Source organism: Brachionichthys hirsutus, chromosome 5 (assembly GCF_040956055.1).
Source record: "Brachionichthys hirsutus isolate HB-005 chromosome 5, CSIRO-AGI_Bhir_v1, whole genome shotgun sequence".
In the NCBI taxonomy this organism is placed as follows: Eukaryota; Metazoa; Chordata; class Actinopteri; order Lophiiformes; family Brachionichthyidae; genus Brachionichthys; species Brachionichthys hirsutus.
In genome coordinates this window covers 11,438,077-11,508,121 of record NC_090901.1, presented here as the reverse complement: position 1 = coordinate 11,508,121, position 70,045 = coordinate 11,438,077, and the positions used below count along the sequence as shown (strand labels likewise).

The window sequence follows — 70,045 nt, the reverse complement described above, 5'->3', positions numbered from 1 at the left end:
TGAATTACAGACGGGATTACTGGCTCCAGCCTGGATGTGAGTGCCTTTGCTATAATTTTGATGTCGGCGTTGATTAATGATAGAGGTCGATAGCTTGAAGGGAGGGTGGGGTTTTTGTCTGGCTTCAGTAGAAGTTTAATTGCTGCTGTATTCATGTGGGGTCGTATATGACCATTGTTTTTAATTTCTGTTACTGATCTGAAAAATAACGGCGCTAACATGGTCCAGAAATGCTTCATAAATTCAGCCGGGAAGCCGTCCGGGCCTGGTGCTTTGCCGTTAGGCATACTGTCTAGGGCGCTTTGGAGTTCATTTATAGACAGCGGAGCTTCCAGAATGTTCTTATACTCAGTTGATAGTTGAGGTATTCAGATTACTGAGAAATGCCTCAATATCCTCTGGGTTGGGTTTATTAGCTGCTGAATATAAGTTGTGGTAGTACGTGTAAAATATATGATTGATTTCTTCTGGCGATTGCGTGCACTCACCATTTAACCCTTTAATTGCTGTTATGAGAGATCTTTCTCTGTTACGTTGGAGTTGATTCGCCAGAAACTTGCCTGATTTGTTATTATATTCAAAGTCGTTGTATCTCAGTTGTAATATGAACTCTGTTTTCTTTGATAATATATCATCTAGTTTTAGTTTTGTATTTTGTAGTTCAATCCACGTTTGATTGCTTGAGTTTGCTGCATGCGTAATCATCGGTTAATTGTTTAATTTTCTCCTCTATTTCCTTTAGTTTAGTTTCTTAGTAAATGTTACTGGCGTTGAATCTTCAGGGTTGGTTCTGATTTTCTCTCTTTTACAGTGTCACAAACCTGACAAGAGTTTGGAGCCCAGCCCTCCAGTCTCTAGCAGTTAGACTCCTTTTTATCTACAGGGAAGTAGCCATCCTTCGTGGGAAGCGACTTCTGACGGAGTGTGTCGCCTTCTGCTGCCAAGACGGCCTGCAATCTCTCCTGTTCCTGCTTCGTCTTCGGTAGCTCGATAGAAGCAGTGGTCAAGAGAACGAGACGCTGGAAACACAATATTCACAAAGCAAAGGAAGACTTGTAATATGCTGTACATCTATATTCAGATTTACAGGTTAAACCTGATACCAGCAGTCGCTCCTCAGCTGCAGTTCAGTTACTATTGAAGTTTAAAAGAACGTTTCTGTGTTGGTGAGCTAGGAAAGGCTACCTGTCTCAGCGTTCCTGGGGTGGAGTACAGCTTCACTGCCATCCACACAGGGATACACAGCATGGAGGACAGGGCCAGGATCCAGCCGATGGCATTGCCCCACCATGGGTATAAATATTCATTGTTGTACTTCAGCGGCGAGTACTTGATTAAGGCGAAAGCAAAGGTTCCCTGAGAATAGAAACAAAAACACATGAAGGTTTTGATGATACTTTTCATACTAAAATATCTACAATAGTATAAAGTAATTCATGAAAATAGCAACAATCTTTAACTTGAATGCCCTTTACAGATACAAAAAGACCTCGCCGAGAAGCTCATTCCCCTCGTAATTAGATTTACACCGTCCACATAGTGATCTGGATCATTATAAAAAGGTTCTATCTTTGGTATCTTTACACAGCAACCATGAGAAGGAAAAGTGAATCAGAATTGATATGTATTTTTAATCCATAAATGGAGTTATCAATGTTAAAATGTAATTTTTACTAACTCCATTCTGGATCCCATCCAAGATAGAGGTAACCACCCTACATGACTCTCGAATTATATAAACATTGGTCAATAATAAATGGAGATATTGAGTAACAAATATTGAAGTGCTCTTGACTGCAGAATCCAGAATCTCTTCTGGATCATCACCAAAATTGAATCACCTGTTCCAGGTACCATTCCCAATAATTAAAAATTATCTTGCTAACAGAAAGACAAGCAAATCAATGCCGGCAGTGAAACATAACCTCCTCGGAGGGAATTAAATTATATTCCATTTGAAATGCATTTTTAACACTGACCAGCAGAGGGTGATCTTCCATGAGGAAAGTGACAGAAGTGTTTAAAAACCCACCAAGCATATTGCAGGGGTGACAAAGAGCCAGCAGTACTTGATGACAGGGCAAGGGCGATAGCCAATCATGTCCTCTATGTTGTCATAGAAACGGTCTGCTCCTGTAAACAAGGAGAAGTGAGTTATCGTGCAATACATTTCATGACAGATGAAATTGCTACTTAGAAATCAGCTAGATGTCACTTTTGCACATGAAATTGCGCTAAAATTCTCATCACTCAGTCTCATGCCTGAAGGAAAAACACCTGTTCAATTGGACTGATCAGCCGATTGTAGGAGGCAGAATAAGAACTGGATAAAAAGAAAATCACTTCATGCTTTACCAAATAACCAGAATGAAACTCTCACCATAAACCCAAGCGATGCAAACAGTCTCAAAGAGAGCTATGAAGAGCAGGCACATCCCACTGGCTGCATAGTAGTCAAAGAGCTGGAAGACATACATGCCCCCCTGTGGAGACAGGCAGCGGGACATGACTCTGTAGGGTTAACGAGTGAACATCACCTCCCCCAGAGTGTGATGGGCAGGAAGGAAGAAATCTGTGCAGAGGCCATTCTCCTCTGTCGCATCATCACCAGTCGGACAATGATGTTTATGAGTACATTAAATGTGTGCAATCAGAAAACAAACCCAAAGTGATGGCGCCCTACCAGAAAACACACCTGTGTTTGGATCGGAGTTTGTCCACTTTGAAGACAGTGAGACGCAGAGGGTGTTTTAACATTACAATTTCAAACCAATTGCCTTATTTAACAACATAAAACAGGGTAGAAATAGGAGATTTTGATTACAATTTTTGTTTTTATTTACATTATGTTGTGACTTAGGAGACTGACCTCTGTCAACATGATGAGCCCGATGAGGAAGGACACCACAGCCACTGCCAGGATGAAGAGCTCCCTACGGTTCTTACGCCGGAAGGTTGAGGGGTACATGTCTACTACGGACGTCACCAGGCTCTCCACAGCTACAAACTGATCAGGACACACATAATACACGTCAGGTGTATTTGTTTGACCGGTACATGTTTTAATGCTTTAATATTCTGCTGGTCTCACATGACTGTCCAGTCCTAGAAAGACAATCATAATGAAGAAGCAGCAGGCCCACAGAGGAGAGAAAGGCATCATGGATACAGCGCGAGGGTAGGCTGTGAAGGCCAGACCCGGACCTGAGTCAGACAAATTAAAAGTCCCGTTATGAGTTATAGTCCATCAGAAACATCTCTAAAGACACAGAGGCCAGTGAGAGGCTTAAGGAAATCGATTCAGTCAAACTTTGAATTGGGTTTTCCGTCTCAATTATTCAACCAAAACTAATTTAGTCAATGGTGTGAATGCATTAAAGAAAAACCAACCAGATTCAGCCACTTCTGAGATGTGCAAATTCTGCTCGTAGGACATGAAACCCAGGATGGAAAAGATGGCGAATCCTGCAATAAAACTTGTACCACTGTTCAGGAAACAGAGGCAAAGGCAATCCCTGGAAACAACAAATAAATTATTTCATAATGATTTTGAGCAACTGCTGGTTTATTTTAAAGCTGTCGAAATGACTTCTGTCCTTACCTGTAGCAGTTGTTCTTATATTTGTTGTAGCTTCCCAGTGTGGTGAGACAACCCATGCAGATAACAATGGAGTAGAAGATCTGTGTACCAGCGTCCATCCACACCTTATAGGGGACATATTATGAAAAAAATCACTTTTCCCATGTTTCTACATGACTATTTTGGTGGTTTTGGGTCATTACCAACCCAAAAACAGCTAAATACACCATCCAGGTAATCCTGCGTAGTTCTCTAATCAACTACTGAAACGAGTCAGGGAGAAATCTCCCCCCCCCCGTGTGTATCATATCAAGACAGCAGTTAGATCAGAAACCACACAGGGACTATTATTTCAGACCTCGAAGCTATTTGTCTCTGTGTGACAAGAATGTAGATGCAGGAGTAGTGTAAATAAAACTTTCATGATTTAAAACATGTTTATTACATCTAGAGATTATTTGCGTGGTCGCACCGTGTGTGCACGTGAAGGGACACTCTCCCACTGATTGCACCCCGTACGTCAACGCTCTTCTTGTGTCTTGCAGGAGTCGAAGAAGAAGAGCAGAGTGGATAAAGTATATTTTTGTGGTAATGTTCCGGCAAAAATTGGCAAAATGTTTTATTGTGTACGGTCAGAAAGGGGTCCGATATGCAGTATCTTGGAAAATGTCTTCTGGTTCTGATACAGAATGTGGTCAGGAAAAAATATACAATTTTAAAATTGAAAACTCCATTTATGGATTCAAAAATCAGTTAAAAATACACAACTGTGATTCACTTTTACTTTTTATGGTTGGTGTAAAAAGATACCAAGAACAATTTAGAACCTTTTCGTGCTGATCCAGATCATCATGTGGATGCTGTAAATCCAGTTAGGAGGGGAATGAGCTGCTTGGTGGAGGATTGCGCTCTCTGAGTGCTTTTCTAGTTTGATAGGAAACAATTCAGGAACGTCACCTTCTTCAAATGTTGAGCATGGTGAGGGAGACTGTATAAGCAGGGCTGGTATTACAGGACATTCACACCGGAAGGGAAGCAAATCTTCCAGCCTACCTGTGGGTCAGACAGGCGTTGAAGGTCGGGGTAGAGGTAGAAGTAAATTCCTCCGGAGGCTCCTGGCAGGGTGACCCCTCTGATCAGAAGGATCAGTAGCATAGCATAGGGGAAGGTAGCTGTGAAGTAAACCACCTGAAGAGAAACGGCATCACCTCCTCATCACACACGTTTCTCCAACGTAGCAAAGACAAAACTCAAGTATGTGTTTGAGCTCAAATTTTCAGTTATGTGGTGTCAATTCTGCAAGAATAGATGTATCTAAAGCTTCTCAGAAATGTTCCTGAATTAATCATGAATGGAGTAGAGGTTCCACCTTTCCGGTAGACTTGACTCCCTTCCAGATGCAGAAGTAGCACATAACCCACGCAATGGCCAGACAGATGACCAGGTCCCAGTTCAGAGAGCCGAGGTCATGAATTCCTGATGATATCCTCAGAACTCGTCTCCTGTGGGACGCACAAAAACAAAAAGGGATTACGGCCTTTTTAGCTGTGGTCTAAAAATAAACATTATAATGGACTGTATCTGTAAGAGAACAAGTTTGGATAGTTTGTGAACTTGTTCAAAACTATGGAATGTGGTGAGGGTAAAAAAAATAGAAAGGCACTTACTCCCAGAACTCAATAACAGGAGAGGTGGCGTTCACATGGAGATCCATGGAGCTGTTTCCCTTCTGGAATGTCACACAGGAATCTTGAATGAAGGACCAACAAAAACAAAAAACGACTTTAAATCCTGTGATTTCTTTTTTAAGCTTTCTCCAAAGATTTTTACATTCATGACCGAGAACCTGAATCGACGCAACCATTAAATTTAAAAATATTGGTGCTAGCATGCTAAGGTTTGAAGTCATTTGGACACTAATGTATCTAGTTGGGTGACCCTGACCAGGTCTCTGACAGAGGCCTGATGGTTCTCCGTCTCACCTGTATTCCAGGTGTTATTGCAGGAAGCCCAGGGCAAATCCCAGGTGAAGGAGTTGTAGAAGAAGAAAATGGCCCAGGCTAACACAATGACGTAGTAGATGTTAAGCAGAGCGACAATGACCTGAGTGGCATAACCCAGTCCTGCAAGAAGCACATCGAGTTTATTACTGTGTGAGAAAAATGAAGAGGAATAAAGAATGAACTGGATCCTGTCCGGGATCTGTCAGCAAAGGCACGTCTCCGTAAAGCACAAAACACAAGAGGAGGAAAAGTCCTTATTTCTCCTCATCAGCAGAGCCAGCTCGTCCATCTTGTTGCTGAGAGAGCTGACGTTGGAGAGGAATATTCCATGTAAGGGCGTGCAAGATCCCCGTTTGCGGAGTCGGACGATAGCGCCGGCACGCTTCCCTCTTCACTCGTTTGGCCAAAACATGGACTAATTCCACAGCAGAAACTAAAAAGATGGGTAAAAGGTCCGTGGGAATCGATGATCTAAAGTTTAGTAGCTCTTCACGGGTGTAAGAGCACACAGACGTACAATTAATGTGAAAAAACAAACAACACAGAGCGCACGAGAGCACCAGGGCGACCGTAGGAGGCGTCATCCGGAAATGCTATTCATTAACCATCATTAACCATCATTAAAACTATCATTTTTTGAAGAAAGATGGGTGGATTACCTTCAAACAATGGGCAGATTTTCCTCCAGGCGGTGATGCCACCCTCACTGGTGTACTGGCCCAGAGATGTTTCCAGTAAGAAGACTGGGATGCCACAAGCAAACAGGAAGATGAGGTACGGGATGAAGAAGGCTCCTGTACATAAGGGGAATGGAGACAAATGATCCGAGCTGCTCTGATTTAATAACATATTTAGCATGCAGTTTTAATGAGATCATTTTCATGACATATTAGTCAATGTAATCTGGAATCACCCATCACTGTCAAAGAAAAAGAAAAAAGTAGTTTCCAGAGTTTTTGAGTTTATGGTTGTAAATATTTTGGGTCTGCAGCATGACAGTGCAACCTGCACTGCTTTTTAGAGGGAAACTGCGGTTATGCATCCGAGTCAATAAGACTAAAATCAGATATTTTGAGTGTTGAAGGAGGCACAGTAAGGAAACCAGGGATGAGTACTCACCTCCTCCATTTTTATAACACAGGTAGGGGAAACGCCAGACGTTCCCCAGGCCGATAATCTCTCCAGCCACCGACAGAACAAATTCTACTTTGTTGCCCCACTGACCCCTGTCTATCATCTTCTCCTCAGTATTGGACACAATATCCAGTGACATGCTGTGTCCATTTAAGGGATCTATCGTTGATAAGTTCTCCATGTCATCTTTGCTCCCTTTATGCAAAAAAGAGGACATTTTAAGTACAAAGAGGAAATGGGGCATTGTGAAGCATCATGGAGCTGAACAGGAACAGGAAACAGATCCTTTGATGAAGACTTCATGCATCTCAGCAAGTGCCATAATAACTGTCATACTTAATTATTATCCACTGTGTTCATTTGTATTAATTTGACCTTTAGTCAGCAAAGGTTATTTTGGGACCCTGAGCAAAAAAAGAACAAGGGGCCCTTGCAAATAAAGATTACATTGAATGACAGTGCACTGCCCAACCCAGTACAGTCAGTTGACGTATCGCTCTTACTTTGTGATAATCTTTTTCTTAAATAATGATTTGCACGAGAGCTGCCCGGTTAACCGAAAAACCAACTCTAACCGTCAGTCCCCACAAAACAACATGAAATATTTACCTTTCGACTGTTGTTTCTTTTCTTCTTCCATCCTTTTTTTGTTCTGTTTTTCTCCACCTGACGGATACATTCTCTTTGACATGATGTCGAGTGACGACCGCAGACTCCTGTTTGTATCACACATTGCTTGCTTCCACGCTAGTTTGATTAAAATAAGGCTGAGCAATCATCGCAACTGTTACTCTGAAGGCTGCCAAGTTGTAATCGCACCAAAAAGGATAGCTGCCAACATTACAGGTACGCCCTTCAGTTTTCACGAGGCACCACACATTGACAAGCAGCCGCGACCGAGCAGCAGAGGCTTGAGCAGGCCTCCCTAATGAAATGGCTGGGATTGGCCAGGTGGAAGATTGAGGCTCCAATCAATGAGCAGGCTGCAACCGGAGGGCGTGGCCAGGAGTCCAGGTGACCGCACATGTCGGAGCAAGAATTTGCTGCAATTCACCGATCTGACGTGACGCACGTACACCTATACACCTGTACTAGTGAGCATTCCTTTACATATGACTCTCCAGAAACACCGTAAGGGCTAAGAGACAACGCTTTCTTAATAAAAGACAATATACAGAAAGAGCAACGGAAATCATTAAATACTAACAAAATGCTTCGTGTTTGCTCGGATCATTTCAGGCAAATCATATTAAGCAAAATGTTCTAGATTAGCAATCGTGTACATCTCTGTAAACGCTGCCCACAAATATGGCTGGTGGCGTTGCATTGTGGGATACTGTTAAGAAAAGGACGAGCCCCTCTATACCGGGCCAGAGGAAGTGCAGGCAGGGAGAGAGATGACAGATGAACTGCAAAACAATATTGCCAGCTGCAGCCGTAACATGTATCTTTATACAGCAACCATGAAAGTAAAGGGAATCGGAGTTGATGTGTGTTTGTAACTGATTTTTGAATCCATAAATGGAGATCGGATCCAGAAGACATTCTGCATGATAGTGTATATCAGACCCCTTTATGATTGTGATTTTTGCTGAGTGAATTGAATTAATATTTTACAAGATATGATTATTTTTAAAAAAGCCTCCATTTTAGTAAATGGGAAAAATACAGACGAGTTACCGGATCGCTCTCAAAATTTTAATGGGATCTAAGTTAGACCAAGACCCACCTTGAGATTTTTTTACGGTCATTGTTGAAAGCAACAAGGGTGGGAATCACGTCTGGTCTTGTTTGAAGCCACTTTCAGTGATGTGCTCCTTCTGGCAGAGAGCAGAGGTGGAGCACAAATATGACTCTATGTGTGCTGTACACGCGGGGTGGATCTTAGCCCCCATTCTAAGGGCCAAAGTCTTCAGAATTCCCAAATTATGGCCTGAGGTAAAAAAAATAAAATAAAAAATAGATGAAGTCTTGGTGCCACAAAGGCAGAGGAGCCTCTCAGTTCTGGCAAATGAGAATCCACTCTGGCCTTGCAGCCAGATCACAGTGTGGATCACAGTTCCTTGTGTGGAAGCTCAACCAAGAAGCCGAATGCATTTGCTTCAAGCAGTCCTGTGTAGGCTATAGGATGTTGTTCCTGATGGTTCTATCGTTCTATCTTCATAGATGCTGAGAGAGCATGAGTGGTGAGAAAATATGCAAAGACTGAGAATGACCTGACTGAGGCACAGAGGAGCTTCATCCCAGGAAACAATCCCGACTTGACCTCTATGAAAAGCTCTGAACTGGCAGCCGGAGACTGACAGGCTGACCTGCTCAATGAGTGACTCCTTCAGGAGATTGTGTGCTCTGCTTTGTCCTTCTGCACCCACCGTGCTTCACACAGCAAGTTGACCACATTCTCTCTCCTCTCATGGCATTCAGATGCGACTGAAAGCGAACCAGCAAGTTTCCAATGATCCTGAGATACTGTGGCATTCACCAACAGCCACTCCTTAAAACAAGTTTACCCTCTGTTCCCTGCCAGATCTCCAACACGCATGCAGACCTGTTCCTTGGCCGTCTTTGCTCTCCCCTATTGCTCAAGGCGTTGTGGTATTCACTGCTGGCTCGTTTTCAGAGCGTGTTGCCGTACTCTTTGCTTGTTGAACATTGTTAGTTCGAGGCTGTGTATTTATGTTTTTTGTATTTAGGACTCCAGCTGCTCCCTTCGTTTACTATTGTGCTTTTCAGTTTTCTAGGCAGTGTTTTTTCTTTAAGTATTTTGTGACGACTGCCCGTCCGGTTTTCCTAGGTTTTGTATTTTGTCTTATTATTTCATTCCAGTCAAGTTTCGTTCAAACCTTTCCTTTGGTCCACTCTCTCGTGATCACAATAAATGAAGAACGATTATGAAAAGAACATGGCAGAACAAAAGAACATTGTGTTGAGGTGTGAGATTTACCACGTTTGCTGTAGCAACAGAAAAATGAGAACAAAAAGCAACATGACAACACGCCACCGCAGCTCCTCCCCTCAGGTGCATGCAATCTACCCATCAAATGGAAGTTTACCAGAAACCGTTGCACTGCCTCACCCCAGATTTTGCTCTTTGGGTAGAAAATTCTCTGCAATCAGAGTCAGAATTCTTTATTGGTGCCAGAGGGAAATTATTTTTGCAACAGCGCTCCACTTAACAAAACTTAGAAATAAGAAATAAAGACTATGCAGATAGGGCAGTGATATAAATATAATTGAAGCAATATAAGGTTTACATTGGTACCTAGAAAGTACTGAAAGTAAATATTTTTAAGTGCTGTGAATAGTAATTTTGCAGCTTCAAAATAAATAAATAAATAAATATAACAATAATTCTGAAGATGCATAATGGATTTTAGACTGTTTCTTGCCTCTCCTCTCATGGCATTTAGGTGCGGCTGAAAGCGAGCCAGCAGGATTCCAATCAGTCTAGCATGAGATACATTAGCAGTCATCAACAGCCACTCCTTAAAGCATGATTCTACCCTCTGTTCTGGAATTGTGGTGGCAGAATTTAACTTTCGAGTCTTTTTCTTTACTTGTACATGTCACTCACAATAGCAGGTGAGAACCCAAATGCACGACAGTCGAGGGAAAATCCAGAAACTGAGCTTTATTGTAAAACAAAAAAAAGACAGTTAGACAGTCCAAACCAGCAGGCAAATCAGAGGAGCGACAGGCAAAAGGAGAGTTCCAGAAATCAGGCAAGGGTCAATAAACGGGTAACCAAGTCAGGCAGGCAGACAGGTAATGTAAAAAAACAGGCAGGGAAGGTACACAGGAGTCAGGATCAGGATCAGGATACAGTTCTGTAAATGACGGTCTATCACGACAATCTGGTAAGTGTGTGTGTCTGAGCTGAGTATGTGTAGAGTCCGGCCTGATGACAGATTAGCTGCAGGTGAGCCTGGGAGCACAGGTGACCGGAATAAAGAGTATAATATCGCATCTTTAAGGACAAACCAGTGAGGTTAATTTTTTTATACGAAACCTGAAGAACTATCGTATCGTGCCAGCCTAGCCGATAAGCCGCACACAATTGGGGAACAGCTGTGTTTACCATTAGCCAAAGAGAGGACATAGATGCGTGGAGAGGAAGCTGCCAAGAAGTTATACTTCATGTCACTTCCAAACGACACCGTATCAAGAAGAATAACAGGCATGGCTAACGATGCTAAAAACACACTAATTGAACGCATTAAAAAAAGTCAATATTTATTATTTTAGTACAGTTTGAACCATGCCATGAGGGTGCTGCCGACTGAGCCGGCAACGCATGGGGTCCAGGTGGAGAAAGACGCCCATGTCCCATTGTTTCCTCACGCAGCGATCTGGACCCTGGCAGAACAGCTTGCTGCAGAGTTGTGTTGCCATGGAGACATGGAGGATGAACAGATTCATGACCCGATCCAGGTGCTGCCGCACATCATTGCAAGTGTTCTACAGTATTTGATATCGTAACGATTTTCAGAAAACCTCAGATGTCAGTTTAAGCTTGAAACAGGGCTTCCACTATAGAAACTTTGAAGTCAGAGCGAACTGGACCAGCACAGAGAGCAAACCTCCGCCAAGCAGCTCATTCCCCTCGTAAATGATAGTCTTATTTTAATTTTATTTACAGTTTTAGTTTCAATGAGAATAAAACATACTTTCAGCAATTGAATTCACATTGACATCATGAGTTCAGCAGTTATTTATAACCTCCTTGGTGGAGCTAATTATATATCAAATACATGTATTTTTTTGAATACCTGGATCATCATCCAAAGGTTCTAAATTGTTCTTGGTATCTTTATACACCAACCATGAAAAGTAAAAGTGAATCAGAGTTTATGTGTATTTTTAACTGATTTTTAAATCCATAAATGGGTTTTCACGTAAAAACGTAGTATTTTTTCCTGACTTCATTCTGGATCAGATCCAGAGGACATTTTGCATGATAGTGCATATCGGATCCCTTTGTGACTTTTTGGATTAGACCAGGGGTCGGCAACCCAAAATGTTGAAAGAGCCATATTTGACCAAAAAAACAAAAAACAAATATGTCTGGAGCCGCAAAAAATTAAAAGCCTTATATAAGCCTTATAATCAAGGCAACACATGCTGTATCTATCTATATTAGCTATATTAGCCGACTATCAAAATGACTAAGTTGGTTACGAATACATAATGAGCCTTCATGATTAAATGTTTATTTTCCCTGTAGCGCATCCTGTGGAGAATGACGCCCCACGTGACTACTTGAGGCGACTACTCTCGCCTCAAGTTTAACTTCATTACAATATTAATAAATTACAGTACGTTTCATTACTTTGATGAAATTAAAGAAATTGAATAAATAAATCCGATTTTTGATGAATATAAAACGAATATTATATCCGATCTTCCACTATCATTTGTCATTTGTAGCTGGCTGTATATGGACCTGTCCAGTGCTGAAGTTCTCATTCAGGGTCAGCACTGGGCAGCTCCATATATGGGCCATTCTACCGAATTGGTTCAAATTGCTGTCCCACATTAAAAATCATATTATTTAAAATAACAATAAATTGTTCAAAACTTATATACATATTAATATCATGTTATGATCTATTCAATCACAAGACATAAATTGATATACCATCAAATTTAATACATAAAACCTAATCTTTTATATGTCACTTTCTATTGGGAGGTGGCTGTCCCAACCTCTGACTCCTAAATTTCAATTCATGAAAATAACATTTAAATGATTTTTGATTTTTTTTTTAAATGTTCTATTTTAATAGATCTTTTGGATTTCTATTAAAGAGTAGTTGGAATTTTAGATTGATTTTGTAGATTTTTTTAAAATGAACATTTTTCATGCAAAAAATCCTGTCCCACGTTTTCATGTCACTACCGAAACACAAAGAGTTTCAGCATGTAGGCAGGGCTTGGTTTTAGATACACGCCCAGATATTTCACCAAGAAGAGACATTACATTCCTGTTCATCCATGGCCACATGGTGAGTAGTTAGTTAACACATTTTTTAAGTACATGCCTTCCAAAGTCTAGAAATCAGTGGCTGGTTTTAAGGACTGTCACTACCGAATACATAATTTCTGCAATTAAATAAGCACTTTTGATTTTAATGCTTAATGTTGTGTTTTCTAACTCTGTACACATGTTCAAAACTGTTTTTGGTAGCCATGCTGTGCCAAGCATTGTTGAGTTATGCCAAAAACTAGCCTAAAACATCACTATCGAAGCTGCCTGCCCCGGAACATGCATATCGCCGTATAAAGCCAGAATTGTTTGGCCAGCGAGGGGGCGTGACGAACAGCTGTCGGCACGCCAAACGCCGAGAAACTGACACGTTGCACAATTAGTCACTGCACTAGAGAAAAGCGCTACAACGGTTTATGCGTTTGCAGATGACATTGTGATCTGCAGCGAGAGCAGGAAGCAGGTGGAGGAGAATCTAAAGAAGTGGAGGTCTGCTCTAGAAAAGAGAGGAATGAAGGTGAGCAGGAGTAAAACAGAGTACATGTGTGTCAATGAGAAGGTCCCAGGGGGAACAGTGAAGATACCAGTAGTATACATAAAGAAAGGAGAGGACTTCAAGTAAGCAGGAAAAGACAGGAGGTGGAGCTAGAAGTGGCGCAGATGATGATGCTGAGGTTACATGGACGTAGTGAGGGAGGACATGAGAATGGCTGGTGTTGGGGAGGACGATGCAAAGGACAGGACTAGAGGTCGACCCAGGAGAAGAGACATGGACGTAGTGAGGGAGGACATGAGAGTGGCTGGTGTTGGGGAGGACGATGCAAAGGACAGGACTAGAGGTCGACCCAGGAGAAGAGACATGGACGTAGTGAGGGAGGACATGAGAGTGGCTGGTGTTGGGGAGGACGATGCAAAGGAAAGGGCTAGAGGACGACCCAGGAGAAGAGACATGGACGTAGTGAGCGTGGACGATGCAAAGGACAGGGTGCAGTGGAGAAGGTTGATTTCCTGTGGGGACCCCTCACTGTTTTTACTTTAAAAATATCATGCAGTTATGCCCTACAGTGTTGAAAGCATTGTTTTAAGCGGTTGTTGCCACACAAATAAAAATATTTCATTGATTATTGAACATTAATGTTTGTCATTCCAATAGAAATTTCATCTGGATGGTAAGCCATTTTTATTAATTTAACGATAAATAAATATGTTTCAGTTGTTGTAAGACATGTAAAAAGTTAAAATATAGCAAAAAGAGTTAAGTAATTAGGATGCCACTCTCCAAAATAGTATGACTACTCGTCTCCGACCTGCCATTCTCTCTCTCTCTCTCTTTCTCTCTCTCTCAACCCAGCCGGCCAGACAGATGGCCGTCCACCATGAGCCTAGGTTCTGTCCAAGGTTTCTGCCCGTTAAAGGGAGGTTTTTCCTTGCCTCCGTTGCTCTTGTGGGTCAAGTTGGGTTCTGTGTTTCCCTGCAGGTCTTTCCCTGCTAATCCTGTAAAGTGCCTTGAGATGACTTTATGTTGTGATCTGGCGCTATATAAATAAAACTGAATTGAATTGAATTGAATTGACTACAGCAACAGTATCGTCACTACCGAAAAAACAGGTATTCTAACAAAAATAAAATGTACTGTATGATCAACATATATTTTATGATAATGATTGGTTAAGTGTATGTGTGCTTTAAGCAAGCATGAATTATGGAGTCAATATGATCAACTTTAAACATTTTACAAGGAAAGATAGCATTAAATTTTTGGTACATTTAGAAATAAATAACATTAAATTCTGCTAAAAATGCATTCAAATTAATTTTAATGCAGAAACCACATATATTATTTTTTTTAAATACTCTGTACAGTATGAAATAGAAAAAAATATGAATAGGTTAATATAATCATTTTTATTCGAATAAAAGTTTGTGTTTCGGTTGTGACAAATTTTAGGAAAGGAAAGATATTTTGGAAAAGTTAGAAAATACAATGTGAAAGTTGACTGTTCAAATATATATGTGCCCCTAAGATGTTGAGCAACATAAATATGATAAAAGTCTTTCCTGAATAACATACAAATTTCACAAAAATTCCAACTATGAATTTGAACCAATTCAGTAGAATGGCCCATATAGCTGACTACCTATGGAACTGTCCAGTGCTGATCCTGAGCGCCATATGTCTCCGGGGTCAACATGTCAGCACATGCTGGGAAAAAAAACATTCAAATAATTTTATATAGTCACCGCCAGCAGATTATTAATTTCCTGACTGCAGCATGTTGCTATTTTTATTGCCATGTTGCTGAATTTTTCCGTTTGATCAGTTCACTACTTAAGTTACAATCATTGCATATTCAATTGTATAGTTGTAAAATTATATGGATAGATTATTGCTGTTATTATAACATAAACCCTTTCAATTGATCAGGTTAAGAAAACCACACTACTCCATCGATCAATAATCAAACTTAGTCAAGTAGATAATATTAAATAATAAATAAAGAAAAATATCATCCAACACAAGTTATGGCATTAATTTGTTCAAAACTCTTTTGTCACAGTTGAGAGGGGCAAGCACAAGGAAGACGGTTTACACTATTTATTTAACAATGAAAGATGGGAAATCACTATTTCACGTTATCATTTATTGCCTGCAAACTCCCAGTGGAACCCGAATGACACCGCTCTTACAAGGCGGCAAACCCCCGCAACGTTAACACACACCCCAATTCACTGCAAACTTATTGAAAGCAAAACAACACACTGCAAACACATGCACGAGATGAAACCACACATAAAAAAAGATCAGGTATGGGGGGGTATTGGAGTGTCAACGGAATGCTACATGAGGGAAGTGACATAATGAAAAAAGAAGAGATTGAAATTACAAGTTTACTCGATGAACAAACACAGATGTACTACACAGAGCGGACTAACGCAAAGCAAAACTAGAACTAAACTCAATACAAAAGACTGCAGGCAGCTGCAACCCTTGAACACTGTAATAAACAAATACAACATTACCATTTGTTAAAACACATATTTAATAAGATACGTCTAAAACTTTAAAAGGCTGCATACCTGAGGCGTCATTCTCCCACGCCCGGTCATTCATTCCCCAAGATCCACACAATCACTCCAGTCTTCAGTTAGAGACCCTATCAAAGAAAATACATTTAAAACCCAAACCATAATATAAAAAATCAAAATATTAAAATATTCACCAGATTAGATCATCAGACGCCTCTCAAAACCATGCACAGCAAACACTCTGGCTACCCTACAGGAAACTGACATCTCCCTGGCAAACAGCCGCTTCCTTTTTAAGGAGAGGGCAACACCCTGTGGTGTCCTATGTTACACTTGGAAAGCAGACATGATCAAATGTCCATTCTTGGCCGCTGCTTTGCAACAACGTCCATGTTATTTTTTTCTTTCAAAAGCACATATGACTCTGCCACCGGCCAATGAGACGGCGACCAAACAAAACCTCTCTTAACAAGATTGTCATCATGCTGTGTGTTGCAGGCTGTGCAAGAAGGGGAAAGCTGCAGCAGCAGTTACAGGGCAGGTGACAAGTCAGATGCTCCCTTGTTGGGCGAGGTGTTGTCTGAGAGAGTTCGGAGCCCAGCCCTCCAGTCTCTAGCAGTTAGACTCCTTTTCATCTACAGGGAAGTAGCCATCCTTCGTGGGAAGCGACTTCTGACGGAGTGTGTCGCCTTCTGCTGCCAAGACGGCCTGCAATCTCTCCTGCTCCTGCTTCGTCTTCGGTAGCTCGATAGAAGCAGTGGTCAAGAGAACGAGACGCTGGAAACACAATATTCACAAAGCAAAGGAAGACTTGTAATATGCTGTACATCTATATTCAGATTTACAGGTTAAACCTGATACCAGCAGTCGCTCCTCAGCTGCAGTTCAGTTACTATTGAAGTTTAAAAGAACGTTTCTGTGTTGGTGAGCTAGGAAAGGCTACCTGTCTCAGCGTTCCTGGGGTGGAGTACAGCTTCACTGCCATCCACACAGGGATACACAGCATGGAGGACAGGGCCAGGATCCAGCCGATGGCATTGCCCCACCACGGGTATACATATTTGTTGTTGTACTTCAGCGGCGAGTACTTGATTAAGGCGAAAACAAAGGTTCCCTGAGAATAGAGACAAAAACATGTTACCGTTCTGATGATACTTTTCATACTAAAATATCTACAATAGTATAAAATAATTCATGAAAATAGCAACAAGCTTTAACATGAATGCTCATTATAGATACACAAATATAGGAAATATTCAAACTAGAATTACGAGCAGCTCATTCCCCTCGTAATTAGATTTACACCATCCACATGGTGATCTGGATCATGATAAAAAGGTTCTAAATTGTTCTTGGCATCTTTATACACCAACCATGAGAAGGAAAAGTGAATCAGAATTTATATGTATTTTTAACTGACATTTGAATCCATAAATGGAGTTTTCAATGTTAAAATGTAATATCCACATTCTGGATCCGATCCGAGATGGAGGTAACCACCCTACATGACTATCAAATTATATAAACATTGGTCAATAATCAATGGAGATATTGAGTAACAAATATTGAAGTGCTCTTGACTGCTATGTTACCGAAGATTTCAAAGTGATCCAGAATCCAGGATCTCTTCTGGATCATCACCAAAATTTAATAATCTGTTCTTGGTTGTTGTGTTGGATTCTTTTATAAATAACGACAGCTTGTCAAGTTTACACGGGGCCTCTTTTATTCTCTGGCTGCAACGCCATTGCCTCGTGAACTCTCCTCGTACTTGGGCCTCCCCTGCCCTCTAGTTTTCACATATATATATATACCATTCTGGATAACACCACAGGTAACATTACCAATTTTTTAAAATTATCTTGCTAACAGAAAGACAAACAAATCAATGCCGGCAGTGAAACATAACCTCCTCGGAGGAGGGAATTAAATTATATTCCATTTGAAATGCATTTTTAACACTGACCAGCACAGGGTGCTCTTCCATGAGGAAAGTGACATAGAAGTGTTTAAAAACCCACCAAACATATTGTAGGGGTGACAAAGAGCCAGCAGTACTTGATGACAGGGCAAGGGCGATAGCCAATCATGTCCTCTATGTTGTCATAGAAACGGTCTGCTCCTGTAAACAAGGAGAAGTGAGTTATCGTGCAATAGATTTCATGACAGATGAAATTGCTACTTAGAAATCAGCTAGATTTGTCACTTTTGCACATGAAATTTCGCTAACATTCTCATCACTCAGTCTCATGCCTGAAGGAAAAACACTGGTTCAATTGGACTGATCAGCTGATTGTAGGAGGCAGAATAAAAACTGGATCAAAAGAAAATCACTTCATGCTTTACCAAATAGCCAGAATGAAACACTCACCATAAACCCAAGCGATGCAAACAGTCTCAAAGAGAGCTACAAAGAGCAGGCACATCCCACTGGCTGCATAGTAGTCAAAGAGCTGGAAGACATACATGCCCCCCTGTGGAGACAGGCAGCGGGACATGACTCTGTAGGGTTAACGAGTGAACATCACCTCCCCCAGAGTGTGACGGGCAGGAAGGAAGAAATCTGTGCAGAGGCCATTCTCCTCTTTTGCATCATCACCAGTCAGACAATGATGTTTATGAGTACATTAAATGTGTGCAATCAGAAAACAAAGCCAAAGTGATGGCGCCCTACCAGAAAACACACCTGTGTTTGGATCGGAGTTTGTCCACTTTGAAGACAGTGAGACGCAGAGGGTGTTTTAACATTACAATTTCAAACCAATTGCCTTATTTAACAACATAAAACAGGGTAGAAATAGGAGATTTTGATTTCAATTTTTGTTTTTATTTACATTATGTTGTGACTTAGGAGACTGACCTCTGTCAACATGATGAGCCCGATGAGGAAGGACACCACAGCCACCGCCAGGATGAAGAGCTCCTTACGGTTCTTACGCCGGAAGGTTGAGGGGTACATGTCTACTACGGACGTCACCAAGCTCTCCACAGCTACAAACTGATCAGGACACACATAATACACGTCAGGTGTATTTGTTTGACCGGTACATGTTTTAATGCTTTAATATTCTGCTGGTCTCACCTGACTGTCCAGTCCTAGAAAGACAATCATAATGAAGAAGCAGCAGGCCCACAGAGGAGAGAAAGGCATCATGGATACAGCGCGAGGGTAGGCTATGAAGGCCAGACCCGGACCTGAGTCAGACAAATTAAAAGTCCCGTTATGAGTTATAGTCCATCAGAAACATCTCTAAAGACACATTGGCCAGTGAGAGGCTTAAGGAAATCGATTCAGTCAAACTTTGAATTGGGTTTTCTGTCACAATTATTCAACCAAAACTAATTTAGTCAATGGTGTGAATGCATTAAAGAAAAACCAACCAGATTCAGCCACTTCTGAGATGTGCAAATTCTGCTCGTAGGACATGAAACCCAGGATGGAAAAGATGGCGAATCCTGCAATAAAACTTGTAGCACTGTTCAGGAAACAGAGGCAAAGGCAATCCCTGGAAATAACAAAGAAATTATTTCATAATGATTTTGAGCAACTGCTGGTTTATTTTCAAGCTGTTGAAATGACTTCTGTGCTTTCCTGTAGCAGTTGTTGTTATATTTGTTGTAGCTTCCCAGCGCGGTGAGACAACCCAGGCAGATCGCAAACGAGAAGAAGATCTGAGTACCAGCGTCCATCCACACCTTAAGATGGATGAGAGGAAAAGTCGGTAAACACGGGGAAAAAATTAAAACAAAAACACCCCAGAGAAACAGAAAACATGCAAACGGTTCCCAGGACATGTCACAGACGCGTATCGCTGCCATGATGATGTTCATTCATTTTCTTTTCCGCTTTGCGGGTCACGGGAGTTGCTGGAGCTGATCCCAGCTTGCCATGAGCGAGAGGCAGGGCACACCCTGAATGCGTTGCCAGCACATCACGGGGACATACACAAATTAATCCGGATTTCCCCCATTTACTTATAATGGAGGCTTGTTAAAATAATTAAATCAAATCTTGTTAAATGTTATTTAAATTCATTCAAATATCACAGTCATAAAGGGGTCCTATATGCACTATCATGGAAAATGTCTTCTGGATCGGATCCAGAATGAGGTCAGGAAAAAATATAACATTTTAACATTGAAAACTCCATTTATGGATTCAAAAATCAGTTAAAAATAAACTCTGATTCACTTTATACACCAATATAAAGATACCAAGAACAATTTAGAACCTTTTCGTGCTGATCCAGATCACTATGTGGACGGTGTAAATCCAGTTAGGAGGGGAATGAGCTGTTTGGTGGAGGATTGCGCTCTCTGAGTGCTTTTCTAGTTTGATATGAAACAATTCAGGAAGGTCACCTTCTTAAAATGTTGAGCATGGTGAGGGTGACTGTATAAGCAGGGCTGGTATTACAGGACATTCACACCGGAAGGGAAGCAAATCTTCTGGCCTACCTGCGGGTCAGACAGGCGTTGAAGGTCGGGGTAGAGGTAGAAGTAGATTCCTCCGGAGGCTCCTGGCAGGGTGACCCCTCTGATCAGAAGGATCAGTAGCATAGCATAGGGGAAGGTAGCTGTGAAGTAAACCACCTGAAGAGAAACGGCATCACCTCCTCATCACACACGTTTCTCCAACGTAGCAAAGACAAAACTCAAGTGTGTGTTTGAGCTCAAATTTTCAGTTATGTGGTGTCAATTCTGCAAGAACAGATGTATCTAAAGCTTCTCAGAAATGTTCCTGAATTAATCATGAATGGAGTAGAGGTTCCACCTTTCCGGTAGACTTGACTCCCTTCCAGATGCAGAAGTAGCACATAACCCAGGCAATGGCCAGACAGATGACCAGGTCCCAGTTCAGAGAGCCGAGGTCATGAATTCCTGATGATATCCTCAGAACTCGTCTCCTGTGGGACGCACAAAAACAAAAAGGGATTACGGCCTTTTTAGTTGTGGTCTAAAAATAAACATTATAATGGACTGTATCTGTAAGAGAACAAGTTTGGATAGTTTGTGAACTTGTTGAAAACTATGGAATGTGGTGAGGGTAAAAAAAATAGAAAGGCACTTACTCCCAGAACTCAATAACAGGAGAGGTGGCATTCACATGGAGATCCATGGAGCTGTTTCCCTTCTGGAATGTCACACAGGAATCTTGAATGAAGGACCAACAAAAACAAAAAACGAATTAAAATCCTATGATTTTTTTTACAGCTTTCTCCAAAGATTTTTACATTTATGACCAAGAACCTGAATCGACGCAGCCATTAAATTTAAAACTAGAAAACGACAATCAGAGATTGCAGACCCTCGCCTCCAAAAGACTATTGGATCTTGTGAGACAGTAAACAGGGCTTCCGGATCAGAGGGGCCAAACCTGCTCTAGCTTGCAGCTCCGGAACGTACGACAAGACTCCTTCTGCACTCTTTTTCCCATCATGCCATTCGTGTCCCTCCCTCTTAAAGTGGCAGTTTACAGCACAGGCACAATTCCAGATGTAGAAATAATTCTAGAATCTGGATCCAGATCCGGATCAACGCCGTTCTCGGGGAGGACCGAGCCACGGACAGAACCTTGCTTGTGTAAAAATTTCAAGTTGATTGGGTTACTAGTTTATGTGCTCGGACAGACAAACATACAAACAAACAGACAAACAAACATACGAACATACAAACGCACCCAATTGCAATACCCTTGCCTCCTCTTTGGCGAGGGTAAATATTGGTGCTAGCATGCTAAGGTTTGCTAAGGTCTAGTTGGGTGACCCTGGCCAGGTGTCTAAAAGAGGCCTGATGGTTCTCCGTCTCACCTGTATTCCAGGTGTTGTTGCAGGAAGCCCAGGGCAAATCCCAGGTGAAGGAGTTGTATAAGAAGAAAATGGCCCAGGCTAACACAATGACGTAGTAGATGTTAAGCAGAGCGACAATTACCTGAGTGGCATAACCCAGTCCTGCAAGAAGCACATCGAGTTTATTACTGTGTAAGAAAAATGAAGAGGAAGACAGTCTAAATCTAAAGTTTAGTAGCTCTTCACAAGTGTCAGAGCACGCAGATGCACAATTAACATGAAAAAACAAACAACACAGAGCGCACGAGAGCGCCAGGGCGACCGTAGGAGGTGTAATCCGGAAATGCTATTCGTCTTGGTAAATGGATGCCAAATTTCAACTTGTTAAAAAAAAAAAAATCATTAACCATCATTAAAACTACCATTTTTTGAAGAAAGATGGGTGGATTACCTTCAAACAATGGGCAGATTTTCCTCCAGGCGGTGATGCCACCTTCACTGGTGTACTGGCCCAGAGATGTTTCCAGTAAGAAGACTGGGATGCCACAAGCAAACAGGAAGATGAGGTACGGGACGAAGAAGGCTCCTATACATAAGGGGAATGGAACAGTTCACTCAGGCAGCTTCCATGTGCTCTCAAGCAGTATGGAATAACAGAGACAAATGACCTGAGCTGCTCTGATTTAATAACATATTTAACATGGAGTGTTAATGAGATAATTTTCATGACATATTGAAATCACCCACCATCATGCAATTTATCACTAACTTTTCTCAAGAGTTTCCAGAGTTTTTGAGTTTATGGTTGTAAATATTTTGGGTCTGCAGCATGACAGTGCAACCTGCACTGCTGTTTAGAGGGAAACTGCGGTTATGCATCCAAGTCAATAATACTAAAATCAGATATTTTGCATGTTGAAGGATGCACAGTAAAGAAACCAGGGATGAGTACTCACCTCCTCCATTTTTATAACACAGGTAGGGGAAACGCCAGACGTTCCCCAGGCCGATAATCTCTCCAGCCACCGACAGAACAAATTCTATTTTTTTGCCCCACTGACCCCTGTCTATCATCTTCTCCTCAGTATTGGACACAATGTCCAGTGACATGCTGTGTCCATTGAAGGGATTTCTCTTTGATAAGTTCTCCATGTCATCTTTGCTCCCTTTATGCAAAAAAAGAGGACATTTTAAGTACAAAGAGGAAATGGGGCATTGTGAAGCATCATGGAGCTGAACAGGAACAGGAAACAGATCATTTGATGAAGACTTCATGCATCTCAGCAAGTGCCATAATAACTATCATACTTAATTATTATCCACTGTGTTCATTTGTATTAATTTGACCTTTAGTCAGCAAAGGTTATTTTGGGACCCTGAGCAAAATAAGAACAAGGGGCCCTTGCAAATAAAGATTACATTGAATGACAGTGCACTGCCCAACCCAGTACAGTCAGTTGACGTATCGCTCTTACTTTGTGATAATCTTTTTCTTAAATAAAGATTTGCACGAGAGCTGCCCGGTTAACCGAAAAACCAACTCTAACCGTTAGTCCCCACAAAACAACATTAAATATTTACCTTTCGACTGTTGTTTCTTTTCTTCTTCCATCCTTTTTTTGTTCTGTTTTTCTCCACCTGACGGATACATTCTCTTTGACATGACGAGTGACGACCGCAGACTTCTGTTTGTATCACACATTGCTTGCTTCCACGCTAGTTTGATTATGATAAGGCTGAGCAATCAGCGTAACTGTTACTCTGAAGGCTGCCAAGTTGTAAACGCACCAAAAAGGATAGCTGCCAACATTACAGGTACGCCCTTCAGTTTTCACGAGGCACCACACATTGACAAGCAGCCGCGACCGAGCAGCAGAGGCTTGAGCAGGCCTCCCTGATGAAATGGCTGGGATTGGCCAGGTGGAAGATTGAGGCTCCAATCAATGAGCAGGCTGCAACCGGAGGGCGTGGCCAGGAGTCCAGGTGACCGCACATGTCGGAGCAAGAATTTGCTGCAATTCACCGATCTGACATGACGCACGTACACCTATACACCTGTACTAGTGAGCATTCCTTTACATATGACTCTCCAGAAACACCGTAAGGGCTAAGAGACAAAGCTTTCTTAATAAAAGACAATATACAGAAAGAGCAACGGAAATCATTAAATACCAACAAAATGCTTCGTGTTTGCTCAGATCATTTCAGGCAAATCATATTAAGCAAAATGTTCTAGATTAGCAATCGTGTACATCTTTGTAAACGCTGCCCACAAATATGGCTGTTGGCGTTGCATTGTGGGATACTGTTAAGAAAAGGACGAGCCCCTCTTTACCGGGCCAGAGGAAGTGCAGGCAGGGAGAGAGATGACAGATGAACCGCAAAACAATATTGCCAGCTGCAGCCGTAACATGTATCTTTATACAGCAACCATAAAAAGTAAAGGGAATCGGAGTTGATGTGTGTTTGTAACTGATTTTTGAATCCATAAATGGAGATCAGATCCAGAAGACATTCTGCATGATAGTGTATATCAGACCCCTTTATGATTGTGATTTTTGCTGAGTGAATTGAATGAATATTTTACAAGATATGATTATTTTTAAAAAAGCCTCCATTTTAGTAAATGGAAAAATACAGACGAGTTACCGGATCGCTCTCAAAATTTTAGTGGGATCTTTTTTTTTTTTTTTTTTTTTTTCTTCCTTTTTTTCTTCTCTCTTTTTTTTTTTACCTTGTCTGCATTCGTGCTCCACAGTGACGCACATAACGTCAGTCACTGCTAGAGTTCTATGCAATTTTTATTCTTATAGTGGGATCTAAGTTAGACCAAGACCCACCTTGAGATTTTTTAAGGTCATTGTTGAAAGCAACAAGGGTGGGAATCACATCTGGTCTTGTTTGAAGCCACTTTCAGTGATGTGCTCCTTCTGGCACAAATATGACTGTATGTGTGCTGTACACGCGGGGTGGATCTTAGCCCCCATTCTAAGGGCCAAAGTCTTCAGAATTCCCAAATTATGGCCTGAGGTAAAAAAAATAAAATAAAAAATAGATGAAGTCTTGGTGCCACAAAGGCAGAGGAGCTTCTCAGTTCCGGCAAATGAGAATCCACTCTGGCCTTGCAGCCAGATCACAGTGTGGATCACAGTTCCTTGTGTGGAAGCTCAACCAAGAAGCCGAATGCATTTGCTTCAAGCAGTCCTGTGTAGGCTATAGGATGTTGTTCCTGATGGTTCTATCGTTCTATCTTCATAGATGCTGAGAGAGCATGAGTGGTGAGAAAATATGCAAAGACTGAGAATGACCTGACTGAGGCACAGAGGAGCTTCATCCCAGGAAACAATCCCGACTTGACCTCTATGAAAAGCTCTGAACTGGCAGCCGGCGACTGACAGGCTGACCTGCTCAATGAGTGACTCCTTCAGGAGATTGTGTGCTCTGCTTTGTCCTTCTGCACCCACCGTGCTTCAAACAGCAAGTTGACCACATTCTCTCTCCTCTCATGGCATTCAGGTGTGACTGAAAGCGAACCAGCAAGATTCCAATGATCCTGAGATACAGTGGCAGTCACCAACAGCCACTCCTTAACCCTTATGTTATGTTAAGGGTCAATTTGACCCGTTTCAGTTTTCGTGTTGACCAAAGACTTTGCGATCTGCACGTGAAAACCCATTTATGGATTTAAAAATCAGTTAAAAATACACATAAACTCTGATTCACTTTTACTTTTCATGGTTGGTGTATAAAGATACCAAGAACAATTTAGAACCTTTGGATGATGATCCAGGTATTCAAAAAAATACATGTATTTGATATATAATTAGCTCCACCAAGGAGGTTATAAATAACTGCTGAACTCATGATGTCGATGTCATGATGATATTCAATCAGCATTTCAGCTCTTCATATCCCCACCAATAGAGAAGATTATACTGGACATGACCAATTTGGAGGGAAGGCGTGTATTTCAAGAGAAATGGAAACCACTGGATCAGACTGACTTGCATGCTTACATCGGAATTCTGGTATTAGCTGGAGTCTACAGGTCAAAGGGAGAAGCAACTGCAAGTCTGTGGAATCAAGAGAATGGAAGGCCAATCCTTCGAGCAACAATGTCTCTGGAGACATTTCACATGATATCTCGTGTGATCCGATTTGACAACCGCGACACCAGAGCTGTTGAACATTGAAAATCTGAGGAAATGGAGCAAGTCGAATGAAAAAAAAAAAGTGTTCATGAAGAGGAAAAAACTTCAAATAGTTCTTAAATATAGTGTTGGAATTAAAAATGTATTGTATGTCTCTTTTCTAAATGTTCATATAATCTAAAATGAAGATGTTATTGGTTTAACGCGTTTTTTTTTACTGTTTTGAGTGGATTTACACAGTGCGGGTCAAAATGACCCTAACATAAACAACGTAATTATTTTTCAACATAATATAAGGGTTAAAACATGATTACCCTCTGTTCCCTGCCAGATCTCCAACACGCATACAGACCTGTTCCTTGGCCGTCTTTGCTCTCCCCTATTGCTCAAGGCGTTGTGGTATTCACTGCTGGCTCGTTTTCAGAGCGTGTTGCCGTACTCTTTGCTTGTTGAACATTGTTAGTTCGAGGCTATGTATTTATGTTTTTTGTATTTAGAACTCCAGCCGCTCCCTTCGTTTACTATTGTGCTTTTCAGTTTTCTAGGCAGTGTTTTTTCTTTAAGTATTTTGTGACGACTGCCCGTCCGGTTTTCCTAGGTTTTGTATTTTGTCTTATTATTTCATTCCAGTAAAGTTTCGTTCAAACCTTTCCTTTGGTCCACTCTCTCGTGATCACAATAAATGAAGAACGATTATGAAAAGAACATGGCAGAACAAAAGAACATTGTGTTGAGGTGTGACATTTACCACGTTTGCTGTAGCAACAGAAAAATGAGAACAAAAAGCAACATGACAACACGCCACCACAGCTCCTCCCCTCAGGTGCATGTAATCTACCCTTCAAATGGAAATTTACCAGCAACCGTTGCACTGGGGCGGCTCGGTGGCGCAATGGTAAGCACTGTTGCCTAACAGCGAGATGGTCGCAGGTTCGTCTCCGGCTTGTGGCCATTCTGTGAGGAGTTTGCATGTTCTCCCCGTGTCTGCGTGGGTTCTCTCCGGGTTCTCCGGCTTCCTCCCACCACCAAAGACATGCAGCCTAGGCTGATTGGTGACACTAAATTGCCCGTAGGTGTGAGTGTGTGTGTGGCTGGTTGTATGTCTCTGTGTTGCCCTGCGATGAACTGGCGGCTTGTCCAGGGTGTCCCCTGCCTCTCGCCCATTGACTGCTGGGATTGGCTCCAGCTTGGCCCGCGACCCGATTACGGAATAAGCAGTTAGAAAATGAAATGAAAAATGAACCGTTGCACTGCCTCACCCCAGATTTTGCTCTTTGGGTAGAAAATGCTCTGCAATCAGAATCAGAATTCTTTATTGGTGCCAGAGGGAAATTATTTTTGCAACAGCGCTCCACTTAACAAAACTTAGAAATAAGAAATAAAGACTATGCAGATAGGGCAGTGATATAAATATAATTGAAGCAATAAGGTTTACATTGGTACCTAGAAAGTACTGAAAGTAAATATTTTTAAGTGCTGTGAATAGTAATTTTGCAGCTTCAAAATAAATAAATAAATATAACAATAATTCTGAAGATGCATAATGGATTTTAGACTGTTCCTTGTCGCTCCTCTCATGGCATTCAGGTGCGGCTGAAAGCGAACCAGCAGGATTCCAATCAGTCTAGCATGAGATACATTAGCAGTCATCAACAGCCACTCCTTAAAGCATGATTCTACCCTCTGTTCTGGAATTGTGGTGGCAGAATTTAACTTTCAAGTCTTTTTCTTTACTTGTACATGTCACTCACAATAGCAGGTGAGAACCCAAATGCACGACAGTCGAGGGAAAATCCAGAAACTGAGCTTTATTGTAAAAAAAAAGACAGTTAGACAGTCCAAACCAGCAGGCAAATCAGAGGAGCGACAGGCAAAAGGAGAGTTCCAGAAATCAGGCAAGGGTCAATAAACGGGTAACCAAGTCAGGCAGGCAGACAGGTAATGTAAAAAAACAGGCAGGGAAGGTACACAGGAGTCAGGATCAGGATCAGGATACAGTTCTGTAAATGACGGTCTATCACGACAATCTGGTAAGTGTGTGTGTCTGAGCTGAGTATGTGTAGAGTCCGGCCTGATGACAGATTAGCTGCAGGTGAGCCTGGGAGCACAGGTGACCGGAATAAAGAGTATAATATCGCATCTTTAAGGACAAACCAGTGAGGTTAATTTTTTTATACGAAACCTGAAGAACTATCGTATCGTGCCAGCCTAGCCGATAAGCCGCACACAATTGGGGAACAGCTGTGTTTACCATTAGCCAAAGAGAGGACATAGATGCGTGGAGAGGAAGCTGCCAAGAAGTTATACTTCATGTCACTTCCAAACGACACCGTATCAAGAAGAATAACAGGCATGGCTAACGATGCTAAAAACACACTAATTGAACGCATTAAAAAAAGTCAATATTTATTATTTTAGTACAGTTTGAACCATGCCATGAGGGTGCTGCCGACTGAGCCGGCAACGCATGGGGTCCAGGTGGAGAAAGACGCCCATGTCCCATTGTTTCCTCACGCAGCGATCTGGACCCTGGCAGAACAGCTTGCTGCAGAGTTGTGTTGCCATGGAGACATGGAGGATGAACAGATTCATGACCCGATCCAGGTGCTGCCGCACATCATTGCAAGTGTTCTACAGTATTTGATATCGTAACGATTTTCAGAAAACCTCAGATGTCAGTTTAAGCTTGAAACAGGGCTTCCACTATAGAAACTTTGAAGTCAGAGCGAACTGGACCAGCACAGAGAGCAAACCTCCGCCAAGCAGCTCATTCCCCTCGTAAATGATAGTCTTATTTTAATTTTATTTACAGTTTTAGTTTCAATGAGAATAAAACATACTTTCAGCAATTGAATTCACATTGACATCATGAGTTCAGCAGTTATTTATAACTTCCTTGGTGGAGCATGTATTTTTTTGAATACCTGGATCATCATCCAAAGGTTCTAAATTGTTCTTGGTATCTTTATACACCAACCATGAAAAGTAAAAGTGAATCAGAGTTTATGTGTATTTTTAACTGATTTTTAAATCCATAAATGGGTTTTCACGTAAAAACGTAGTATTTTTTCCTGACTTCATTCTGGATCAGATCCAGAGGACATTTTGCATGATAGTGCATATCGGATCCCTTTGTGACTTTTTGGATTAGACCAGGGGTCGGCAACCCAAAATGTTGAAAGAGCCATATTGGACCAAAAACACAAAAAACAAATACCGTATTTTTAGGATTATACGTCGCTCCGGATTGTAGGTCGCATCAGCCAAAAAATGCATAATTAAGAAGAAAAAACCATATATAGGTCGCACTGGAGGATAAGTCGCATTTTTGGGGAAAATTTATTTGATAAAATCCAACACCAAACAACATATAGCACAAAGAACATGCTAACACGTTTACCAAAATATCAGGTTTTACTCCGAATCACGAAATCCAAGGAAATCTTCATCCTCGGTGTCACTTTTGAACAACTCCCCCAACTCGGCAGGTAGACAAGACGCCGCTTCCTCTTCTACGTCGCTTACATCAGACTCGTCGTCAGTTGCAGTTCCAATTATTCCAGCCTTTCTGAATCCCGACAGGATGGTTGCGGTTGTCACTGAAGCCCATGCTTTGTCGATCCATTCAATGACTTCCAGGAAAGTTGCATGGCGCATTCTCCCGGTTGCCGTGAAGCTGTGCTCTCCATCCGTCATCCACTGCTCCCACAGGTTACGCAAAACTGACTTAAAGCTCCTATTCACGGAGATATCAAGTGGCTGGAGTATTTTGGTTAAGCCTCCAGGGATGATGGCAGGTATGGAGTTGAAAAATTTTAATTTATTTTTTAACTGTGGTGTGATGTGCGCTCTCATGCTATCCATCACAAGCAGAGCTTTGCGTGCTCTAAAGAAGCCATCCGGTCGCTTATTGTAGCACTTTGTAAGCCACAAGTTCATCATTTCTTGATCAATCCACCCTTTCTCGTTCACGGCGACTTCAACTGAGGAGGATTGGATTTTTGGCATGGTTTTTCGTTTGAAAATGACCATCGGTGGCAGTTTTGATCCGTCTCCACAACATGCCAGCACCACTGTGAAGTGTGATCTCTCATGACCAGTTGTAACGATATTCACACTTTTTTGCCCTTTCTCTGCAACACTTCGGCCCATGGGGATGTCAAAAGTGAGGGGGACCTCGTCCATGTTAATAATATGATCCGGTGTCACGTTGTGATCACTTACATGCTTTTCAATGAACGCGCGGAAACTGTCAACCTTGGCTTGGAAGTCCGCTGGCAGTTTTTGGGACAGTGTCGTCCTTGCTCTGATAGAGAGGCGTTTGCGTGACATGAAGCGGTAACACCAAGAAGGTCCTCCCGCAAAGCCGTTTATATTCACCTCCCTGGCAACCACTTGGGCGTGGAGACGCAACTGCACCGTTGACAAACCTCTCCCAGAAGCATGTTGTTCAAGCACCCATGCGTGAACTCGTTCCTCCAACTGCGGCCACCTAGCTTGTCGCCCGCGATTAGCTTACTTTGTTTTCTTCATTTCAGTAAGCGTAACCTCCGCTTTTCGCCAGTCCCTTACAAGTTTTTCGCTCACTCCAAACTTTCTTTCTGCTGCTCGATTGCCGTTTTCGGCTCCATATTTCACTATCTGAAGCTTGTAAGCCGCGGAATATGACTTTCTTTTCGGCGCCATTTTCAATCAGCCCTTCTAATTGGTGTTTTTAGATAACAGGTGTGACAGATAACTCTGAACCTCCAGAAACCGCGACAGATTCTGACGGGTCACAGAGTTCCCTGTAACACCTGTTATAGAAATGTGTAGGCTACTGTCTCTGCGCTCACAGATTTTGTAAAAAAAAACATATATAAGTCGCTCCGATTTATAAGTCGCACCCCCGACCAAACTATGACAAAGACCGCGACTTATAATCCGGAAAATACGGTATGTCTGAAGCCGCAAAAAATTAAAAGCCTTATATAAGCCTTATAATCAAGGCAACACATGCTGTATCTATCTATATTAGCTATATTAGCTGACTATCAAAATGACTAAGTTGGCTACGAATACATAATAAGCCTTCATGATTAAATGTTTATTTTCCCTGCAGCGCATCCTGTGGAGAATGACGCCCCACGTGACTACTTGAGGCGACTACTCTCGCCTCAAGTTTAACTTCATTACAATATTAATAAATTACAGTACGTTTCATTACTTTGATGAAATTAAAGAAATTGAATAAATAAATCTGATTTTTGATGAATATAAAACGAATATTTTATATTCGTTTTTGCCGTACAAAGTACGGTTTTTAGGCATTTTAAGACGTGTACGGCGTAGAAGAAAATCTGTATGTGAAAACGCAAATTTGTAGCGTCCGTCAGACGCTGAAATAAGTACGAGCTGGGTCTCAGAACAAGCTTTTATTAATCGGTAACCGTGCCGCGAACAGAACAGATATCCTCTCACGCCGTCCCCTACTCCCGTCTCTCTCACCCCCTCCCCTCGGGAGCACGCTCACACACACACCGCCCCTCCTCCCTGGATGCCTTCACTGACTCCCTGAAGAGTAGGAATTACGAACACAAACTGTTACAGTACCATCCAGTACGCACCGAATATCAAGAAACGTGAAAAAAATGTTTCCCAATCACAAGGCTGCAAAGGTTTGTATTTTTCTGTCCCTGTTTGAAGTTTAAATTACAAATATATTTCCCTTCGCCATCTTTTTCCATTTTCAAACATTTTTGAAAAAGCGCCAGGGAGCCACTAGGTGGCGCCAAAGAGCCGCGTGTTGCCGCCCCCGCATTAGACAGACAGATAAACGCTATTAAAAAGCATTAATCTGGACATCTACCTATCCATTTCCCAAACATGCAGTTTAAATATCTGACAGCTTTCTTCCACAGAATTAATGTCAATCAAGATAAGAAAAATTAACTCGAGAGAGACGGCCAACTCGGTCTGTTATCAATCATTAACAAAAGTCCTGTGAAGAGCGTTCCCGCTACGTCAGAGCAGTTAGGACTAATAAACAGAATAAATTATGCTTTCAAATATTTAATTTAACAAGCACATTTGAGTTTGATGCAAAGAGACGAGATCGAGCCATCCAAGCGAACGGAGCACAATCTGAGCAGTGACCTGTGGCTGTACAGTCATGGAGCAGCAGGGAGCTGCAGACAGGACAGTTCATTAAGGAGCCCCATTCTGCTCTTTTGTCTTCCTGTACTGTTTTGTGCCCCATGAACTTTGGAAAGCAAAACAGTGGTGTTGAATACCCAACTAGGAGTTCTGATTTTAGGAGCTGGGAGAACCTTTTATTTTAAGTTTGGTTGTAACCGTCATCTAGACGAGTTATTGTTTGCTGCTTGGCTTTTAACCACAACTACGAAACATGAGCACATCACTTTTAGCCCCATTCAATTCCAAGATTTGAGCTCTCTGTGATGAATAGCACCCATTGTGCACTAACGACCAACGTTACACTAACACGTAATAAAGGTCTCGAATGTCTCGAATGTAAATCTCCCGTGCTGAGATCAAGAGTTTCTACACTTCACACTGTGACACTTTGCAGCAATTTTTTTCCAGATTAAACTATTATTGCTTTCATGGTTCATAACTATTCAGCAAAGACTTAAACTGGAATATTTGTACTTGTACCTCTAATTATTCCACGTAATCCATCATAACTTTCAGATCCGCTGCAGCCAGTCTTTCTTCCTCTTCCCGTTAATGTTCCATCCTTCAGTCAGTCTCTCCTCCATGCGTTCCTTCTCTCCACACTGCATTTGTACACCCATCTCTCTCAGTGTCAGCGGCGTTTGTGAGCGTGGAAAACGTTTTTTCTCCCGAGTCAATCTTGATTTTCAGACGTGCTGGATGTAAGCCTGTGTGCCCTTCTGCTTCCGTTGCGTAATTACTGCGTGAATCTTAGCTTTCTTCCTTTGTAGCTCAGGAGAATAGTCTTGATCAAAAAATATCCTCTTATCTTGAGACAGCACCTATCCTTTAAACCATGCTTGTTCTATAACAATATATTTAACTGCTGCATCGAGGAACCTCACAATCATTGATCTGGGGGGTGCTGCCGGGTTAATCGGTGCGCTTTTAATGTCCAAATTAGGTGGCAGTTTCAGCACTTTAGGGAGCAAAACATTCACGAATGCAACCACATCCTGTTCTTCACTTCCCTCTGGTATTTGAAAAATTCATAGGTTGTTCCTGCTCAGCCTGTTTTGTAAATTGTCACGTACCGCTCGAAGCAGTTATCGTAGCCTGCGGTGCTGCCTTGCCTCCGCATCCTCCACTTCACTCGTCCTCTCTTCTATTTCACCAGTACTTTGTTCATGGTCACCAAGTTGCCCCTTAATATCAGTCACAGCTTTCTCCAAGCGCTCAAGGGTTTGAGTTGTCTGCTTATGCCCGTAACTGTTTTCTTCAAGAAGTTGTCTTATTTCCTAAGATAACATTTTCCAGACTCGGAGATTTATTGCTTCTTTCTTTCGAGTTTCCTGGTTTTCAGCTTCATTTTTATGAGTTTATTAATTTTTATGAGTTGATTTGTCCCTCTTTTGAATTATAATCAGTTTTGAGGCAGGAGTGTAACCGCATTTGAGTCAAGAAAAGCTGAAACTCCTCCTCCCTCCTTGTCCTCGCCTTCATAGATTGTGACCTTCAATAGATTGTGACCCTCTAACAATAGATTTGAGCTAGGTCATTCTGGACCCCAGCAGGGGGAGGAAGTGCTGAATTTGCGGGAACAAACACAGATTAATTTCGGGAAAGTGATAGAGACTTCAAATCAATTGCAATCAGAGAGAAAACAAAAACCGAAGGCTTTTAGTGTCAATATCAGGCACAAAAGCGAAATGTATTACGTTTCTACTAGTTAGATGTACAAATCCTTGAATGTATGTCTACACATATACCCCCCCCCCCCCCATGCTTTTGGGACAGAAAGGCCCTCGGAGAACGTGAGTCAAAAGGTTATGCAACCGGCTCAATACACTGAGAAAGCGCAGACCTCTAGTGTGGTGTGTGTGTGTGTGTGGGTGTGGGTGTGTGTGAGTGTGTGTGTGTGTGTGGGCGTGTGGGCGTGTGGGTTGTGCTGAATGGAATTGGATAAAGGGAAAGGGGTCTTCACAGAGAGACAGTTCAGAGACAAAAACTCACGGCAGTCTGCAAAAGTTTTTTTCAGTTTCTCTGATCTCAGCCCTTCCATGAATGTTTTACAGTGAAACAGGAGAAGACGTCGCTTCTTGATACTTTCAGTATGAAAGGTTGGTGCAATTAATTATAGATCATGTGATTTGATATGGTTATTTTTAGACACATGATAAGTATATATACTGGACATTTTAATTTCAAATTTGTATTTGTTAAGCTGTGAGGCCCAGTGAGGATTAATGCTAACGAAGAAGCCCAGGAGGGTGAAGAAGAAGAAGTAGAAGAGAAAAAAAAGAAGAAGAGAAAATTATCTGACTTTGTGAATGCTGCTTGTATGGAACACAGTTAGGAAATAACTTATTTGCCATTAGTTCAAAGTTATATATCCTTAGTGATTCTGTGCTTTTATTTTTCATTTTTACATTGTTTTTGAGCACAGCTCACATCAAGAAGGTTGATAAATCATGAAGAGCAAAAAACAAAGCATCAACTGGCCTTGTTTCATTTTGATTGAAGACGTTTCACCTCTCATCCAAGAGTCTTCTTCAGTTCTGAGAGACTGGTAGAGAGGCCACAGATAATTATACTCCTGTTGGAGCAGAAAACTAAAAAAGGGCCAAAACCACCAGGACAATAAAACTCCTCAGGACTCATTAACATCCATAAAGTGAAGGGTCATTGTCCCCCCCCACCCTCAGGTGAGCTGTTTTGTTGCACAGCACCTGGGTGTGGCTAGGGATTGTGGATTTTGGAGACAAAGGTCAATACTGCCTTTTATGTTGTTGATGGTGTCTTAAATGTTGCATATTATGAAAAACTCACCTTTGGGTCCTTATCAACCAAAAACAGTTTAATAAACCATCCAGTCAATCCTACGTAGTTTGCATAGTTCAGTAATCTACTACTAAAACAGAAATCCTCGTTTGTTACGTCACGTTGATAAAAACGTGCACAAGATGTGCGTCTCTGTGTCTGCGCTCTGCGGGTCCTCGCTCTACCTGCGACATTTTCCCTGCATAAAGTTTATTTTTGGTGGTAATGTTCCGGTGAAAATTGGAAATATAAATTTATTGTGTGGTAAACCCTTAAGCCAGACGCTTTATGGAGCGGCTGATCGACAGGTCGGTTCAGCGTCTGCAGCAATGTGGACTCTGCAAAGATCCATCATGGTGATGAGGAAGCTGAGCCGATAGACAAAGCTCTCAATTTACCGGTCGATCTCCGGTAAATGGAGATCCAACGATCAGGTCATCCAGCGCTCACTTTCATGTGGACAGACAACTCACTGATCCACAGGAGCCTACATGATGTCTGGTACCCTGTTAGCCCAGCTGGGTAGTTTGCATGCAGCTGAGGGAAGGCAGATGTGCAGCTCTGAGCAGAGCGAACTGGGCTCTTCTCTTAAACTGCTGGGATTCAGCGCCTGTTTGTGAAGAGCCAAGACTAAACTCACAGACGTAGTGGTCAACCTGAGAACCAGGGATGTTCAGGGACGTCTTTCCATAGGGGTCAGAGGAAAGTCTTTGTCCACAGGCGAGAAGCTAAAACATCCCTGCTGCGTTGCCTCTGCTGGGCACAGCACCAAGCAGGGCGGATCCTGTTTTAAGCTCATTCTCCAAGATTTGCATCAGTTTTCGTCAAAGTCACCTTTGTGTGCATTCGCTGCACATTAAGAGCGCTGACGTATGCTGAGCATAAAAGCTCATATTTCATTCATACATCTCATCTCCCCAGTTAGTGCGAATTTTCCTGTTGCTACAACAGCCGTGGTACGTCTCACACCTCATCAACTTACTGTTGCGCCAGTCACGTTCTGCCACACTCTGCACTCTGGCAATTTTGACCTGCAAGTGTGCAGGTCGGATTGGTGAAGTTTGTTTTCAGGTCACGTGGATGTTTTTGAAGGAAAAGTATGACCCACACTTCATTTACCTCCTGCCTTCCTTCCCCCCAGCTGGCCCAGCATCAGAACAAGGACCCCCCCCCCCCACCTTCAGAACAAACAGGCTGAAACCTTTGGAATCATCATTGTTATCTCAGCCAAAGGACGTCAATGCTGTGCTGCAGGGCAAATTCCTGCGACCGGCTACGCTGATCTATCAGAAAGGCCTTGGCTTTTCTGCAGGGGGTCATTCTTCCCTCTGGACAAACATACAACGTCCAGCCAGATGTTCCATATTTATTATGGTTAACTTCAGTGCAGAGCCCTACACGTGCAAAGCTCGGTACTCAAGGGGTTAGTGGAGCACCTCAGCCGGATGCCACCGGCCCAAAGCTGCAGTTTGACAAGTTGGGGGGTGAGAATGCAATCGTTGTAGACGCATGCAGCGTGTCAGTAAATTGTGACGCCACTGTTGAGTGCGATTACATTTTGATTATTCAGCACATGGAGGATGACAGAGGTGACAGCAGTCACTTCTGTGGCTCTTGTGTGAGTTTGAAATAATTAAGTGTGATGACGTCATCAAGGGTACAATTTGGGTTGAAGATGCACGACTGGTCTGAACAGAGATGGAGAAAGTTCGCAATCTGGATCTGCCACAGCACTTTTGTAAAACTCCATATCACTTCCAAGAACACAAGAAAAGTGATGCTAACTTGATGGAGTGCTGTGTGAAGCACGGTGGGTGCAGAAGGACAAAGCAGAGCACACGATGTCCTGAAGGAGTCACTCATTGAGCAGGTCAGCCTGTCAGTCGCCGGCTGCCAGTTCAGAGCTTTTCATCGAGGTCAAGTCGGGATTGCTTCCTGGGATGAAGCTCCTCTGTGCCTCAGTCAGGTCATTCTCAGTCTTTGCATATTTTCTCACCACTCATGCTCTCTCAGCATCGATGAAGATAGAACGATAGAACCATCAGGAACAACATCCTATAGCCTGCACAGGACTGCTTGAAGCAAACGCATTCGGCTTCTTGGTTGAGCTTCCACACAAGGAACTGTGATCCACACTGTGATCTGGCTGCAAGGCCAGAGTGGATTCTCATTTGCCAGAACTGAGAGGCTCCTCTGCCTTTGTGGCACCAAGACTAGAATGAGGGCGAATATCCACCCCGCGTGTACGGCACACATAGAGTCATATTTGTGTTCCACCTCTGCCCTTTGCCATGGAGGAGCACATCACTGAAGGTGGCTTCAAACAAGGCCTCCAGCCAGATGTGATTCCCAGCCTTGTTGTTTTCAACACTGACCTTATGAGACCAGGTCACGCAGCAAACAGCATGATTTTGAAAGTCAAAGAGGGAAGTGTCCGTTTGATGTGAATTCATGCAATCAAATTAATTCAATCACGTCTCCTGAAGACCAGTTAACATTGGATATGGACTGCAGCAGCGACAGCAGTGTGTTTCAAAGGGAAGAAAAGGGCGAGCAGAGTGGCTGAGAGGGCTGGTAATGCAACGTGACAGGAGGGAGCGCAGACCATCACCTGGTTGTTTCCTCCTCAGAGGGGGATTCTTCCCGTTCGTCGGGTCATGGAACAGGAAGCTGTAACGGACTTTATCCTAAACAGGGAGTGACCCATGTTAACGAGCAGACATATTTGATTAGTGATTCTCCCCTCTCTCAACCAGTCTTCAAATACACGCGCTATTACTATGCAGTTCCATGTTTTGTTACCTCCACCAAGGAGGTTACATGTCTGTCAGTCTGTTAGAAGGATTACAAAAAAACTGCTTTCCTGTTCCTGTTCAGCTTCATGATGCTTCACAATGCCCCATTTCCTCTTTGTACTTAAAATTTCCTCTTTTTTTTACATGAAGGGAGCAAAGATGACATGGATACCTTATCAAAGAGAGATCCCTTCAATGGACACAGCATGCCACTGGACATTGTGTCCAATACTGAGGAGAAGATGATAGACAGGGGTCAGTGGGGCAACAAAGTAGAATTTGTTCTGTCGGTGGCTGGAGAGATTATCGGCCTGGGGAACGTCTGGCGTTTCCCCTACCTGTGTTATAAAAATGGAGGAGGTGAGTACTCATCCCTGGTTTCTTTACTGGGCCTCCTTCAATACCCAAATGTCAGATTTTAGTCTTATTGACTTGTATGCATAACCGCAGTTTCCCTCTAAAAAGCAGTGCAGAGCCAAAATATTTACAACCAAAAATTCAAAAACTCTGGAAACTCTTGAGAAAAGTTAGTGATAAATTGCATGATGATGGGTGATTCCAGATTACGTTGACTAATATGTCATGAAAATGAGCTACAGTAGTCCCTCAATATAACGTTTCGCAGAGTTTTTTAATGCAATTTTGCATGTTTCTTTTACAGTGCTTGAACGCACATTGTGTTCTGCTGTAGCACAGCCAAGTCAAATCAGGAGAGAATGGACCTTTCAACAGTAAAGATTAACAGTTAACACAATTTATTATTGATACACACAAAACACAGATATTTGGGGCTAATTTCATATTTTAACGCTCGCTAACTTACCAAACATCTGTCCTCTCACACAAACTTCGTGACGGAAGAAAATGATGCGTCGGATTGATGGTTTTGACTGACAGCTCACGTGTCCAATAGCATTCAAGAAAGGGACCAGAAACGTTCCATGCCATTATGAGATATCCAATTAGAGGGCGCAGGGGTGGAAGTCCTTTTGGCTTTAAAGTGCACAATATAACATGTGTGGTAAAAGGTTTACAGCCTTAAAACATATATAATAATTGTAAAAAAATAAAGCTGACTACTTCACGGATTTCGTCTATTGCGGGTTATTTTTAGAACGTAACCCCCGCGATGAATGAGGGACCAATGTAATTAATACTCCATGTTAAATCTGTTATTAAATCAGAGCAGCTCAGGTCATTTGTCTCTGTTATTCCATACTGCTTGAGAGCACATGGAAGCTGCCTGAGTGAACTGTTCCATTCCCCTTATGTATAGGAGCCTTCTTCATCCCGTACCTCATCTTCCTGTTTGCTTGTGGCATCCCAGTCTTCTTACTGGAAACATCTCTGGGCCAGTACACCAGTGAGGGTGGCATCACCGCCTGGAGGAAAATCTGCCCATTGTTTGAAGGTAATCCACCCATCTTTCTCCCAAAAATGATAGTTTTGGAAGAAATAGTGGATACATGCATTTAAAAAAAAATCTGTTATTTCTGTATTTTTATTCATTTTTCTCAAACAGTAATAAACTCGATGTGCTTCTTGCAGGACTGGGTTATGCCACTCAGGTCATTGTCGCTCTGCTTAACATCTACTACGTCATTGTGTTAGCCTGGGCCATTTTCTTCTTATCCCACTCCTTCACCTGGGATTTGCCCTGGGCTTCCTGCAACAACACCTGGAATACAGGTGAGACGGAGAACCACCAGGCCTCTGTCAGAGACCTGGTCAGGGTCACCCAACTAGATACATTAGCTCTTGTCCAAATGACTTCAAACCTTAACATGCTAGCACCAAACAAAACATCAGAAAGTTATTTTCCAATACTTATGTGAACTTTACGCAGTAACATGTCCATTTATTTTGGACTAGTTTTGGACTAAATGACATATAAAATAATGCTATTTAAATCAGCATCAGTTGTAATTTGTGTGAAGTGCTTCTCAACAAAGGTTTCAATATCAACACCCCAAAATAAAATGGCAAACATGGTAAAGATTTGTTGAACGCTAGCATGGTAGCATTAAGCCAATGATGTGCTGATATTTATTCTGATGCTGACGAATGCATCCTAAATCTAATGGTTGCGTCATTTCAGGTTCTCGGCCACAAATTTAAAAGTCAAGATTTAAAAACAAAAACACATATGATTTAAAGTCGTTTTTGTTTGTGTTGGTCCTTCATTCAAGATTCCTGTGTGACATTCCAGAAGGGAAACAGCTCCATGGATCGCCATGTGAACGCCACCTCTCCTGTTATTGAGTTCTGGGAGTAAGTGCCTTTTTATTTGATTTGATTTATTTATATATTTTAAACCTCACTACATTCCATAGTTTTAAACAAGCTCACAAACTATTCAAAACATTTCTCTTACAGGTACAGTCCATTATAATGTTTATTTTTAGACCACAGCTAAAAAGGCCGTAATCCCTTTTTGTTTTTGTGCGTCCCACAGGAGACGAGTTCTGAGGATATCATCAGGAATTCATGACCTCGGCTCTCTGAACTGGGACCTGGTCATCTGTCTGGCCATTGCGTGGGTTATGTGCTACTTCTGCATCTGGAAGGGAGTCAAGTCTACCGGAAAGGTGGAACCTGTACTCCATTCATGATTCATTCAGGAACATTTCTGAGAAGCTTTAGATACATCTGTTCTTGCAGAATTGACACCACATAACTGAAAATTTGAGCTCAAACACATACTTGAGTTTTGTCTTTGCTACGTTGGAGAAACGTGTGTGATGAGGAGGTGATGCCGTTTCTCTTCAGGTGGTTTACTTCACAGCTACCTTCCCCTATGCTATGCTACTGATCCTTCTGATCAGAGGGGTCACCCTGCCAGGAGCCTCCAGAGGAATTTACTTCTACCTCTACCCAGACCTTCAACGCCTGTCTGACCCACAGGTAGGCTGGAAGATTTGCTTCCTTTCAGGTGTGAATGTCCTGTAATACCAGCCCTGGTTATACAGTCACCCTCACCATGCTCAACATTTTAAGAAGGTGACCTTCCTGAATTGTTTCATATCAAACTAGAAAAGCACTCAGAGAGCGCAATCCTCCACCAAGCAGCTCATTCCCCTCCTAACTGGATTTACACCATCCACATGGTGATCTGGATAATCACCAAAAGGTTCTAAATTGTTCTTGGTATCTTTATACACCAACCATGAAAAGTAGAAGTGAATCAGAGTTTATTTTTAACTGATTTTTGAATCCATAACTGGAGTTTTCAATTTTAAAATGTTATATTTTTTCCTGACCTCATTCTGGATCAGATCCAGAAGACGTTTTCCAAGATAGTGCATAGAGGACCCCTTTCTGACTGTGATATTTGAATTAATTGAAATAATATTTAACAAGATCTGATTTATTTATTTCAAAAAGCCTCCATTATAAGTAAATGGGGGAAATCCAGATTCTTTTTTGTATCCAGACTTGTATTCAGATTTCTTTCCATCAAGACCCATCCAGCAGTTTTTCTGTAATCCTGCTAAATCAAACAAACACAAACAAACAAACACAGTCAAAAACATAACCTCCCTCTGAGGTAACTATAGGCCCAGTAAGTATCTCCCAAGTAGTGAGAGAGATGAAGCGTCATTTGATGCATCGCATTGAACTCTGAGAAAAAAAAAACGGCCTTAGAATTGCCCAGTTGTTAACAGTTCATGATGTTTCACCAGTTTGTGCAACTCGATCCAGATCCTGATCTGTATAAGACAGGCAAGGTGGGGAGCCTGGATAACTACCGGCCGATTGCTCTTGCTAGTGTAATTTCTAAGGTTTTAGAAAAAATCTTATTGATTCGCTTAAGTCCTTTTCTTAACACCACCGACAATCAATTTGGGTTTAAAACCAAGCATGGTACTGACATGTGTATTTATGGTCTGAAAGAAGTGATTGACATGTATAAGGCTAAAGACTCCTCTGTATTGGTGGGCTTCATCGATGCCTCTAAGGCATTTGACCGTGTGAACCATCGGAAGCTGTTCCTGAAGCTGAGGGAGAGAGGTGTGCCAAACTGTCTTCTTAGAATCCTGGCATATTGGTATGCGAATCAGACCATGCAGGTTAGGGGGGGTAATGTGGTCTCTCCTCCTTTTACTGTGGGGAACGGTGTCCGCCAGGGTGGGCTTCTTTTGCCGGTGCTTTTTAACTTCTACATGCATGATCTCTCTGTGCAGTGCTGTAACACTGGATGTATGCTTGGTGACACCTTGATCAATCACTTCATGTATGCTGATGACCTGGCCATATTGTCACCGAGCAGTGCTGGCATCCAGCAGCTCCTGGACATATGCACTGGCTATGGTATCAGGTTTGATGTAAAGTATAATGCCAAGAAGAGTGCCGTCATGGTTTGCAGAACGAGAGAGGATAAGGGTTTGGACTTCCCAAGATTTTATCTGTCAGGGCAAGTGCTGTCTGTCTGCAGCAGAACTAAATACCTGGGCCACATCATCAATGACCAGCTGGGAGATGATGATGACATGTATAGACAGCGGCGGATGCTGTATGCGCAGGCCAACATGCTGAAAAAGAAATTTAGTTTTTGCTCTGAAGCGGGCAAAGTCACCCTCTTCAGGGCCTTTTGTACGCCGCTCTATACTGCCCCCTTGTGGATCAAGTACAAACAGGCCAGCATGCAGAAGTTGAGGGTGGCATACAATGACTGCATGCGGATACTTCTCAGGAAGCCAAGATGGTCCAGCGCCAGTGAGATGTTCTGTGTTGTCGGGGTTAACGCCCTTAATGCTCAGCTTAGGCACCTGTCATACAGGTTTATATGTCGGCTGCATGACTCAGGGAATGACATCATCAGAACACTGACTCAGCCAAGCCTAAGTGCTGTGAAGTTTAACTCAGGTATTTGGTGTCATTGGTACCTGATGTTATTATAGGATTACTGTGTTTACTATGTAAACGTTGTAAATGTTGTAAATGTTATGTGTGCTTTTTAATTGGACCATTGTGTCTGCAAATAAAGATTTGATTGATTGATTGATTGTATCTGAGGGAGACACGACACTGCCCCCTATCTGTTACTGAGATAATGCAGCTCCAGAGTCGTACACAATAATTTCACATGTAACCAAAGCAATGAGTGTGTGTGTGTGTGTGTGTGTGTGAATGGTTGTCTGTCTCCGTATGTCCCCGTGATGCGCTGGCAACGCATTCGGGGTGTGCCCTGCCTCTCGCTCATAGCAAGCTGGGATCGGCTCCAGCAACTCCCGTGACCTGCAAAGCGGAAAAGAAAATGAATGAACATCATCATGGCAGCGATACGCGTCTGTGACATGACCTGGGAACCGTTTGCATGTTTTCTGTTTCTCTGGGGTGTTTTTGTTTTAATTTTTTCCCCTTGTTTACCGACTTTTCCTCTCATCCATCTTAAGGTGTGGATGGACGCTGGTACTCAGATCTTCTACTCGTTTGCGATCTGCCTGGGTTGTCTCACCGCGCTGGGAAGCTACAACAAATATAAGAACAACTGCTACAGGAAAGGACAGAAGTCATTTCGACAGCTTTAAAATAAACCAGCAGTTGCTCAAAATCATTATGAAATAATTTATTTGTTGTTTCCAGGGATTGCCTTTGCCTCTGTTTCCTGAACAGTGGTACAAGTTTTATTGCAGGATTCGCCATCTTTTCCATCCTGGGTTTCATGTCCTACGAGCAGAATTTGCACATCTCAGAAGTGGCTGAATCTGGTTGGTTTTTCTTTAATGCATTCACACCATTGACTAAATTAGTTTTGGTTGAATAATTGAGACAGAAAACCCAATTCAAAGTTTGACTGAATCGATTTCCTTAAGCCTCTCACTGGCCTCTGTGTCTTTAGAGATGTTTCTGATGGACTATAACTCATAACGGGACTTTTAATTTTGTCTGACTCAGGTCCGGGTCTGGCCTTCATAGCCTATCCTCGCGCTGTATCCATGATGCCTTTCTCTCCTCTGTGGGCCTGCTGCTTCTTCATTATGATTGTCTTTCTAGGACTGGACAGTCAGGTGAGACCAGCAGAATATTAAAGCATTAAAACATGTACCGGTCAAACAAATACACCTGACGTGTATTATGTGTGTCCTGATCAGTTTGTATGTGTGGAGAGCCTGGTGACGTCCGTAGTAGACATGTACCCCTCAACCTTCCGGCGTAAGAACCGTAGGGAGCTCTTCATCCTGGCGGTGGCTGTGGTGTCCTTCCTCATCGGGCTCATCATGTTGACAGAGGTTGGTCTCCTAAGTCACAACATAATGTAAATAAAAACAAAAATTGAAATCAAAATCTCCTATTTCTACCCTGTTTTATGTTGTTAAATAAGGCAATTGGTTTGAAATTGTAATGTTAAAACACCCTCTGCGTCTCACTGTCTTCAAAGTGGACAAACTCCGATCCAAACACAGGTGTGTTTTCTGGTAGGGCGCCATCACTTTGGGTTTGTTTTCTGATTGCACACATTTAATGTACTCATAAACATCATTGTCTGACTGGTGATGATGCGACAGAGGAGAATGGTCTCTGCACAGATTTCTTCCTTCCTGCCCGTCACACTCTGGGGGAGGTGATGTTCACTCGTTAACCCTACAGAGTCATGTCCCGCTGCCTGTCTCCACAGGGGGGCATGTATGTCTTCCAGCTCTTTGACTACTATGCAGCCAGTGGGATGTGCCTGCTCTTCGTAGCTCTCTTTGAGACTGTTTGCATCGCTTGGGTTTATGGTGAGTGTTTCATTCTGGCTATTTGGTAAAGCATGAAGGGATTTTCTTTTTATCCAGTTCTTATTCTGCGTCCTACAATCGGCTGATCAGTCCAATTGAACAGGTGTTTTTCCTTCAGGCATGAGACTGAGTGATGAGAATTTTAGCGCAATTTCATGTGCAAAAGTGACAAATCTAGCTGATTTCTAAGTAGCAATTTCATCTGTCATGAAATCTATTGCACGATAACTCACTTCTCCTTGTTTACAGGAGCAGACCGTTTCTATGACAACATAGAGGACATGATTGGCTATCGCCCTGGCCCTGTCATCAAGTACTGCTGGCTCTTCTTCACCCCTGCAATATGCTTTGTAGGTTTTTAGACACTTCTACGACACTTTTTTCATAGAAGACCACCATCTGCTGGTCATTGTTCAAAATGCATTTCAAATGGAAAAATAATTGAATTACCTCCTCCGAAGAGGTTGTGTTTCATTCATTCATTCATTTTCCAACCGCTTTGTCTGTTATCGGGTCGCGGGCCAAGCTGGAGCCTATCTCAGCAGCCAGTTTCTCGGAGGGCAACACAGAGACAGACAATCACCACCACAAGGCCGCCGGACATGTTTAACCAGCGTTGATTTGATTGTCTTTTAGCAAGATAACTTAAAAGGGTACACACATATCTTGATGAAATTTTAAGGAACTGTTAGGAATGGTATTAGGAACAGTTTATTACATTTTGGTGATGATCTAGAAGTGATCCTGGATTCTGGATCACTTTGAAGTTTCAGTAACATTGCGGTCAATTTATAACCTTTTTATGATGATCCAGATCACCATGTGGAAGATGTAAATCTAATTACAAGGGGAATGAGCTGCTCGGCGGAGGTCTGAGCTCTCTGAGTGCTTTTCTAATTTGAATATTTCCTATATTTGTGTATCTATAAAGAGCATTCATGTTAAAGCTTGTTGCTATTTTCATGAATTATTTTATACTATTGTAGATATTTTAGTATGAAAAGTATCATCAGAACGGTAACATGTTTTTGTCTCTATTCTCAGGGAACCTTTGCTTTCGCCTTAATCAAGTACTCGCCGCTGAAGTACAACAATGAATATTTATACCCATGGTGGGGCAATGCCATCGGCTGGATCCTGGCCCTGTCCTCCATGCTGTGTATCCCTGTGTGGATGGCAGTGAAGCTGTACTCCACCCCAGGAACGCTGAGACAGGTAGCCTTTCCTAGCTCACCAACACAGAAACGTACTTTTAAACTTCAATAGTAACTGAACTGCAGCTGAGGAGCGACTGCTGGTATCAGGTTTAACCTGTAAATCTGAATATAGATGTACAGCCTATTACAAGTCTTCCTTTGCTTTGGGAATATTGTGTTTCCAGCGTCTCGTTCTCTTGACCACTGCTTCTATCGAGCTACCGAAGACGAAGCAGGAGCAGGAGAGATTGCAGGCCGTCTTGGCAGCAGAAGGCGACACGCTCCATCAGAAGTCGCTTCCCACGAAGGATGGCTACTTCCCTGTAGATGAAAAGGAGTCTAACTGCTAGAGACTGGAGGGCTGGGCTCCGAACTCTCTCAGACAACACCTCGCCCAACAAGGGAGCATCTGACTTGTCACCTTCCCTGTAACTGCTGATCTGCTGCTGCAGCTTTCCCCTTCTTGCACAGCCTGCAACACACAGCATGATGACAATCTTGTTAAGAGAGGTTTTGTTTGGTCGCCGTCTCATTGGCCGGTGGCAGAGTCATATGTCTTTTTAAATAAAAAAATAACGTTGTTGCAAAGTAGCGGCCAAGAATGGACATTTGATCATGTCTGCTTTCTAAGGAAGCTTTATATTCCTATTATGGACATTGCTAATGTTCACCCAGTCTAACATGACATTGCATTGGATTCTAGCTTCTCCTGTGATTGGAGGAAATTATGCTTCACATGAATGCATGTTTCACAAAGGTTCATTTGAATAACAGCACTTCTGTAATGCACACAAAATACAGGCCAGCTCTGTTTGGCTTCATAGTAGAGCGCTATCATCTCAGGATCTATTGTATTCTCTTAAAAGCATACTAATAACCGATACATAGGAGTGTAGGAATTGGATTTCAAAGCTGAACTGACCACAATCAACACAGTCAAGCTTTTTTATATTTAATATATTAATTGTATTCATTATTTTGGTATTCCAAGCATTGCAAACTTGCATGAATGTATTGCATATATTTTCTCCAATATTCTGATTATTAATATGAATCTAATTAGCCTTATATGTGATTCAATCATACAAATGAAGTCCGAATATAAAGTGCCTGGAGGAGAGAGCTGTGCCACTTAAATAATATGAATGAGGCTGGTTGAATGATTTCATTCCAAATTCACTTTCTGCTGTAAAATGATCTTCAGGCTGTGTCTCCTTAAAGATCGGTTATATTTTTTTATTAGAATAGAATGTTCCGTTTTATAAAGCTTTCTCTGCAAATAAAATCTTGCTGCGTCACTAATATTAAGAAAACTTTCCATCATTTCACTGTGCATTTCTTTAGTTTGGCGTCTTTTTTGCAAAAAAGTCACAATTGATTTCCAAAAAGAAAGAAAATCTTCATAGAAATGAATGCAAATTTGTTTTGAGATGTACAAATAAACAAACATGCGGGAAATGTCTACGTTTGTCAGCCTTTATCCAGTCGTCTATGCCAATCGTTAATCATGCTGTATGAAGATTGTCCATCAGGGGTCGCTGTAGTCTTTTTCCTCTATCGGCCAGTGTTTACGGAAGTCGGAATGACGTGTCACTGTTTAACAAGGCATTGTGGGAAGGAAAGTGGCGCTGTCGGCCGCTGATGACAGACTTTTCAATTGAGCTAATATCTTCGATTAGTGAGGAGCCTTCAGAAGCAGAAATAAACTGGAACGATGCGGCTTCGCAAGCCTGAAGTCTCCGCGCTCTGAAGAAGAGGACCGGATGACGGTGGCGTCGCTGTGCGGCTAGTCGAAGCCGAGAAGTGGGATACTATCTCAACGGACCGCGGCGGGTTTATCTCATTTTCCATGTGAGCCGAATAAAAGTATCCGCGGATTACACTCCATTTGTGGATGGGTTGGAGGCGACTGCGCTTCGGCATTCCTTATCGTTTGAAGTTTCTTGACGTTTCCATCGAAGACACCGTCAAAGATGTCGACCAGCAGCCCCGAGGCGGTGAAGAAATTGCTGGAGAACATGCAGACGGACCTGCGGTCTCTGTCCATGGAGTGCAAGAAGAAATTCCCCCCAGTGAAAGAGGTTAGCCGGCGAGTTAAGTCGTTACATGGGTGTATGTTTGGGTTTTTAATATTGTTAATTATACATTATAGTTAAATAGTCATCAACAACCGGGCCTCTGTGGGAAGCGGACACCCGCAAGGTGTTCGTGTAAATATTAAAAGTTCAGCTGCGGGGCCTTCCTGCCAACCAGCCACCAAACTAAGACTGAAAGGAGTTTCTAAATCGCCCCGTCACGTTTTCTGGGTTTGGATAATGTCATACATTCAGACACATTATCCCGGAATCGACCCAAATGAACACAGCTGAGCCACCCTTTTATTTACATGTAAGCATCTTGTTAGCTAACCACAAGTTCTGACTGGCGTCTGGGTGTTAGCATCACATTTAAAGGTCCAGTACACCCAAATGACAACAAAGCACCCTGCGTGGCGGATTTTAAGGGGGTTTGCTTATATTGGGGAATATCTTTTGCATCTTATTTGAGCTTAGCTTTATTTCTCCGTTGTGCACATATTATTTTTGCCGTAGTGATGCTCAAGTCGCGTTTTTGTTCACTTTTACAAGTATAGAAATGATGAACTTCTTAGTGCAGGAATGCTGGAGGATGTCGTGCAAGATCTACCAAAATATTTGCAATGGATTTTGATTAAATGTTTTGAAGGAGTGGAGGTTATATCGACCCGGGAGAAGATGCATGGACGTAGTGAGGGAGGACGAAGCAAAGGACAGGGTGAAGTGGAGAACGTTGATTTGCTGTGGCGAGGCAAAAGTAAAGTAGGTTTGGTCAAGGAACAATCGATTTGAGGGAAGTTCAAGTACGGATGCAAATTGTGCATCACTTTTTCACTCCTACATTGTAAGATAAAAAAAATCTTTTCATGAAAGGCATAAATTCACATTTGTGCGTTCAGAATGACTGGACAATGACCATCTGACCTCTAGCTGGCCTCTGTTATTTGCTGTTTTGATTTACATTTCAAAGTGTGCCGTTCTTTCTTTCTTTTTTTTATTCCCTGGAAAGATCCATTGTTTGCCTGCTGACTGCCTCCATTGTGTGTCCGTGTTGGTGACATAGTTGGAGGAGAAAATAGTGCAAGGATGTGTTAGACTGTCATTCAGAAGACAGGAGTCAAACAAGCCTCTGTAATAACATCCTCTGCTTTTAGTGGTTCGCACCTGAAATGTGTTTTCATCTTTATTTAAACTTAATGTAGTGGCTAAAAGGTACACATTACTATCAAGCTGGGGAGATTTCAGATGCTCTTCTATCAATTACCTGTCGGTGGAACACACCAAGCATAGATGGTGTGTTTTATCTGAACCGCCGTTATCTCACTCTCCCTGTACGCAGTTCCCTGCTTGCATACACAAAGCAGTCCCACAGGCCATTAGCAAATACGCCGCTCTGTTTGTGGGGATTTTGAGGCCATGGTAATATTCATCAGCTAGCTCAGCTGCATATCAGACTCCAGCAGCTTAGTTTCTCCCTCAGGTCTCACCTTTTATATAGTTCAGCACTGGTTTGTGCCTCAGACGGGTTCTTTAGGGTTCTTTAGGGAGCGTGGCGCTTCATTATAAGCTGGCCGGTATAGACATAGATTTCCTGGCGCACTGGGCCTCGCCATCACCTCAACTATGAACATTTAATGACTGTAGAGCTCCAGAGATCACAACGCAAGCCCTTTCCTACGATGCCTGTTCGCGTTTAAAGTGGATGATGTTAGTGTCAGAGGCATGGCGTTCAAGCGCAGCCCCTTGTGAGCTCGGGCTATCCTCCAGAGGACTTGATGCCTAGTTTCTGTTGGTCATTGGCCTTTGACCTCCGTGAGATCGGAGGTGGGTTGCGTTCAGAGGCAGGGAAAGGCATTAGAAATCCTGATCTCAGAGGGGATGAGCACCTCCTTATGCCGAAACATTAAAGCACCCATCTTGTGCAGCGTCTGAAGCCGTTTGCTGGCCCTTGCTGAGGGGCCTCCTCCTGAAGCGTCTCCTCCATTATTGATTTATAATCAGCTGTGTTTCCTGTGACCTCACCACTCAGACTCTGGATCACTATGTTGTGACTGAATGCGATGATATGATTCTGCTGATTGTGTACTTGCTGCTGTATTTGTGTTGGCACGTTCTCTCTACGTCCCACTTTTAAAGATAATATCTGTAATTACTGTCATGCTTGTTGGTGAATCGTCAAAAATTGTTGCCAAAGCCTTATGAAAAGTACAAGGATGCCTTTCTTGCATTCTACCATTCCAGTTCCTCCCACATTTCCCAGCCGTCTCCCACGGCAACATCGCTCCACGGCCAGCAGGTTCTGTCTTACGATTTCTGAACGTCACTTTCAGAGCCTCTCTCTGTCACTGGTGGGCTTTACTCTTTGCTGTGCTGTTGATTGGTTTTACCAAGAGGAAAGAAAACCACCAGGTAACCGTCTCTCCTCTCTGGAAGAGTCCTGTCAGGTGTGGCTGCTGAAATCGAACCTGAGAATGTGCAGCATTAATGAAAGCACGACGGGAATGCATTGTGTGGCTCAACAGGACGGTTTATTTGCTGCACGAAGCGGTGCTCAGCATAACGCGAGGATCTGGTGACTGATGCTGCTTTGAGGATCTCCTCTATAAAAAAGAATGGAGTCCAGTGCTATCCCAGAGGTTGCCGTCCTGGCGCCGCCTCAGGTTGTGGTGCTCCTGGCCTCTGGGGGCAGGAAGCGGACTGAGGCTGTTCTGTCCTCGTTGCCCTGCAGTGACCTCCGAGTGGGTCTGCAGGAACAAAGGAGAAGGAGCACAGCACGGTGTGGCCCTGATTGTCGACTCGACCGGCGTCTCGACCTTGAGGCTGTTCAAATGACGAGTGACGCAGTCGTGTTTGCCGTCGGATAGCTCGGCTGTTCCGTTATTCCTTCCTGCTGCTGGTGATCCTTTATAGCAGGGATTGGGTTTGGATGTCTTGTCCTTAATCAAACATAAAGATGATGAGTCATGTTTTACTTTTGGTTTTGGTGGAACAATGATTGAATTACACTTTGTTGTCTTTTCCATAGAAAGGTGATTTTAAACCCGCCGTCCCGGCACTCGCCAGCCCTCCTTAATCTGCCTTTGCAGAACCTTTTGTTCTACTTTCTAACAAATCTAAATGTCTGCTCTGTCCTTTCTGCCCCCCCTCAAGGCTGCAGAGTCTGGCATCGTGAAGATAAAGACCATTGCAGCCAGGAATGCAGACATACTGGCGGGTGAGCGAGCATCCAGAATGACTGACCGTCGTATTCTCTGAGTTTTCTTCCCGTTTCTCTTTTTATTTTCCGTTGTTTTACAAATCAGGGCTGCGATTATGACCAGAATCTCAGAGGAGGCTGTAGCACATCCTCTCCTAATTTAATGAATGCAAATTCGCCAGATTTAAATGACTTGACTGTGAACTAGAATCGAGGAACTCTGCTCAGAAAGGCTTTTAGTTTAGCGGATGAGACAAATGTTTCACTGACTTCTGCTTGTGCCCAGTTTCCTGGTGATCCATCAAGTAGTTGAAGCAGGACTGAATAAGACCCCCGAATAAAAGGTTTTCCTCAATCGGCTCATTTATTCCAGATCCGTTCCAGAATTCAGCCACTTCTTCTTGTCGAGCAAATCGATAATGATCGCACACAAACCCTGAGGCACCTCTGTCCAGGTACCAGAACCTGATTTCCTCCGTCTGTCCTGTCCCTGCAGCTCTGAAGGAGAACAGCTCCGAGGTCGTCCAGCCATTCCTGATGGGCTGCGGCACCAAAGAGCCGAAGATCGCCCAGCTTTGTCTGGCTGCCATCCAGAGACTTATGTCCCACGAGGTGGTGTCCGAGGTGAGAGCACGGCTTTGGAGTCTAGCGATCCATCTATCACTCTGTCCCCAGAAACCAGCCACACCGGGGGGGTGCAGCTCAACAAAACATAAACAAATAAGATGATCTCACCGAGCTGATGATCGAACCGAGGAGCACAGAGTCCGGACTCGCGTCCTGCTCGAGTCATTAAGAAGACGCTCGTAAATCATAATCAATTTATTTATTTTTGGCCTTGGCGCGGCATGTGGGGCCTTAGCGGGCTGGGCTTGGGGTGGGACGGTGGTCCGGCCTCCTGCTCCCTACTCTCCATCCCAGGGAATAATACTCTCCTCCCAAATGGCTGTGTAGGGTCGGATAGGGCTGAAGCCCCTGCACTGTCTACTCCCGTTCCCCAGACGCTGGTTCGCTGGGTTGGGGGGTTGCCCGAGCTCGGCGGTGGGTTGGGTGGTGGGGGGGGGGGTGCGGTGGGGGGGAGGGGGCGGGGGGGCGCGGGGGGTGGGGGGCGGTGGTGGGGGGGGGCTGGGCCGTGGGGGGGGCTGGGGGACTGTGGGGGGTGTGTGGGATGGGTGGAGGGTGCTGGGAGGGGGGCGGGTGGTTGGGGGGGGAGTGGTGTTGGGTGCTGGTGGGGCGCCAGGCCGGCCCGCTGTGCCCCGTGCCGCTGCGCTGGCCTAGGTTTCGTCGGCTGTGTTGGTGTAAGTTGCCCCCGGGCCCTGGACTGGTTCTTCTGCGTGTGGCTCTGGTGGGGCCATGGTGGTCGTTCTTGGGTTGCTGTAGCTGCTTGGGGTGATCTGGGGGCTTATGTCGCCATTGTTGGGTCCGGGATGGCTGCCCCGTTCTTAGGTGGAGGTTTCACGCATGCCAGATCCACCACTCCAGCCCCGAGTTAGTGGAGGTTGCTGGGTTAGTGCTTGTGGCTCTCACTATGCTCTCTCTCTTTTTCTTCAGATCTGAGAACTTGGTGATCCATACTTTCCTCTAGAGACGAATGTGAACCTGGTGTATTGGGACAACTCTTGGTGATGATTGGATGGAAGGGGTAGAATTAAGGGGCACAAATAAATCCATTGCACTTTCTTCTCAGAACACTGTGTATTTGTCACTTTTTGTTTGTTCATGTTGTATGTTCACTGCGGTGTGCACAGCCCTCTACGGCGGTAAGCAGGTAATAAAACCAATAAAATAGGAATAGGCTAGGCTGCCAAGAGGGCAGGTGACGGTCACAATCACTATAAGAATAAAAATTGCATAGAACTCCAGCAGTGACTGACGTTGTGTCCGTCACTGTGGAGCACGAATGCAGACAAGGTAAAGAAAAAAAAAAAAGAAGACGCTCGTAAAGAATACGAGTGTCTTTCTTTCTTAAATTTAAAGTAACGAGTCCTCCCTGTGACTCCAGCCAGCAGCTCACAGAAGAGCATGATGGGTAGTTTGACCCGATAAAGGTCGTGCTGTGTCGCTTGCTGTTAGCATCGGGTGGCACCAAACCAAGCAGCAGCTGGATCTGATGCTAACGAACCCAACTCTGATGCTGCGACCCCTGAGCAGTGGCAGCACCTGATCTCAGTGTGTGTGTGTGTGTGTGTGCGTGCGTGCGTGTGTCACAGGCAGCTGCGGGGAACATCATCAACATGTTGTGGCAGCTGATGGAGAACGGTCTGGAGGAGCTGAAACTCTTGCAGACGGTTCTGGTCCTGCTCACCACCAACACAGTCGTACACGATGAAGTGCTTTCCAAGGTGCTGCAGCGTGGCTCTCATTAAACTGTTTCTGTGTGTCATTACTGGTATTAATGTTTGGTCTGGGTGATCCGATCTGAGGTGGACCTGTCTGAAATAACACCGTTAAACACACGCATCACTCACTGTGACAAGAATTGTATCAAATCTACACCAAGGCCCCAAAATAGTGGCTTTACAGGAAGGCAGGGAGAATTTAGAGGGATTTCTGGAGGCCTTTGAGGGTTATTTTCACTGGTTCAGTGGCCAAATCAGATGAAACATTGTGTTCAGACATTCGCCGCTTACCTGGGCAGGTATGTGGACCCAATCTCATCGTTTGCATCGGTTAATCAAATGCAAATCGGACTTTGCGAGACATCAGTTCTGTTTTGGTGGCTGCTTCTCGTCACAGTGGTCGTTCTGTGACATGTCCGAGGTCTCAGGTGTGTCCTCAATGTGTCCTCGCACCTTTACTGTGACCGCACCACTCGGGATAGATTTTAACGGCAGGTCCGACTGGCCTCAAAATGTTCTCCTCATCTCCCCGGTAACACAGTTCTGTCCTTCAGTGAATCATCTTCCCTCTATTATTGAACCGTTTTATAATAAAATATATTTGGTATCCACGCTCCTGTTTGTGCGGCATCACATCAGCCAATCAGGATTTTCCTTCCCCTCCCTCAACGTTGTTTTACACCCCCTGAAGATGGACCACAGAGGCAGTAATGCTTGTTTCTGTCCTGTGAACACATTTGAGCAGGTTTTGCCTAATGCACCATTGTTGTTTTCTGGCCCAGGCCATTGTGCTGTGTTTCCGTTTGCACTTCACCAAGGACAACATCACCAACAACACGGCGGCCGCCACCGTCAGGCAGGTCGTTACCGTGGTCTTTGAGAGGATGGTAGCCGAGGACGAGCGTTTCAAAGGTCGGGAGTGTGTGTGTGTGTGTGTGTGGGGGGGGGGGGGGGGTCATCACAGAGAAATGTCTCCTGTTATCAACACATTTTTATAAATCTGATTGCTAAAAAAATAGTTTATAATTTCATTAACTGCAGATATCAGTAAACACAATTTTCAATTCCATTATTTGATAATTCATAGCAGCTCTAGCATGCATATAAAATATGCATTGTGTTGTTCCCCCCCCCCCCCCCAGGCATTGTGGAGCAGCAGCCTACTGTCCAGGGCAACACCAACAGACGGTCTGTCAGCACACTGAGGCCCAGCGCTAAAGACGCATACATGTTGTTCCAGGTACGTCCATCAGAGGGCAGTCTTCTACCCTCTCCCGGCTGCTCTAGGTCAGATTACTATCACCTCGTGGTCAGGCTCCTGCCATTAGATCTTGAGACTATCCAGGACTGTCGTCTCAGTCATCTCTCACTCGCTGATCCTTCCAGCGGATCTTCAACCTCTGTGATGCGTGTTGACATAATAAATACCCCATTGCTGCTTCGTTGCAGGACTTGTGCCAGCTGGTGAACGCCGATGCCCCCTACTGGCTGGTGGGCATGACAGAAATGACCCGGACGTTTGGCCTGGAGCTGCTGGAGTCTGTTCTGAATGATTTTCCTGGCGTGTTCCTGCAGGTACTTACTCAGGGTGAATTCGCACATAAGGCAGATGTTTAGAAAGCGCGTGTTCACCTTGGTGTGATCTTTTTTTTTCTTTTTTCTTTTTGTCCACCTGTACGTTCTCTACCATCTGTTCCTGCCCTAGCACCAGGAGTTTAGCTTTCTGCTGAAGGAGCGGGTGTGTCCCCTTGTCATCAAGCTCTTCTCCCCCAACATCAAGTTCCGCCAGGGCAGCAGCAGCGCCGCCTCCCCGGCGCCCGTGGAGAAGCCCTACTTTCCCATCTGCATGAGGCTGCTGCGCGTGGTCTCGGTCCTCATTAAGAACTTCTACAGCTTACTGGTGAGCTTAACCATCACAGCAGTGGCTTCAGATCAACCCGTGAAAGGAAAATATGTCTCTTTCCACACTTCCGTGTCGAAGCCAAGAGCTTCACGGCTTCGTCGGGGTCTACGTGATTTTTCCTGAGCGCTTCAAGTTTATGATGTGGCCGTTTGTCTTCCAGGTGACGGAGTGTGAGATCTTCTTGTCTCTGCTGGTGAAGTTCCTGGACGGGGAGAAGCCGCAGTGGCTGAGAGCGGTGGCCGTGGAATCGGTCCACCGGCTGTGTGTGCGGCCTCACTTATTACGGTGAGATGCGTCAAAGGAACAGCCAAAAGTGAAAATTCAGCCGTTTCTCCACCTCAGACTGGATTTAAGCGGGAAACAAAATCAACTAAAAAAATCAGCCTCTAATGCCTGCATTTGCCTCCACACCCTGTGAGCTGGATGCATGTTTAAATGAATGTTGTGGCCCTCATTTAGTCCAGTCAAATGTCTTTTAAGCGTAAAGTCGGCAGGTAGTCATGGTTACGTGGGTAGGCGGTGATTATTGTTCGTGATTTGTCTCCATCTGTCTTTGGTGCTGACCGCGTGTTGTTTTCTGCTCAGCTCCTTCTGCCAGTCGTACGACATGAAGCAACACTCCACAAAGGTGTTCAGAGACATTGTCAATGCCCTCGGGTCCTTTATCCAGTCCCTCTTCATCGTCCCCAACGTGGGAAACGCTGCTGCCATCGGTGCTCCTGCCGGTCGGTTCCCTGTCCGAATCGTCATTTTGATTTTGATTCCATTCAGCTTTTAAACCGCTGCAACCTTCTGTGTCAGGCTCGGGGGCCCAGGGGGCAGCACAGGGGGGCCCTGGGACAGGAGGGGTCAGTGGGAACCTGACCACCCAGGCTGCATTTGAATACCGTGGCACCTGGATCCCTCTCATGACTGTTAGCGTCCAGGGCAGCGCTAAGGCCACGTAGTAAGTGCTGCTACTCCCTGGAACCTTGATTGTTCACGGACCAAGCCTTTAATTGAACTGTGAATGCACACTTCCTGCTCCGCCTCTTCCCTCTCCTTCCCCGTCTTTCAACCTGTAGTTTGGAGATGCTGGACAAGGTGGAACCCCCGTCCATCCCAGAGGGCTACGCCATGTCCGTGGCCTTCAGCGCGCTGCTGGACCTGGTGCGGGGCATCACCTCCATGATCGAAAGAGAGCTGGCCACGGAGGAGGAGGCAGCTGCCGAGTTCAGGGAGGCGCATCCCGATGAGGAGCGGCAGCCGAAACCAGGTGAGGATGGAGATGCGGGATGTAGAGGATGCTAGGCTTCAGGGTGCTAGCTAGAAGTTTCCGATGCCTCCTGTGGCTTCGGTATATTTCCTTTTCCACAGTCCTAAAACATATTCTCGGTGCATCTGTCTCAGGAGCCCACTTGGTGTGGGAGGAGATGGTGAACGCCTGCTGGTGTGGCCTCCTGGCCGCTCTGTCACTGCTGCTCGACGCCAGGTGAGTGGACTCGACCTTTTCACCAGCTGCTCTTCTGCATTTAGGCTGGAAGCACAGATCTGGCATTCCAGCGAGGGAAAATTAATTTCCCCTACGGAGGGAAATGTCTTCTTTACTGTCTGAAAGTTGTTCAATTACGTTTTGCATGAGGGCATTTTTCTTTTTTTTACAAGCAGTTTATACAAAAGTCCTTTTTAGGAAAATTAAGAACTTTTCCTTCACATGGGGGGAAAAAAGAATAGTGACCACAGAACTGCCAGTTTGACCTCTCTGTTTCTCGGAAGCTAACACTTTGCGCAGCTAATGTCCATGGGGACAGCGTGGGTGTCAGATTACACTGTCCTGTCTCCTCAGCACCGATGAGACAGCCACAGAGAACATCCTGAAGGCGGAGCTAACCATGGCCTCGCTGTGTGGTCGTCTGGGGCTGGTGACTCCCCGTGACGCCTTTATCACAGCCATCTGCAAAGCCTCCCTTCCGCCACACTACGCCTTGACTGTCCTGAACAGCAACTCTTCCAACCTGTCCAGCAAAGGTGCGCTGCAAACGCACCTGGGACACCTGCATGATCGAACCCATCTGGGGTGGAGTTAGTTTTAATTATTGGCATGTGGAAAGCAAGTATGTAGCCGTACCGCACACGGCTAAAAGTCTGGCCTCGGTTCATGTGTGCTAATGTAGCTAACTAGCACCCGAGTTCTCCCATATGCTAATCCCTGCGGCTCTAAACCTCGTTGTATTAATCTATACATTTTCACTTCAGCTTCTAATTAGGAATGTCGAGGAGAGTGCGTCTGGAGACACACACACGTGTTCTCAAACCAACTGCTCCAACATTTAACATTTGCATAATAGCTTGGCGAGATAAATCCAGCAAATTGAGTCTCAGCTCACAATAGATGTTTGCCTCGTCGTTAATTAACGAAGCTATTCTTGCATGGCGCTATAAAACCTGTTAGTGTGATGTTACTGACTGAAAGATTCCTGTGTGTGTGTGTGTGTGTGTGTGTGTGTGTGTGTGTGTGTGTGCATGCTCTCCACAGCCTACTCCATCCAGGGGCAGAATGTGCAGATTATCAGCCCCTCCAGTGAATCCCACCAGCAGGTGGTGGCGGTGGGGCAGCCGCTCACCGCCCAGCCCCAGGGCACCGTGGTGGTAAGGACGGCAAGGACGGAGAAGCTATGGCTGCACAAAATATTAACGAAATTAAACCAAAGATCCATCCACGTATAAGGACGATGCATGAAACAAAGCTACGGAGAAATACCCAGAATCCTCTGTTCACACCTGGGAGGAACATCTGATGACACACTTTGATCGCTGAACGCGTCCGCTCCTATGTCAAGTGCTGAATGTAAACGCCAGCCACAAAGGATGATACATTCTTTATAGATGTTTAACAGTGTTAAAGTAGAGCTGCGTGGGGTCCTGTCATCATTCGTTCATAGAACAAACAGGAAATAGAATTAAAAATAAATAAATGATGAAAGCCAGCCTCCTCATTAATCTGCACAACAACAGAGCGTCTCTTCAACAACGCCTACATAGAAACGTTTCCTTGTGACGTGCGTAAGCGGCAGCTGCTGTGAACGCAGGCCAGTCACTGAAGCGGACTTTGACTACTGATGGGTCGACCATTGTCCTGTTATTAGAAGGAACCCAGGAACTCTTAAACTGCACCGTGCGTCTGTTACTTATTCTGTTACTTATTCCGTGTCCGCTAATGAAACCGTCTGTTCCTCTGTCAGCTGACTGCCAAGAACATCCAGTGCATGCGGACCCTGCTGAACCTGGCCCACTGCCACGGGGCCGTCCTGGGCACATCCTGGCAGCTGGTCCTGGCGACGCTGCAGGTACGCGTGCTGATTTATCGAACTGGTCCTTTACAGTTAGAAATGTATCACTGCATATTGAATTCCGCTAACGTTGCTCTAACTCCTCCCCACACCTTTTGCACCTGTTACTGCTATTTTTAATCAATCTATATTCAATTCGGCCTGTAGTCTCATTTAAGATTAATCGCAAATGGGCATAAATTCCCGTCACACATTTTCACTGCAGCTCATTACCGCAGGCTTCCCCTCCCCCCCACACTGAACTTTCTCACCTGTTTTTCATTCAAATGAGTAGAAATCCTGAGTTGAGTTTACCACAGACTGACATCTGCCAGGATATCTCAAAGACGCCACCAGGAGGCTTCAGGCTAAATGGAATTTATACATGCATAAATGAATAATTGAACTGCTTATGAGACGGGAGACGGGAGACGATCACGCCAGACTCTCGGCGTGATCCCGACCTGCTACAGAACCAGGCCAGAGCTCGTTAGCTTTAAATCTAATTAGGCTGATCTTATTTGCCGCCGCGTTTCACGGAGAACCGCCTCAGCTCTTTCTGAGAGTCTCTCGTTGATCCCCTCAGCACTTGGTGTGGATCCTGGGGCTGAAGCCGGGGGTGGGCGGTGCCCTGAAACCGGGCAGGGCCGTGGAGGGACCCACTACAGTGAGTTTGGTGTGAACTGTGTCGAGCATTTCGTGCTACATGGTCGAAGGCGACGAGCTAACTGAATGGTTCTGGCCTTTATTTCAAACAGGTGCTGACCACAGCTGTGATGACGGACCTGCCGGTCATCTCCAACATCCTGTCCAGACTATTCGAGAGCTCCCAGTAAGAACCAGTGCCCAGACCAGTAGATATTAAGACGTACTCTCACTGAAAGGGGTTAGGGATGCATCTACATTATTTGAAGGATACATGCCTCAGTCAGTAAATAAAATAATGTTTTTGTGAGGAGTTTAAGGCGTGACTGATCAAATTTAACTCATTCAGTGCCAGCTGTTTTCAGCTCAGCCGTACGCTGAGTGTCGGCACCTTTTGCTCGTTTTTCCCTATTTTTCAAGACCTACGGAATATTATGTACTATGACTATGCAAACACCAAACCTACAAAACGAACGATTCAAGTCTCTTTCATCAAGAAAGAGAAGTGCGTTCCTACCGTGTTTCGTTCTGGAGTTATTGGCCGTTGAAGAGAGGCAGAATTTAATTTCAAACCTAATTGAAGTCTTTAAATTTCAATGACATTTAATGAGTTAATCGTCTTTTCCTGGTAACATTCTCAACATTTCCTGAAAATGTCATCAAGATCTGTCTGTAACGTTTTGAGTTATCTTGCTAACAAACGCAAACAAACAAACCTACGCCAGTGATTACATGACCCCCGCCTCGGCGGAGGTAATAAGCCTGATCAATATATTTGGTGTGATTTAGGTACCTGGACGATGTGTCCCTGCATCACCTGATCAACGCTCTCTGTTCACTCTCCTTGGACGCCATGGAGATGGCTTATGGAAACAACAAGGTGAAGCCGCTTGCATTCTGCCATGTTTTATATGCTTTGGTTGAACTCTTGTCTTCAGTGTTACAGGACGTCCTTTGATCTGTTTCAGGAGCCGTCTCTGTTTGCTGTGGCCAAGCTTCTGGAGACGGGTCTGGTGAACATGGACCGTATAGAGATCCTGTGGAGGCCTTTAACCGGCCACTTACTGGAGGTAACGCCTTCTTTATAGGCGCAGACGGCATCATCCTTTTGTGTTTGTACCTTTCTCCCTCTGTAACTTTCTGCAGAGAAATGGCCTGTGATGAAATTAGTGGTTGATTATTTAATAATGGGTTGGAATCTTTTCTCTTTGTTCCTATATCCTCCTGAGACCCAGCCAGTTAGCATGTCCTCTGTAGTGGACATTTGTCCATTACAGAGGACATGCTAATCCAAAGCTGGGTCCCAGGAGGATATATTAGTGAAACCTCAACCCCCCCCCCCAAATGTTCAGCAAAATTAATTTGCATTATTGAACTCCTGATGGTTGTCATAGCAACATTATTTACCCACACATTAAATCAGGATTTATGGCATCTTCCTGTTAATGACCTGGCCTGGCCTACCAGTGCTGATAATCTTCTCTCTCTTTCTCTCTCTCTCTCTCTCTTGCTCTCTCTATCTATACACACACACACACTAGAGCCATTTAAACCACCATGTTGGTTGTTTAATATTCTACTGCGTGGATTTGTGAGTTAAGCTCTTTTATTTCTCTCTTCTCTTTTGCCCTCCTGTCTGTTTTACAGAAGGTAAGCTTTGACCCCTGGTCTGTAATTGTTGAATGTCCCGCCTCTTTCTTTTTCTCCACCAATCCGTTCGCTCTGCATCAACGCGTTTAGCACCGAGATGTCGTTGCCTCAAAAGATACGGCTGTCCCAATCCAGAATGCGTCTGTGTGCTTTGCTGACTGTGTTGGTGACGTCCTTCGTGCAGCGGAGAGCTCTGATTGGTCATCTGAAGCTTTCTTAAAATCAGCCTCTGCATCCCGTCGGGTCTGTGTGTCTGTGTGATGTGCGTCTGTGTGATGTGTCCACAGGTCTGTCAGCACCCCAACTCCAGGATGAGAGAGTGGGGGGCCGAGGCGCTGACTGCGCTCATCAAGGCTGGCCTGGCCTACACGCACGACCCCCCCCTGGCCCTCAATCAGGTACTAAAGGAGAGGGAAAAAACAAGAGAACATGCAAACTCCTCGCAGAAAGGCCACAAGGACTGAGGACTCACATTTTCTACTTTTAGATTTTTGCTATTAGCAGCCGGTAACATTTTTTTTTTCTTTGTAAATTTAACAAATTGCCTTTTTGGAATGATCAAACTTTGAATTTGAATTTGACTTCCAACCAAATGATGTGTGTTTGACTTTGCCCTTGAATGACCAACGATGTTCAGTGTCGAGGCTTGTCTTAGAGACCAGCACCTCGAGACATGAACAGCAGGTGGCGCTGCAGGCTGCAGGAATACTCCACTCATGTCAGAGAAAGATGAACATTAACGAGGTCTGGCAGATGCCGGTCAGGTGGAAAACCACGTTGGCATTGATTCCCATCCAGCTGATGAAAGGACGCCGTTCTGAACATTAAGCATCGTTATTAATACGTTAATTAGGAGCTCTTTACCCCTTAGCGGCTGCAGCTTCTGCTGCTGAACCCCCTGAAGGAACTGTCCAACGTGCTGCACGCAGACATCCGGCAGAAACAGCTGGAGAGCGTCCTGCAGATCCTTCAGAGCCAGGGCGACAGCCTGGGGCCTGGCTGGCCCCTCGTCCTGGGTGTCATCGGAGCTATCCGGAATGATCAAGGGTACGAAGAGCAGAGGAGCAGTTAACGAACGCCGTTCAGACCCGGTAGTCATCTTCACCCCGAGTGATCTGGTACTACAGGTGTGATGCATTGATCTGAATAGACCAGCTAACATTGGGATGTGGTTTCACCTTTTAGACCAAATTTATTAAAGAAGGCATTTTACTGACAGTAAACATGGAATAAATAGTTCCCAGACTAGAGAAATGTTCACCTTATATGCAAATGTGGGGTTTTTTTTACTCCCCAAATGTCTGTTTTTACTATAAATACTCAAAGTAATTTAAAGAACGCTTTCCTTTCAGCGAGTCGTTGATCCGAACTGCCTTCCAGTGCCTGCAGCTGGTGGTGACGGACTTCCTACCCACCATGCCTTGCACGTGCCTCCAGATCGTTGTGGATGTCGCCGGTAGCTTCGGCCTGCAGAACCAGGAGCTCAACATCAGCCTCACCTCCATCGGCTTGCTGGTGAGTTCAGGGACTCTCTGCCGAGGAATGGCAGAGATGATCACATTAAAGTTTCTGAACTGGTCTGTGGAGCTTCTGAGATGGAATAATGTGGTGTTACTGGGGAATCCTCAGGTCTGGACGTGTCCTATATTCTCTAACGGAGAACATAGAAATGTATGCTTGACACGCAGTATTATTGATTTGTATCATTTGATCTAATTTGGCAGCACTTAAATACTCTGCTGACTACGTTATACATTATTCACGGCGCGCCATCCCTGATATCGATCTGCGGTTTGCAGGACTATTTCTCTTGGAGTGTGGCAGTTTGTAAGATTACTTTATGGAAATAGTATAGCAGTACCACCTGAAGCGTTTTCCCCCCCAACATTCATGTCCAATTTATGCGCCCTGCGTTCTCACCCCACAGTGGAACATTTCAGACTACTTCTTCCAAAGAGGCGAAGTCATCACACAGGAGTTGGAGAGGGAGGAGACGGCTGTGCAGAAGCAAGCCCAGGAGAAAGGAGAGACGCTGAACAGGCCCTTCCACCCCGCCCCGCCTTTCGATTGCCTGTGGTTGTGTCTCTACGCCAAGCTGGGAGAGTTGTGTGTTGACCCGCGGCCCGCCGTGCGTAAAAGTGCTGGCCAGACGTTGTTCTCCACCATCGCTGCCCACGGGACTCTGCTGCAGCAGCCAACATGGCACATCGTGGTCTGGAAGGTAGCGAGAAAGTTCCCCTTTCATTTGCTTGAGTTGTGTGGGAGGAGGAATCCTAGAATAAAAAGGTTCATTCTGGAACAGCACACAGATCTTGCTAATATATCAAAGCTAACAAGTGCATCTTTCGATAGCAGCAGGGTGGCTAACTTTCCTGCCGCCACTAGGTGCTGTTCCACCTGCTGGGCTGCGTGAGGACGGCGTCCACCACCGCAGACAAAGAGAAAATCGAGTCTGGCGGAGGAAACATCCTCATCCACCACTCGCGCGACACGGCTGAGAAGCAGTGGGCGGAGACGTGGGTGCTGACGCTAGCCGGGGTGGCGCGCATCTTCAACACGAGGCGGTATCTCCTCCAACAGCTAAGTGAGCATCGTGAAGCCTGAGAGACTCCCACACATGAAGGTTCTCCTGACTCCGTGCAGCTCGCGACGCGTAATGCCTGTCCAGATCTCAAAGATGTCACTTTAAAGTCTTTCTTAGCGACAACCTTCGCTGTGGAACCTCAGTGTTTCCCTGTGACCCAGAAGTGTGGAGCCACTTCCTGTCTGTTTCCAGCTCTTTGTTAATGACTTCAGATGTTTTGCAGAATGTTGCAGCTCTGTATCGCTGTGAATCTCTAGAAAGAAAGAAAGAAAGCTCTCCACCAATAGGAGCCTGAGTAGATGATCAGGTTCCTTTAACCGCTGTGTTGTAAACAACAACGACAATAACAGTAATTCTACAATATTGAAATCCATACATCGGTGCCACTCGTATCAGAAGTTGAGACAGGGCGCAGCTGTTCCGGCTGTATTAGCCTGCGTTCAGCCCCGTGTCGACGGGATTAATGTTCCAGGGAGATATGAGTGATGTAAGAGCAGCTAATGAGGATCTGAATATTCTAAGAAGTGACTTATGACATGCAGCGCATTCCCAACGTGTAAAGCCACTTAGGAGAAAGAGGCTCCTCCGACACACAGCTGGGATCGAGTGATTGTTGGACGGCCCCTGTATTGTCCTCCTGGGGGGGGGGGTGTCCCAGAGAATAGGCTCATGTTCACACTGAGATGAGGCCCGGACAGGCAGCAGTGTCTGCGATGTCTTTGTTGATGTACTGTTAGCAGCCCGTGCTAACCCAAGCTAACCCGTACCTTTCAGGTGACTTCTTCGAGGCCTGGGAGGTTCTGCTGAACCACATCCAGTCGGCCGCCCTCAGCAAAAACAACGAGGTCTCATTGGCCGCCCTCAAGAGCTTTCAAGAGATCCTTCAGATCGTCACGCCCGTGAAGGACTCCGACAAGGCGGCTGATGCGTTCGCCGCTATGGGCGTCCCCCCGGTCCTCATCGACCCCCTCTCAGCGTCCGGTCCAGGCAGACCCCTGGTGCGTTCAGACTCACTGGTGGAGCGGCTCACGCGCTACAATGGCGCTGAGCTGCAGGCCCCTCCCCCGGGGGAGGAGTCGGCCTTAGAAGACTCTGCGTTGTGGTGGTCAGCGTGGAACACGTGGTATCGGACCGGGACGGACAGCACAAGCCCCCCCAGCGGCCCGACGGAGAAGCTCTCCTTCATCCCCAGCCAGCCCTTCCTCACAGCGCTGATCCAGATCTTCCCAGCGCTCTACCAGCACATCAAAGCCAACTTCAGCATGGAGGACCTGAAGAAGCTGGGGGTCATCCTCCACGGGGCGGTGTCCGTGCCCATCAGCAGCGACGCCTCGCCCTTCATCCTCCCCTCCTACACCGAAGCCGTGCTGACCAGCCTGCAGGAAGCCGTGCTCACTTCTCTGGATGTCTTACAGAAGGTGAGTCACAAATGAGCTTCACAGAGGCTCCGAAGGCATCGTTCATTAAAGCCCTCCCCCCCCCACACCCGCTTCACGGGCAAACAAATACGAAGGGGTCAAACTACTGTTTTTAACACAAAGACTGAACACAAGGTGGAAGCTGTTCCCATGAGCGACTCGCTGCAGAGAAACGAGGAAACGGATACGCCAAACATTTTTGCTACTTAACAGACGGGAATGATTCAGAAGAAATGCATTTATGTTATGTATAATAAATACTTGATAATAAACCGCTGAATAAGCACATTGTTTAGAAAGGAATGTGCCTCGATTCATTATGATAGAAAAGCTTAAATGTGATTTAGATTTTTATGAAAATCGGATTGGATGACTGAAATCTAAGTCATTAGTTATTGTGTAATTGTTCTGTTTGTGGAAGCCTGTTGTACGTTGCCTGTGAGCCCGAGTTCTTTAACATGCTTCCTCTCGTACCTGCCGGTGTTATAAAATGGCGGGATGCATTGGATCTGCTCCCGCGTGGCGCTGAAGCCAGCCCGTTACGCGACGCGATGTGCAGTGGCGTGACATCAGCGGCGTTTGTTCCTCCGTTCCCTGCTGCAGGCCATCTGTGTGGGACCGGAGAACCTGCAGGTCATGTACCCGGCCATCTTCCAACGGCTGCTCCTCTTCGTCGAGTTCTCCTGCAAACCTCCTCAGTACGGCAGGATGGAAACCAAACACGTGGCCAATGCCAAATACAACCAGGTAAGGGGGGGGGGGGGTCTATTTGTTTCATTCTAATCATCGCCTGTTCTCTTCAGCCGTCCCAAACAGCCGTCCTTCCTTGTTGTTGCCCCCTGCCCTCCCCGCCTTCATACTGTGGCCCTCCATGAGGTTGGCATGGTCCTCTGGACCCCCCCGCCCCCCCATCATTTTCCCTCTCCTTTGCTTCATCTTGCCTGTTTGCCAGAGTTTCCACCAGGAGAGGATCTGTTTATGCTGACCCATAATAGACGTCCCCACTGTCGCTACAGTTCATACGGCACCGCCCCCCCAGGACGGCGTCTGCCAGTCCGACGCCAGAACCACGATGAGATGCTCATTCAGACAAAGAGCGGAGGAGAGGCTGCGTTAAACCGTCCACTCGTTGTTTTCTAAAGCGTATTAATGAAGGATTCCTCGTTGGAACCCATTTACGAAGGAACAGACCGATCATCCCGGTCCGAGACTCTTTTGTTGATCAGAATCTCTTTGGAACCTGGACCCCCACCCAGCAGACGGAGGCTCTGGGTGCTCTCTGCTGTTTATTATTGTTAGCCTCCGAGGCGCTTGATGCTGGGGCTGTTTACCCGTGTTTATCCGACATCAGCGCTGCACGTTCGCTTCCACCTGAGCACCAGTTTAATTGCGATCTTCTCTCATTTTGTTTCTTGGTTCTGGATTACCGTAGATCCAGCTGTTTGCTCCGGTGAGTTCTGTCCCTTCCTTTAATTTGACTAAGATGTGCCTGAATGGTGGTGGACCTGCCCTCTGCGCTAGATGAGACGTTACGCCGTGTGGTCGTCTCTCATCTGCGTCTCTCACCCACTCAGCCCCCTGCCTCCCACTAACCGGTGCTCCTGTGTCTCTGCACAGCCCTTGTGCCGCTCCATCTTCACCTGATTTTGTGATTTTTGGTGACGTTCGTACGCACAATCATGATTCTGTTTCCTTAAAGACACACTTTGTTGCATCAAACTATTTTATTGTATTTTTTTGGGGGGGGGGGCTATTTGGATAGTGTGACCCGTGGACTGATCCAAAGTGTGTCTTTAAACTCTGCTTTCAATGTGGCTGCAGCAGTGTGGGGGTTCTGGTCACAGCGTTTGGCCTCTTGTTAAATCCTCTGGTCTCCGCAGGCGGAGTGGGTTGCCTTAAACTACGTGCCCTTTGCCGAGCGCTCCCTGGTGGTGGTGGTGGATCTGTACCAAAAGACGGCGTGCCACAAAGCCGTCATCAATGAGAAGGTCCTGCAGAGCATCATCAAGGTATCAGTTTACTTCCTTAGCCTTCAGCTCCGAGTTGATGCATGTTGAAGCTCAGGTGTCCAACAACGGCCGATTGTTGTCCCTGCTCGCTGTCTCTCAGGCTCACTTCCTCTGCAGCAGGATGACAGTGAAAAAGATTCCCACGCCGTTCTCATGTCGGTGGGGGTGGGGGGGGGGGGGGGGTCTAGCCTTCGCGTCCGATAACCGGCAGCAGCTTCCAAACGTTTTCAGCCATCTGTCCCCGAAGCTGGAGACGTTTCCTGCGAGTTTTAACCGGTTTCTTACTCCTGCGTCTCGCTGCGGCGTTCCCACAGTGAGGTTTACGCTGAGAGTTCATTTGGCATGGAATGTGGACCCCGCCCTTTTTTCTCTCCACAACAAAGAGGGAATATTTTTAAAATCCGCAACCTTGGGGACGGCAGCTGTTCGCTAGCTGATGACTCAGAGATGACCTCGTGCTTCTTCTGGTTTTGTTGGGGGAGGGGGAGGGGGACTTGAGCTGGACCGCTGGTGGCGCGCCTCGTCCGTTGAAGTCTGTCCACACTGATCAGTAAAGAGGGGGAAAGGTCAGTCTCGCCTTCGATCGCTGTCTCTTCCCTTCTCGCTCCAGACTTTACGGATGCCCCTGGGTTTGAAGTACGCCTGCCCGTCAGAGAGTACCTGGAAGCTCGCCGTGTCGTCTCTGCTCAAGGTGCTGTCCGTAGGGCTGCCTGTCGCACGCCAGCACGCCTCGTCTGGGAAGTTCGACACCATGTGGCCGGAGCTGGCCAACGCCTTTGAAGACTTTCTCTTTGCAGAGAGGTACAGACGATCTAAAAGGAGCAGTCCGCCCTAAAATGAAAGCTCGGGCATTGTCTGAGGACTCGTTAGTGTGTTCAGAACATTCGCCTCAGGGACTTGAATTGACGTCTTTGGGTGAACTGCTCCTTTAAAGACACCTTGTGTCTGAGTTGGAAGCTGCTTAGTACCAGACTAAATATCCTGGTTTCCTTTTATAGCACGCCTCCAGATAACGTCTCCATCCAGGAGTTCCAGAAGAATGAAGCCGTTGACGTTGAGGTATAAATTCCTGCTCCTCGTCTCCAGCATGTCTGCAGGACTCCGCCAGGAAGACGCCATCTTTATCGTTGTGGCTTCTTTTTTTTTTAGGTGGTGCAGCTGATCAGCACAGAGATTTTACCATTTGCCAACTTCATTCCCAAAGACTTCGTTGGGCAGATTATGGCTATGCTGAACAGAGGCTCCATTCATTCCCAGTCTCCCTCGTTCACAGGTGAGCTGACCCGGTTCTGTCGTCTGACCCCGCGGATGACGAGGCTAACGGTGAGTGGCTCTCTCTCTCACAGAGGCGGAGATCGATGCCCGGATGAGGGAGGACTTCTCAAAGGTGTGTTTTGAGACGCTGCTGCAGTTTTCCTTCAGCAACAAGGTGTCCACCCCTCAGGAGGGCTATATCTCCCGCATGGCGCTCTCCGTGCTCCTCAAGAGATCCCAGGACGTCCTCCGACGGTACGTGGAGGACGAGCGGCTGAGCGGACGCTGCCCCCTGCCCAGGTACGGACCCTCAGAACGGCGTCGACGCAGACTCTCCTTTAACCGCAGCGCCTTCAGGCTTAAAGCTCTGCACGGCTCTTTTCTTTCTTCACTTTAGGCAACAGGTGACGGAGATCATCTTCGTCCTGAAAGCGATCAGCACTCTGATGGACTCGCTGAAGAAGACTCAGCCAGAGAATGGTGAGTGTCAAAGTGGGTCGGAGACAGGATGAAAGGAAAGCGTTGAACTACTAGCCATACCGGCGTGACGTCACTTCCTGCAGTGTTTGATTCCACTGACGTTCTGAAAGTGCTTTTTTAAAGTGTCCTTCAAGCTATTTGCATTTCCGAACTCATTTCTGTGGGAATTGCATCAAGCAAATAATATCTTTGATTTCCTCCCATCATTTAACTCCTCCCTCATTGTTCTCCTTTGTTTACCGCCTGCAGTGGACGGCAACACGTGGGCCCAGGTGATCGCCCTGTACCCCACGCTGGTGGAGTGCGTCACATGCTCCTCCTCCGAGGTGAGCTCCGCCCTGAAGGAGGCCCTGGGGCCCTTTAAAGACTTTATGCAGCCGCCCGTCTCCAGAGTCCAGAACGGGGAGTCCTGACCGTGTTTGCTTCTATCATGAAGAATTCTTGAATGTGTCTTTCGGACGCCCCTGTGCTTAACGGAGCGCACTGACTTGAACGCATCATGAGCCCCATCCCCGGTGACATGAAGCGCCCCCCCCCGGTGACATTGTATGCTTCTCCTGTGAGCTGATGGCACGTCTTCGCCCCATCCATGGACTGGCTGCACTCTTGTGTTGATTACAGAGATTAAAAGTATTGCAGTGTTGGTCTCTGGGTTCATGCGAGTTTCTTCTCCTGGGGAGGCAGAGTCGATGTGCACGGTGTGGTGATTGTGTTGATGATGTGAGAAAAAAATAATAATAATAATCAATGGGAATTTGTTGATCTTGGAAATTGACTTTTGCAGCATTTTCAACAGTGAGGATTTTATGCAAGAAGACAAATCTGGCTGTAACATTCCATGTCATCTTTAGCCAGCCGTCTGACAAGGGATGTCCTCGCCTGTGTAAAATAAACGGGGCGACTACGATCAGCTCTGTGCTCAGTGACAAGCATGCAAAGAAGACCTGTAACCTCTGTTTTGCTCTCAGAAGAGCGTAGCTACGCTGAAGCGCTGCTCTACCACTCATCACCTTCAGATGGCGCTGCAGCAGCTACATTATTTTACTGTAGGTGGAAACGCGACCTGAAATAATGGTCAGAATTTCTGTTTCTTCCCTGTTGGTCACGTATCAGAGATTCCACCCGCAAAGAGAGTTTAGTCAAAGCATCCTGGTATATATTTACTGACCAATCAGCATTCATGAACAGATTGATAACGAGAAATCTGGGTCTCTATCACTATCTTTCAATGCTGAGGTTCTCCTTCAGGATGGATAGGATTAGAAATGAGGCAATAAGAGGGACAATGAAGGTTAGACGTTTTGGAGACAAGGTCAGAGAGACCAGACTTTGATGGTTTGGACATGTCCAGAGGAGAGACAGGGACTATATCGGTAGAAAGATGCTGAGGATGGAGCTGCCAGGGAACAGGGCTAGAGGTCAACCCAGGAGAAGATACATGGACGTATGGGAGGACATGAGAGTGGCTGGTGTCGGGGAGGACTATGCAAAGGACAGGGTGAAGTGGAGAAAGTTGATTTGCTCTGGTGTCCCCTCACGGGACAAGAAGAAAGTACAGTAGTATTCGTAGTATCTTTGGCAGAGGACAGGGAAGTTCACCATGTCCCCACAGGGGACGTCACAGGTATGACATCCAACCAAAAGTCCAACCCGACCCGAGTTCAAATAAATCTATCCAAGGTAGAGTTCTGATTTTCCCCAGTTTCTCATGAAGGCATCATCACAGCTTCATGCTGCTGGGACCAGGGGTCACCTGTCACATCACAGGTGGGTTGCCTTTAAAATACATTCATGAGTTGCTTAAAACAAAAACAAAAAGAGAACA

At 44.7% G+C, this 70,045-nt stretch overlaps 4 protein-coding genes across 5 annotated transcripts in view; 2 read left to right on the top strand and 2 right to left on the bottom strand.

Moving 5' to 3' along the window:
• The window catches only part of LOC137893803 (sodium- and chloride-dependent GABA transporter 2-like), a 10,318-nt gene extending 2,740 nt beyond the window's left edge, over positions 1-7,578 (bottom strand). Inside the window, exons 1-15 of one of the 2 annotated variants that reach the window (XM_068739239.1) lie at positions 7,327-7,578; positions 6,703-6,912; positions 6,243-6,377; positions 5,563-5,703; positions 5,248-5,329; positions 4,950-5,082; positions 4,634-4,768; positions 3,602-3,705; positions 3,391-3,515; positions 3,092-3,204; positions 2,870-3,007; positions 2,381-2,483; positions 2,033-2,133; positions 1,186-1,356; positions 822-1,019 (exon numbers count right to left, since the gene is read on the bottom strand). In XM_068739239.1, the coding sequence (XP_068595340.1) occupies positions 855-1,019; positions 1,186-1,356; positions 2,033-2,133; positions 2,381-2,483; positions 2,870-3,007; positions 3,092-3,204; positions 3,391-3,515; positions 3,602-3,705; positions 4,634-4,768; positions 4,950-5,082; positions 5,248-5,329; positions 5,563-5,703; positions 6,243-6,377; positions 6,703-6,912; positions 7,327-7,450 (1,980 nt within the window). In that variant the 5' untranslated portion in view covers positions 7,451-7,578 and the 3' untranslated portion in view covers positions 822-854. The remainder of the gene's footprint in view (positions 1-821; positions 1,020-1,185; positions 1,357-2,032; positions 2,134-2,380; positions 2,484-2,869; positions 3,008-3,091; positions 3,205-3,390; positions 3,516-3,601; positions 3,706-4,633; positions 4,769-4,949; positions 5,083-5,247; positions 5,330-5,562; positions 5,704-6,242; positions 6,378-6,702; positions 6,913-7,326) is intronic. The other variant, XM_068739240.1, reaches the window with a different exon arrangement.
• A 7,011-nt stretch (positions 7,579-14,589) lies between these two features.
• LOC137893789 (sodium- and chloride-dependent GABA transporter 2-like) lies at positions 14,590-23,308 on the bottom strand. Its single transcript, XM_068739224.1, has 15 exons — positions 23,101-23,308; positions 22,476-22,685; positions 21,971-22,105; positions 21,541-21,681; positions 20,803-20,884; positions 20,505-20,637; positions 20,189-20,323; positions 19,311-19,426; positions 19,112-19,236; positions 18,813-18,925; positions 18,591-18,728; positions 18,102-18,204; positions 17,752-17,852; positions 16,674-16,844; positions 14,590-16,507 (listed from the first exon to the last, which is right to left on the bottom strand). The coding sequence occupies exons 1-15, from the start codon at positions 23,219-23,221 to the stop codon at positions 16,343-16,345; spliced, it is 1,989 nt and encodes a 662-aa protein (XP_068595325.1). The 5' UTR covers positions 23,222-23,308; the 3' UTR covers positions 14,590-16,342.
• A 10,631-nt stretch (positions 23,309-33,939) lies between these two features.
• LOC137893600 (sodium- and chloride-dependent GABA transporter 2-like) lies at positions 33,940-45,709 on the top strand. The gene is made up of 15 exons (XM_068739011.1): positions 33,940-33,950; positions 37,596-37,801; positions 38,718-38,852; positions 38,990-39,130; positions 39,631-39,712; positions 39,897-40,029; positions 40,211-40,345; positions 42,838-42,953; positions 43,028-43,152; positions 43,340-43,452; positions 43,537-43,674; positions 44,061-44,163; positions 44,413-44,513; positions 45,208-45,378; positions 45,545-45,709. The coding sequence occupies exons 1-15, from the start codon at positions 33,940-33,942 to the stop codon at positions 45,707-45,709; spliced, it is 1,875 nt and encodes a 624-aa protein (XP_068595112.1).
• A 1,276-nt stretch (positions 45,710-46,985) lies between these two features.
• mon2 (MON2 homolog, regulator of endosome-to-Golgi trafficking) lies at positions 46,986-69,165 on the top strand. Its single transcript, XM_068738905.1, has 36 exons — positions 46,986-47,440; positions 50,585-50,648; positions 51,127-51,254; positions 52,841-52,972; positions 53,752-53,881; positions 54,112-54,209; positions 54,419-54,544; positions 54,675-54,869; positions 55,033-55,157; positions 55,458-55,597; positions 55,674-55,818; positions 55,937-56,148; positions 56,265-56,343; positions 56,698-56,879; positions 57,388-57,500; positions 58,094-58,198; positions 58,767-58,847; positions 58,939-59,012; positions 59,615-59,705; positions 59,794-59,895; positions 60,473-60,475; positions 60,763-60,873; positions 61,347-61,522; positions 61,828-61,990; positions 62,403-62,696; positions 62,861-63,059; positions 63,834-64,477; positions 65,081-65,224; positions 65,910-65,927; positions 66,358-66,486; positions 67,097-67,287; positions 67,485-67,545; positions 67,636-67,759; positions 67,833-68,040; positions 68,138-68,220; positions 68,470-69,165. The coding sequence occupies exons 1-36, from the start codon at positions 47,333-47,335 to the stop codon at positions 68,631-68,633; spliced, it is 5,142 nt and encodes a 1,713-aa protein (XP_068595006.1). The 5' UTR covers positions 46,986-47,332; the 3' UTR covers positions 68,634-69,165.
• Positions 69,166-70,045: the final 880 nt, after the last annotated feature.

Coding starts and splice junctions, on each gene's coding strand:
- LOC137893789 (XM_068739224.1), bottom strand. CDS start 23,221: ATGTGTGATACAAACAGAAGTCTGCGGTCGTCACTCGTCATGTCAAAG. Junction 21,682..21,970: donor AATCTGCCCATTGTTTGAAG/GTAATCCACCCA, acceptor TGCTTCTTGCAG/GACTGGGTTATGCCACTCAG. Junction 18,729..18,812: donor TTCTAGGACTGGACAGTCAG/GTGAGACCAGCA, acceptor TGTCCTGATCAG/TTTGTAGCTGTGGAGAGCTT.
- mon2 (XM_068738905.1), top strand. CDS start 47,333: ATGTCGACCAGCAGCCCCGAGGCGGTGAAGAAATTGCTGGAGAACATG. Junction 56,880..57,387: donor TTCCAACCTGTCCAGCAAAG/GTGCGCTGCAAA, acceptor TGCTCTCCACAG/CCTACTCCATCCAGGGGCAG. Junction 59,013..59,614: donor AGACTATTCGAGAGCTCCCA/GTAAGAACCAGT, acceptor GGTGTGATTTAG/GTACCTGGACGATGTGTCCC.
- LOC137893600 (XM_068739011.1), top strand. Junction 40,346..42,837: donor AACGCCTGTCTGACCCACAG/GTAGGCTGGAAG, acceptor ATCCATCTTAAG/GTGTGGATGGACGCTGGTAC. Junction 44,514..45,207: donor TCACCCCTGCAATATGCTTT/GTAGGTTTTTAG, acceptor CTCTATTCTCAG/GGAACCTTTGCTTTCGCCTT.